General features: G+C 37.7%; 1 protein-coding gene across 1 annotated transcript; it reads left to right on the forward strand.

Moving 5' to 3' along the window:
* Positions 1–49,701: 49,701 nt before the first annotated feature.
* On the forward strand, positions 49,702–51,806 carry SDR2 (NAD(P)-binding Rossmann-fold superfamily protein). Its single transcript, XM_079022491.1, has 2 exons — positions 49,702–49,861; positions 50,860–51,806. The coding sequence occupies exons 1-2, from the start codon at positions 49,779–49,781 to the stop codon at positions 51,695–51,697; spliced, it is 921 nt and encodes a 306-aa protein (XP_078878617.1). The 5' UTR covers positions 49,702–49,778; the 3' UTR covers positions 51,698–51,806.
* Positions 51,807–72,089: the final 20,283 nt, after the last annotated feature.

The following is a 72,089-nucleotide window of genomic DNA, read 5'->3' on the forward strand; positions in this document are numbered from 1 at the left end:
ATATTCTATTGGATCGGCATGCGCTCTTTCAGCTACAAGAGATTCTGTCCACTCTCCACGGAATTCTCAAATTTAACACAAGTGACGGGTTGGAGACTGTAACGCTCGTAGATCCGGGGCTAGTTAATTTAGAGATAATAGGGGTCGAAAACGACTTTTCGGCAAAAGATTATTTATAATAAATAGTCTTAACCAAGTTTTAGAATATGTCTCAAGGTTTCCGTACATATAAAGACGCCGAAATCCGAGTTATAACGAAAAAGTTATGGCCCGTCGAAGTTTTACGACAAAACCGACACGACACCGGGAAGCTATATAGTAAATTTACAATGGAGCGACTTTTAGCCTTAGAAATCTAAACCAAAAGTTTTAGTATATGTTAAACCGAGAACATTCATAAAAAGAACGCCCAAATCTGACTTCGTATGAGGAAGTTATGATTTTTCTAAGATTTGGCTTAGCAGTGCACGACCCGAAACTCGAATTTTAGTTTGAGCGGTGTTTGGCTTACGCGACCTAAATGAGAGTTGAAGATCTCATTAATAGAAACTCAACGGTAAAAATATAGACAAAAACGGAGTCCGTATGAAGGAGTTACGAATTCTTCGCGGTCATTTAACAGCCTAAACGCCTCCTACTGTTAAATTTGAGATCGGTCGAGAATTAGCCGACGGAGTCTAAATAAAAGTTGTAGATCTTTATTTTACCTATAGGTTGAAGAAAAGAATGTCAAAAACGGAGCTCGTATGCGAGAGTTATGATTTTTCTAAGTTTGAAGGCTGATACACGATAGAGGGTGACGTGGCACCACCAAAATTTGACACATGGCACCACCAGAAGGTTGCCACATGCCCCAACTCGACGAGTAGGTCCTCCTACTTTGCGATTCCATCAGTCAGCACCCCTATAAAAAGAGGTGTCGGGTTCCCTCACTTCCTCACACCTTCAAACTCTTCTTTCTCTCTCTACACTCTCTATAAGCTCCCTTAAGCCCCTTAAAGTCTAGGTAAACCCCCTAGCACCCGAAGGAAGCCCCAAGGCTCCCGAAGCCTCGAGAAAAGAGCCTTTCGCCTCAGGAACGCTGCTCCATTAAAGCCCGGTTTTCGAGAAAACCCGCTGTAAGTGAACTACGCCTACCCTATCTTTAGTATAACTTATGTTTCAGCATAGTAATGTTATTAGGACCTTATAATAAGTATTTGGGCTATTATTATGGGTTATATAAGTATTGTTTAACGCTTATATAATAGTAATAATAGTTAGACTATTAATTAGTCGCGTTTAACGTTAGACTAAACTCTAGTGGTAATGATACTAGGTTTTGTCGAGGGAAAATTGTTTTGAGATAACGAAGTGCTGTCCGAGTACCGAGTCACCACTAATTAGGTGAGTGCATAGTCCCTTTCATCTTACACATAGATATGAAGTATTTTAATATAAATTACGTGCTATGTGTGCATATTGTCTGAATACTTGCTGTCTATGATGGATGAATGATTTTATACATGTTTTAAATGATGTAAACTGTATAAAGTATTTTATATCTACAAAATATGTTGGGTAAAACATGGGTAGATGAATGATGAGGGACAAAAGCTGAAATAGAGGAACATTAGTAGTATGGACCTAGTGCCCTATAGGTAAACATTGGCAGCAATGGACCTAGTACCCTATATATGAGCACTGGTTGCTGCGCCACAACCCGTAGATGTTTTAGATCTACGGTGAACGTCCTAGAAGCTGCGCTCTAAGGACAGTATCGGCAGCTGCGCCTAATAGGGAGCCTTATGACCATGATAGTAGCGTTTAAAGGTCAATACCGGCAGAAGCGCCTCATAGAAAAAGTCCCAATTCTGGCAGCTGCGCCTACACGATAATATTAGCAGTTGCGCTTGACCACTGTGTCATTAGCAACAATGGACTTCATGTTGTTTCCTTAGGATGATCCTTAGGAATGAATGAACAAGGATTAGCTGATCCTTAGGGTAAATCCTTAAGAAGATAATGGGAATGGGTAATTGGGTTGATTGTTTGATGGTTAAATATAATAATTATATTATTGTGGGTTGAAAACCATATGTATTCACTAGGTTTCCCAACCTGACCCACTCAGTTTATTTATATCACAGATGTCGATATGAAGTTACATTACACTGAGAGATTAAGGAGATATAAATCACTAGTGATAATGAATGTAAGTTTTGTTTATGCTTATGTTTCTGTATTGACGATGACATCCGAAATGTTTTAAAAGGATTAAAAATACTTTTTCATCGGAAATGCTTTGATAATGTAATTATCATGTTTTTCTGGGAACAAATTCTGCAACGTTTTCTTAAAAAGAGATACTATGATTTTTATAAAGCATAAACAAAATCGGTCTTTTTTGGCCGTGAAAATGGTGATGTCACAGTTGGTATGAGAGCATTAGTTTAAGCGAACTTGGAATATAGATTTATTTCTATACTTAAACTTAGAATGCTAAGTGATGATTGTGAGGAGTGTGTCTAATACATTTAGGTAATACACCTGAATAGACACAAGCACTAGCTTAATTAGGGAAGATGCCTAAAATGCTTTTATGTGCTAAATGATTTTTGATGCTTTATGCTATCGTTTGATCGGATCTATGGTCTGTTGACGACCGGATCTAGAAATTTTATGTGTTCAGATTTCTAAACATTTGATTACGGTATTAGAACTGGCATATAACTTTTTGGTGTGACAAGGAGATCTATATGTCTATCGTAAATAAAATCTTTCCTATCTTAAAATTCTTGCCTCGGTACACTGAACGTCTGCTTGGGTGTACAAAACGTCATGTTGAAGACAGACTAGGAAATATTTGAGGAAGATGACAACCTGAGCCTAAGAATGTGATGGGTCATGCATCGGTTGTTGTGCCTGCACCCGAACCTATCACAATGGTAGAAGTTCAGGAAGTGTTGTGAACCATGATAGACTGATAAAATAGAGGAAATAAGATGGCTTATGATAGTGAATGATACCTATCGAAAGATATCAAAAGAGGTATCTTGCCTTTAGAATACGTCTAATAAAATAGCAGTAAGTCTAGAGAAGTACGGTACATATGAATGTACACATTTGATTGGCGGGATGATAGAACGATTGGTGTAGTTCCTAAAGTTTTCCTATCATATGGAATTTCCACCACCAACCGAGTTGAAGCAGAATTGATGATTGAAGATACGCATGAAAGAAGTCCTAGTAGAGTCTAGGGAAATTTTTATGATTATTTGGATGCACTCGTATGTGTTAAATTGTTTTGTGATTTTAGGACTTGGGGACTGCGAGACAATACTTGGGACGAGTATGAGCAGGTGTGAAAGGTAGTAGATGCATATACTACCGGAAGCACATGACTCACGCTTGGATCAGGGAAAGTCACAAGGTTACTAAGAAGCTAGTAATTGATACCGTTTTATTCAAATATGTCGTTACCATTGTTTTGGTAAAGACTAAGAAGATGATTGTTATTCCGACCCTAGTGGTCTTATCAAATTGAGTCCAACTACGATGAGTATGTTACGTGGTTCAGAGAACCAAGTTCGATGTAGCACCCGACTTAAACCGGAAGAATTAATCAAAGCGATCATTAGAGGTATCGTGATAGTTGGTTGTAGCTAGAAATGCTACCTTTTAAGATATGATTATATCACATTAGAACATGAAGGAAGGTATACTCTGTTTTGGAATTTGACTCTAAGAGACCTGAGTCTGAGCGTTGCAACATACGATGAGAGGTCATTAGAATATCACACATCGGTCCATTGTAGTAATAAAAGAACTTATCTTAAGTTCGTATCCAGTGAGGATCGAGATTGTGACTTGAAGGTCATAATCTGGAGTCTAACGTGAGATAGGGAGCAAGTGCAAGATCGAGCACCGCCTACAGTCAAGGAGTCCAAGAGTTAGATACTCATTCGAAGAAACAAGGAAGTTACGATTATTACCTAGGATGAAGAGATAACGTTTGGAGTCATTATACTGCCCTGTTTCATTGATGATTCCGGGACATAATCATCCTAAGGGAGAGATAATTGTAACGCCCGTAGATCCGGGCTAGTCAATTTAGAGATAATAGGGGTCGAAAACGACTTTTCGGCAAAAGATTATTTATAATAAATAGTCTAAACCAAGTTGTAGAATATGTCTCAAGGTTTCCGTACATATAAAGAACGCCGAAATCCGAGTTATAACGAAGAAGTTATGGCCCGTCGAAGTTTTACGGCAAAACCGACACGACACCGGGAAGCGTAAATAGTAAATTTACGATGGAGCGAATTTTAGACTGATCAATCTAAACCAAAGTTGTAGTATACGTTAAACCTAGAACATCCATAAAAAGAACGCCCAAATATTACTTCGTATGAGGAAGTTATGATTTTTCTAAAATTCGGCTTAGCAGTGCACGACCCCAAACTCGAATTTTAGTTCGAGCGGTTTTTGGCTTACGTGACCTAAATGAGAGTTGAAGATCTCATTAATAGGAACTCAACGGTAAAAATATAGACAAAAACGGAGTCCGTATGAAGGAGTTACGAATTCTTCGCGGTCATTTAACAGTCTAAACGCCTCCTACTGTTTAATTTGAGATCCGTCGAGAATTAGCCGACGGAGTCTAAATGAAAGTTGTAGATCTTGATTTTACCTACGGGTTGAAAAGAAGAACGTCGAAAACGGAGCACATATGCGAGAGTTATGATTTTTATAAGTTTGAAGGCTGATACGCGATAGGGGGTGACGTGGCACCACCAAAATTGGACACATGGCACCACCAGAAGGCTGCCACATGCCCCAACTCGACGAGTAGGTCCTCCTACTTGGCAAGTCCATCAGTCATCACCCCTATAAAAAGAGGTGCCGGGTTCCCTCACTTCCTCACACCTTCAAACTCTTCTTTCTCTCTCTACACTCTCTATAGGCTCCCTTAAGCCCCCTAAAGTCTAGGTAAACCCCCTAGCACCCGAAGGAAGCCCCAAGGCTCCCGAAGCCTTGAGAAAAGAGCCTTTCGTCTCGGGAACGCAGCTCCAGTGAAGCCCGGTTTTCGAGAAAACCTGCTGTAAGTGAGGTACGCCTACCCTATCTTTAGTATAGCTTATGTTTCAACATAGTAATGTTATTAGGACCTTATAATAAGCATTTGGGCTATTATTATGGGTTATATAAGTATTGTTTAACGCTTATATAATAGTAATAATAGCTAGACTATTAATTAGTCGCGGTTAACGTTAGACTAAACTCTAGTGGTAATGATACTAGGTTTTGTCGAGGGAAAATTGTTTTGAGATAATGAAGTGTTGTCCGAGTACCGAGTCACCACTAATCATGTGAGTGCATAGTCCCTTTCATCTAACACATAGATATGAAGTATTTTAATATAAATTACGTGCTATGTGTGCATATTGTCTGAATACTTGCTGTCTATGATGGATGAATGATTTTATACATGTTTGAAATGATGTAAATTGTATAAAGTATTTTATATCTACAAATATGTTGGGTAAAACATGGGTAGATGAATGATGAGGGATAAAATCAGAAATAGAGGAACATTAGTAGTATGCACCTAGTGCCCTATAGGTAAACATTGGCAGCAATGGAACTAGTACCCTATAGATGAGCACTGGCAGCTGCGCCACAACCTGTAGATATTTTAGATCTACGGTAAACGTCCTAGCAGTTGCGCTCTAAGCACAGTATCCGCAGCTGCACCTAATAGGGAGCCTTATGACCATGACAGTAGCGTTTAAAGGTCAATAATGGTAGAAGCGCCTCATAGAAAAATGTCACACCCCAAAACCAAGAATGACGGAAACGTTCCGGGGTGGAGGACGTCATGTGAAGTATCATAACAGTGTAAAGTAGTAAGCAAGCAACAACATCGTCCATTGCATTAAAAGTAAAGTTTTAGTACATGTGTGTTCTTTCATTGTAATAAGACACCAAAATATGTAATCAAAATAAAAGACGAGTCTTGTCCGTGCTCCGTCTTCTCAAAACCTGGCCATCATACCTATCTACTGGTGACCTGAGAATACAAGTTATTTTGAAAGCGAGTATCAGCTTAAAGCTGGTGAATTCATAAGTATTTAAGTGTCATTGCCTTGTTTTGGGAAGCTGTTATGAATGCCATGTAAATCTTTGAATGAAACAATTGATATAAGTATGAAAACCCTAGAAGATCCCATATTTCCTACTACTATATGAGTAGTCTTCTACCAAGACCTGTATGTTTTGCTATACAAAGATAGTTTTTCCTTTTTTTTACTACTACTAACAGTAACTAGTCTACCTCATCGTTTATGTGAATATATCACAAAATAAAGTAATAGGAAAAAGATAGCCATGTAAGTGTTATCCTTTTGTATTAGGATCAACTCGACATCGCGACTACCGAAATGTATAACCTTGAACATCCATAGATTGTTCATTGTCCCCTGTAGCTGGCAGCAGGTTTAAGGAATGGTTAGTCCCGTAAAGGTACCCTTAATATAAGTATCAACCGTAGGCATCCGTAGATGTTCATTACCTCTGTTGCTAACAGGTGGGTTCCGGAATGGTTAGTCCCGTCTAGTTGTCCTTTTGAACTAGGATAGGCAGGACAATTTACACGTATAATATGTACTAGTAACTCATCATATAGAATTTAGATACAAGTATCCCTGTACGTGTATACAAGTAAATGTTTATATGTAAATGTATTCATGTAAGCGTATCGATGTAGACGTATTCATGTAACATGTAATGTGTAGTATAGACTCATGAATGAACTGACTCTGGTGTAATTCCTTGTAATAGGAATAATGTTTTGTATCTCCTAACTATCCATATAATAGTTAACTGGAAGGTAATTGATTGTCCAAGAAGGTTTATACACCCTTGCTACCCAAGAGTGTGGGAACTGAATGAAGGATGAAAGTTATCATATCAATACATATATAAGAACATAAGTGTAAAGATATAGTTTTGATCAAGAAGATGAAAATGGTTTTGTAATACATTTAAGAGTTTTGAACAATAGTTAACAATGACTTGATGTCATATTAATAAACATTTCAATAGTAATACATTTGATAACAAAGTATTTTTAAGATAGAAACCATTTCGTGCATCACATTTTGAAGTATGTGAAATCCGCTGGATGAAAACATAGTTATAAATCACATATGATTGATTCATTAACATGCTGTTTTCTACTTGTATTACCCCATTAAAGCATTTAAAATCATTTAAAACATTGATTAAGGGGTATGAACTCACCTGTAGATGGTAGTTTGAATGAACTGAACCGTGTAGGATTGCTAAGTGTCAAGTGAAAACTTGTACACACCCAAGGATCCTAGTTAACATATAATCACACATATATGTACCCAATTAGTCTTAAACTACTAATTGAAAATGTTAAGACATCCTAGAACATTATAAACACCTTATATAAGTGTTATAAGCCCTAAGGATTGCATCTAAGTTGTTGTAGGACAAGGCTAGTGGGTTTAGGGTTCCAAAGGACCCCATTCTTGAGTTTACTCTTCAAGACCAATACAACAATGAGTTTACGGTCGTAAACCCTTGAGCTTACGGCCGTAAGCTCCTAAGCCTTAGTTTATTTGGTGATTTGAAGTCTTACATGTCCCTTAGAAGTATTTCCACTTGATGTATGAGCCTAAGGAAGTAGTTAGGGCACCATTTCCCTCATTTGAGGGGTTTACGGCCCTAAGATCATCAACAAATGAGTTTACGGTCGTAAACTCATGGGTTTACGGCCGTAAGCTCATACTTACTTGACCATTTGATGTTTTGAGGCTTTAGAAGACCCTAAAAAGCATTTCTACTTCATGGCAAAGTCTTTGGAAGAGATTAGGGCACCTTTCAACTCTTTTGAGGAGTTCACGGCCCTAGAACCAAATCCCTTAGAGATTATGACCGTAATCTCTCATGGGCATGGTGTTTTTGGTGTTTTCAAGTCCCTAACTTAACTAGAAATGAATCTAGGCTAGTGTCATTGCAAAAGGAAGGGACTAGGGCACTCTTTTGTCCCTTAAAGAAGGGTTTACGGTCCAAGATGTTCTTGGGCCGTAAACTCTTTGATCTTGTTGTTTTGATACGATTTCTAGGTTATTAGACACATATCAAGCTCTATAACGCACTTAGATAGAAGTACTCACGATTTGGGACGAAAGGCTGAAGATCCGTGAGAGAGAATCTGGAGTAGAGTTGCCGCAGGCTTCGAGGGTGAAGCCTAATTTAAGTGGGGGAGAATTGTAACGCCCTGTTCCTAAGAGTACTTTATTGTGAGTCCCCGGAATTTAAGAGGAAGGGTGTTTTGGTCCTTTTGTGGGAAAAGTGGAAAAAGAGGGCCAAATATGAAATTTGGGAACTCGCCGAGTACGCCCAGCATATGCTGGGATTACGCCCAACGTAAGGCGTAAGTGGACGCGGGTGCAAGGTTGAGTACGCCCAGCGTACTAGAGGTACGCCCAGCATACTCTCAGAGTTCTAAAACCCTAAAATTAGGGCCAGCCACTATATAAGGAACATGTTGGTGCATACCCTAGCCTCCATAAGCTGTCCCGTAACCTCAGAAACCCTAAGATAGCCATCCCACCTCCTTGATTGGGTGTGTTTGGTCTTGAAAAGCTTGGATTAGCAAAGGAGAGCATAAAGGAAGAAAGGAGAAGTTGTCAAAGAAGGAGAGGAACGGCTGGAGCTTATAGATCTGGGAAGACATCTTCCTTTGTAGCTTATTTGAGGTATAAAGCTTCTTGCTTAACACTATTCTTGTCCCAAAAGTCCTCATCTTGTTGCATGATTCGAGTTGGTCAAGATTATCTGTCCTTTCAGACCTTATGAGAGGTCTTGAGTGAGAAAAATGAGGTCCCAAGGGCTGAGGTTGTTCTATGTGTGAGATAAGTGGGTCTTAATGGATTAAGACCTTGGATTAAGAGCTTTATGGACGTCCCAAGTGATAAAGTTTGAGACTTTATGAATCTTAGGCATATTTGGCCTAGGGATCTGAAGTTTGGGCTTAAGAGCTTAAGCCATTAAGAAGTTATAAGGACTTAATGAGTAGCGAAGTTACGCCCTGCGTAGCGAGTCAGTGCCCCGATCCCATGTTGTGAATCAGCGTGTACGCCCAACATACCAAGGAGGGTACGCCCAGCATACTCCCTCTATTGTGTTTTCATTTTGGGCCTTAGGGTTTGGGCTGTTATTTTGGGCCGGGACTGGACATTATGGTTAGAGTATTGTGGGCCCATTGGTTGTTATGGATCATGAGTTTAGGCCCATTTGGTGAGGTGGGCCCAATTTAGTAAATTGGGCCAATAATGGGCTTTGTTTTGGATTACTGGACTTTGGGTCATTGGTGAGCTTGGGAGCTTACCTAGTGTTGGGCCGGATTGAGTTAGGGGTAAAATGGTTAATTTACCCTTAGAAGAGTATTGTGCTTGGCGTAATGTTTATTTGTGCTATGTTGGCTAGTTCGGGATTTTCGGTGAGTCGGTGATTCGAGAATCTGCTTCTTCAGTTCAGAGTTTCGGCAGTGCGAGGTGAGTTATCCTCACTATATCAACAGGGTCTAAGGCACCAAGGCCGGCCCTTTTATCGGATTGAGATCCGGGTATTGTTGTTATGTTATTGCTTTGATATGTTTGCATCCTGGTAGTTAGGATGGTGTATGTTAGAGACCTGGTTGAGGTCGGTATCCTGGTTAGGATGATGATGTGCTATGTGATCTGTTTGATCGGCTTGTTGACTGTGAATTGATATATGATTGTATGTTTATGTGCACATGGTTGGTTGGACTGGAGTTGGGTTGAGGCGGGTCCTGCTTTGTGTTGTAGGCCAAGATACCCAGGGCGGACCGGTTGTCCCGAAGGCCCAACGAGCGGTCCGGATAGGCTGTAGGCCCCAAGAGGGCGGACCAGATGTACCGAGGCTCGGAGAGTGGACCAGGCCAACTGAAGGCCCGGTGCGGGCGGACCAGTCATACTGTAGACTCAAAGAGTGGACCAGGTGGATTGAAGGCCCGGTGCGGGCGGACCAATCACACTGTAGACTCGATGTATATGGCTAGACTCGGAGGGTGGACCAAGTGGACTGTTGGCCGGTGCGGCGGACCAGTCACATAGTAGACCCGAAGTGCATGGCTGTTCTGTGATCGGATATGATATGACATGTTATGCGTGTATGGTATATGTGGTTGGTATTTTGGTGACATCTCACTAAGCTTTCGGGCTTATAGTTGTGGTTTAATGTTTTTCAGGTTCTTCAGGAATACACTAAATAAATTGTATTGAAAACCTTTTTGTTATAATTTAAAGAGATCGGGTTGTTTTTGAAAAATTTAAATTGGTTGGAATTTTTCGGTCGTTACAAAAAGGGGATGAAGGATCCTAAAGGTTAAGAATGAATGCATGCAATGTAATGGCATGAAAATTTAAGATATGTACAAAATGCACTTGAGAAACAAAATGAAGCAAAAGAAAAGAAGACTAAGAACAAACACAAAATATGTACTTTTGTAACTAAATAAAGGTACGATCAGACTTTACATCGATAGGGCTTCGATCATTGATACCTTGCCAACCATCATGTTTCCTTCCACATATCACAGACTCTCAATGTGAGGAAGAACCGAAATGGTGTAACCCAATAATCCAACCAAAGTTTTATTTAATCTTTATACCTTACTAAGCTTTATGGGAGAAAATAACATAGTCCGGATTTCATGTCCTTAAGACTAGATGGCCAAGAATCAGAATCGACGCATCCTTAAGAACCCGTCACGGCGAATCAGCTTTCGCTGAAATAGTGAGCTCACCCGAAGGGGCCCAGCTCCTATGCTTTCACTTTTTCGAGAGCCACAAGTATCATATCACACAGTTCTTCATTAGCCAGATTTGACTTGAATTGGCTTTTGATTCGATTGAACTTTGATTTGTACTTCGTTTTGAATTTGGATTCTTCAATCTTCATTTTTGGAATTTCTTTAGATTTCTTCGTTTTCGCATTTGAAATTCTGATTTGAGTACTAGATATGACAGTTGTACCCGTCCTTCTTTCTTGACTGTGTGGATCTGATACTTAAGCTCTCTGTTACCGCGGGGGTAACGCGTGTCAACAAATAGGTCCGTGTTCTGTGGGTCCAGAGTTACCGATAAAGATTCTTTTTAAACATTCAAAAGCAAATCATCCTAAAGCTGTTATTACCGACCAAAAAAACGTTTCAATATAAATTCTTTTTATTATTTAAGGCTAGGGTCTCGAATTACGGTGTTTGGGTCCCTTAGTTATGACAACTGATTCTACACTTCCGGTAACTATCCGGCTGCTTCGGTATACTTTTTTTTTCATTTTGATTTTTTTCGTTTTCCCACTTCATGGAGCAATTGTATGTAAAGAGTGTCATCATCTCGTACACTTTAAATTTCTTTTTTCCAATTTTTTTTAAAAAAAAATACAAATGTAGAATGCAAAGAAAATGAAAATAAGAAAATAAAAAGAAAAATAAAAAATAATAAAATAAAAATTTTGAAAATAAGAAAAATGCATGCATGAATATGAATGAACCTAATATACAACTCTAACCCTCCCCAAGCTTAAAGATAAGCATCGTCCCCGATGCTTGGAGAGGGCGGAACAACCTATCTAATCACCGGAAGGTGGTGGGGGATGGTAGTCGGGTTGGGTAAGAGTCTAAAATAGTCACAAGTGCACACATATTGAATTTTAAAGCAAAATATGAACGATTAAAGATATGAAAAGAATTTACCGAATCGTTCTTGGATCCTTGCAATTGTGGTGAGAACCTCCTCTTCATCTTCCCCATGCTATCCGTGAAATATTTTTTTTGAAGCCCGAGATTCATTTTCCCCGGGTTGCCTCCCAGTTAGCCGCCCTTGTTTTAAGTCGTAGGCTCGACTTGGCCCCAGAATATGTTTCGATCTAATTATGTGGGACTCTCCAAATTAGTAAACTTTTCGCCATCGACATCAATGGAACACTTATCTTGTACTTGACTTTCTTTTTGCGTGGGAACCATGTTGGACTTAGACCCTTAATGACACCAATCGTCCAGCCGACCCCTTTCATGTACTTGTCCAGTATGGTAATCAACTATTCTTTCTTTGATAGGGTGGTTGAGTTGACGACCGATTGTGTCTCTTCCTTCTCGCTATATATATCCTTTGAAGGTTCCAACAAATTTATCATTTTCGGCTCTTGTGGTTGGTCTACCGGTGAAAGGAGTTTCTCATTGGTAGTAGGTGGCTCAACCTCTTTTTTGTCAACCTCCAACACATCCTCTACAACTTCCATGTCGGCCTTCTTAATTTCTACTTCTTCCTCGTCAGCCTTCTCCACTTCTACTTCTTCCTCCTCTTCCCCATCTTCAAATTGCAATCTTGGATCATCAAAAAATTTCCCATCGTTCAAGGTGATGGCAGAAACAGTATGCCTTGTGTCCTCTTCGGTCTGCGATGGTAATTTTCCTTGAATTTCCAATATACTCACATATTGAGTAAGTTGTGCAATTTGTTGCTCTAAGCTTTTGAGGCTAGCTTTGGTTGTTTCTTGGAAGATTTGGGTGGTAGTGGCAAAGCTTTTCACAATGTCTTCCAAGGACATGCTCGAAGTTTCAGTTTGTTGGGGAGGTGGAGGATATGGTTGTTGGAACTGTGGAGTTGGTTGGTATTGGTCATATCCCCAAGCTTGGTAATGGCTGTTTCCCTAAACTTGGTTGTTGTCCCACCATTGATCATGTTGAGGTTGATCATAACTCCATTGGTTTGGCCAGTCGTAGCTTCCCGTTTCTTTCACTTCTTCCCATTCTCCTTGTAAATATGGACACATATCGGTATGATGTCCATTTTGAGTGCAAAAATCACAAGGAATAGGTGTAGGTTGCGCACTTTGGTCATTTCCAATCATCATAACTAACTGAGCTACCTCAGAAAGTTGATCTTCAATGTAAAGAGTATTCATTTCTGAGCGACACTTTTTGTTTTTTTGTTTACTATTTTTTTTTGTTTTTTTATAGAGATGTACCTGCTCACAAAAATCTAGGCATAAACAATTAGTAACACCGTGTCCCCGGCAACGGCGCCAAATTGTTAGGCGTGTCAAACCCAACAAATAAAGGGGTACGATATACTCCAAAATAATCCCACTATATTGCACTAAAAGGTAGTACAAGGCAAGCAGGGTCGATCCACAGAGACACGGGATAATTAGTCTATACCTCTTTGCGCAAAGTACTATGGTCACCAACAGTAATAAGGGGGTTTAGAATGCAATGACTAAACAAACAAATTTAAAACACGAGTAGACAACTAAACGAATGAATTAAGTTCAAATTTTGTAAGAACTCCAACTCCATGTATGACAATTTAGTAATGTGACTCAAAGATGACACAATATTCGTTCAATTCTATCTAAGTTGGTACTTGAAAGTGCTAATAAGCTCTAAGACTTCCCATTCACCATATTAATTAACCAAAACAAGCTCTTTGATTAACCCTAAACTTATTAACCTAATCTAAACAAGCTCTTAGAATTAGATTATAAGAATGCATGAAGCTTTATGTGAATGTTCCCAACAACACCCAATACTCCTCATAAGCTCGGGAGTGTAAAAGTGTATGAATAATATTTACATTAAATTCATTCAATAGAGATCAATTTAATGCTTGTTACTTGTTCAATTTCACAAAACAATTACGGATTTTGTAAAAGAGATAACTTGAATGACCTAACCCTAATTCAAATGGCCAATAAGAATCATAATTAGAATCAAACATTCGATTGAAGCAAAATCAAATTCATTAGATAGAAATTAAGAACAAACATCAAGTCATATGATTAGATTCACAACTAGAAAGTCAAAACATGAGTTGGAGAAATTAGGGTTCTAGCCACAGATGGCTAGAACAAGATCACAAGTCTAAAAGATAAAATTAAGTGTAATTACAACTTACAAAAACAAGAATTAATGTTTCCAAATGATTAACGGACAAACCCTTGCAAAAACCTTCGAATTCTCCTCTCCAATGGTGCTCTGATATGTTGTGTGTGTGTGTAAAAATGACCCTCAACCCGTAATATGAAAGATAGGAAAAACTGCCAAAAGTTGGTTTTTGGGTCGAACACGGCCCGTGTTAAAATAGGCTAAACTGACACAGGTCGTGTTCAGCAACACGCCCCGTGTTGATTTGCACTAAACTGACACGGGTCGTGTTCAGCAACACGTCCCGTGTTGATTTGCACTAAATTGACATGCCCCGTGTTCAACATGGTCAACAGCTCCCATTTTGGTCAAACACACCCCATGCCCACTTTTCAGTGTAAATTCAACACGCCCCGTGTAGCTCTCTAACTCCAATTCCAAACTTGATTTTTCCAACTTTTTCGTTCTTCGCCCGATCATCCCGAAATCTTCACTAATGCTTCCCGGCACTTCCTAAAGCGCGTTCCAACCTTCGGTTTACCTGAAAAAGACATAAAAGTGTGCAAATAAGGTTGTTCTAAAGATTAACATGAATATGATGAAATGCAAGAAAAATAAAGAACAATTATGCTAAAAACATAAATAAAAAGGGCTAAAAGTTGTGCAAAAAGGGTGCACAAAATGCACCTAACAGTGTGCTAGGAATGCATGATATTCCTTTCGCAAGCACTTCTGAGCTTGGATGCATGAAATGATGCGAAGGCTCGTACTAGGTATGTCGCCATAGATAACTAAGGTTTTGTTGTTAGGAAGGTTAAGACGAACTGCTTTTTCAAAGCACATGATGTCGGCGCGAAGAAGACTCAACCAATCCATGCCGATGATAACGTCGAAACATTTAATTGGGACTGGCATGAGGTCAATCTTGAAAGTATGGCCATCTAAAGTTAAAGATCCCGTTTGCCATTTCTATCGTGAATGAATTATCTAACACACATGGTTTTTGTTTAAGTAGGTGTGCAAATTTATGACTTACGAAACTTTTCTTTGCTCCACTGTCGAAAAGTATGCAAGCATATGAGTTATCGAGGAGAAACGTACCAGTAACTATCGTAGGATTAGCTACCGCTTCCTCGTGGCCCAAGGCCATAACTCTTCCTACTCCTCCAGCCATCCCCGCCTTAGGGCAGTTCCTCTTGTAGTGGCCCACCTCGCCACAACCGTAGCAAGCTTGGCCCACACCGGCATTAGGAACTTGGGCGGTCGGTCCTGGTGGAGTCTTGCAGAAACGGGCTGTATGCCCCTTCCTATTGCAGTTAGAGCACTGCATCTCCTTGCAAGGGCCATGGTGATGGAAGTTGCATTTGTTGCACCTAGGAAGATTTCCAGCATAAGTTTTTGCTGGTAAGGGGTTTGCAGGGACAACGGGAGTTACCGTGGCAACATTGATTGCCATAAGTTGTTGTCTCTTGGAGGATTCTTGCGAAGCCCCTCTTTTCCTCTTGTTCCACCCCTTCTTGTTGTTGTTGTCCTTTTGTGGTCCGGGTGCAGGGATTGTTGGGTTTTGATGTTTCCCGTGATCTATGAGAGATTGTGTCAACTCCATGGCACTGTCGAAAGTGACAGGCTTGGAAGCTAACACACTTGACTGGATCTGGGGTGACAATCCCCATATATATATATATATATATATATATATATATATATATATATATATATATATATATATATCTTCTGGCTCTCTAGAGCAACCATATCAGGGCATAGAATTGCCAGATCACAGAACCTATTTGTGTAGGTTGATATGTCGGATCCAACCATTTGTAGACCCCAGAGTTCCTGTTCGAGTTTTTGTATTTCCCTTCGAGGACAGTACTCTCTCATCAGCATGGCCTTCAAGTGTTCCCTGCTGATGGAATTTGCCACCACTATAGTCAGAGACTTAACATGGCCATTCTACCATGTTAGTGCTCTGTCAAAGAAGGTACAAGTAGCAAACTTGACCTTCTTGCCCTCCGGGCAGGCGCAGATTTCAAAGACCACTTCTGTCTTTTCAATCCATTGCCTTAGAACCATAACCCCACCAGTTCCATTGAAGTTTCGGGGTTTGGCGTTCGTGAAATCCTTGTAGGTGCATTACCGAGGATGTCCATGGCTTTCGCCGTGGTTGGAGGGAAGTGCACCTGTTCCCGATCCACTAGGGACAGGAGCATTGATGGCTGACACAGTAGCTGCTACGACTGCTGTGAACGCTACCTGGAACATAGTGGCATCGAAAGGAGAAGGTGGTTGAGGAGGTTGTTGTATCGGCGTTTCGTTACTTGGGTTAACTTGGGTTACGCTTGGGATTCCTGCGTGGCGACATCTTTAACTATACGTTTAAAAGATGATGACATGGATAAGAATAAATGAATAATGAGAGTGACTCATGGACTAACTCTCCATAGTCCAACAACACAATGAATAGTATGATTTGAGTGAAGATGAAAGCATTTGGATAATAATATCCATATGATTAGATATCTGTCAATGATACTGGAATTACAGATGTAACAAGTTTGGGGAAATGGCCTAGAAGTAGGCCTTACATCAACCAAGATAGGAAAATTTTGACAGAACTATGACTAGATCAAGACCTAACATGTCTAAGATTTACAAGGATAGGAAATTAGACCAAAGTTTTTACATAAACTAGGTTATATCCAAAAGATGAGTCGTTGAGATTCTATCGGCGACGAGAACTGCTAGAATGAGTTCTTGATCCCGATAGTAGGCGTTTTATGTCCCTCATACGCCTATCAGCTCTCACTTGCTGAGCTCGAAGTTCCCTGACCTCAGCTTGGGTTTCAGCAAGTTTCCTCTGCAGAGCTGCATTGTGGACCAAAGTCCTTTCATGAGCAGACTCTATTTGGCGAATACGGACTGTATTAATACCAGTGTTGGTGTCAATCTCTAAGACTCGATCGATAGTTGATCGACCCAGTATCGTGTTTCGAGAAATCCTACGAACCATGATGGGTAGGACTATGTCAGTAGAACCTCCCTTAGTGAGGTTGTAGAAGCTTCTATCTCCATTGTAGGGAATGGGTTGACCCTGTTCCTGGCTCCATGTATTCAAGTTTGTTGCCCACAGAGGTGTGGGTCCTTGAAATGCGGGATGGGGGTTCAGGTTTGGGTTTTGAGCAGTTGGAGGTAGGTTGTTGACTTCCGGCTCCGAGTCAGAATTATCAGAAAAACCCTCAGCATGGTGATCATCCAAAGGGATTGGGTGATCATCTTCTGGTTCTTCCTCTAGCCATCTAGCGTTGCCTTGGTTTGGGAAGTACGGGTCACCGTGGTGAAATCCAGCCATTAAAATCTACACGAGAAAAGGGATATAAGAAATAATTAAGTAGACGAACTAACTAAGATAATTATAGTAAGACCAAATACCCCTATGGTATTTCTTTGTGGTTGTGTTGCTAAGTTTTTAGACTTGTTGCCACATCACATCCATTCTTGGGCATATGTTAATCACTCCTTGGACCAACATAGTCGATCAGGCTACGCCACTCCTAAGACTGACCATATATCCCCAGGCTTACTTGTGATATTCAACAATCGTAATACTTTTGTTCTTGTCGTTGTGACACCGATTTTAGTATGAATGCAGGCACATATACTTACTTAAATATTTTAGTATTTAAAAGTATAAACTCTTAGACAGAGTGTTTTAATCCCAATGTATTTATAGTTAGTATATCTTTTATAGGTTGATATACTATATTCACTATAAACAATGCTCTGATACCAATCTGTCACACCCCAAAACCAAGAACGGCGGAAAGGTTCCGGGGTCGAGGACGTCATGTGAAGTATCATAACAGTGTAAAGTAGTAAACAAGCAACAACATCATCCATTGCATTAAAAGTAAAGTTTTAATACATGTGTGTTCTTTCATTGTAATAAGACACCAAAATATGTAACCAAATGAAAGACGAGTCTTGTCCGTGCTCCGTCTTCTCAAAACCTGGCCATCGTACCTGTCTACTGGTGACCTGAGAATACAAGTTATTTTGAAAGCGAGTATCAGCTTAAATCTGGTGAATTCATAAGTATTTAAGTGTCATTGCCTTGGTTTGGGAAGTTGTTATGAATGTCATGTAAATCCTTGAATGAAACAATTGATATAAGTATGAAAACCCTAGAAAATCCCATATTTCCTACTACTATATGAGTAGTCTTCTACCAAGACCTGTATGTTTTGCTATACAAAGATAGTTTTTCCTTTTTTTTACTACTACTAACAGTAACTAGTCTACCTCATCGTTTATGTGAATATATCACAAAACAAAGTAATAGGAAAAAGATAGCCATGTAAGTGTTATCCTTTTGTATTAGGATCAACTCGACATCGCGATTGCCAAAATGTATAACCTTGAACATTCGTAGATTGTTCATTGTCCTCTGTAGCTGGCAGCAGGTTTAAGGAATGGTTAGTCCCGTAAAGGTACCCCTAATATAAGTATCAACCGTAGGCATCCGTAGATGTTCATTACCTCTGTTTCTAACAGGTGGGATTCGGAATGGTTAGTCCCGTCTAGTTATCCTTTTGAACTAGGATAGGCAGGACAATTTACACGTATAATATGTACTAGTAACTCATCAGATAGAATTTAGGTACAAGTATCCCTGTAAGTGTATACAAGTAAATGTATATATGTAAATGTATTCATGTAAGCGTATCGATGTAGACGTATTCATGTAACATGTGATGTATAGTATAGACTCATGAATGAATTGACTCTGGTGTAATTCCTTGTAATAGGAATAATGTTTTGTATCTCCTAACTATCCCTATAATAGTTAACTGGAAGGTAATTGATTGTCCAAGAAGGTTTATACACCCTTGCTACCCAAGAGTGTGGGAACTGAATGAAGGATGAAAGCTATCATATCAATACATATATAAGAACATAAGTGTAAAGATATATTTTTGATCAAGAAGATGAAAATGCTTTTGTAATACATTTAAGAGTTTTGAACAATAGTTAACAATGACTTGATGTCATATTAATAAACATTTCAATAGTAATACATTTGATAACAAAGTATTTTTAAGATAGAAAACCATTTCATGCATCACATTTTGAAGTATGTGAAATCCGCTGGATGAAAACACAGTTATAAATCACATATGATTGATTCATTAACATGTTGTTTTCTACTTGTATTCCCCCATTAAAGCATTTAAAATCATTTAAAATCATTTAAAACATTGATTAAGGGGTATGAACTCACCTGTAGATGGTGGTTTGAATGAACTGAACGGTGTAGGATTGCTAAGTGTCAAGTGAAAACTTGTACACACCCAAGGATCCTAGTTAACATATAATCACACATATATGTACCCAATTAGTCTTAAACTACTAAGTGAAAATGTTAAGACATCCTAGAACACGATAAACACCTTATATAAGTGTTATAAGCCCTAAGGATTGCATCTAAGTTGTTGTAGGACAAGGCTAGTGGGTTTAGGGTTCCAAAGGACCCCATCCTTGAGTTTACTCTCCAAGACCAATACAACAATGAGTTTACGGTCGTAAGCTCCTAAGCCTTAGTTTATTTGGTGATTTGAAGTCTTACATGTCCCTTAGAAGTATTTCCACTTGATGTATGAGCCTAAGGAAGAAGTTAGGGCACCATTTCCCTCATTTGAGGGGTTTACGACCCTAAGATCATCAACAAATGAGTTTACGGTCGTAAACTCATGGGTTTACGGCCGTAAGCTCATACTTACTTGACCATTTGATGTTTTGAGGCTTTACAAGACCCTAAAAAGCATTTCTATTTAATGGCAAAGTCTTTGGAAGAGATTAGGGCACCTTTCAACTCTTTTGAGGAGTTCACGGCCCTAGAACCAAATCCCTTAGAGATTACGGCCGTAATCTCTCATGGGCATGGTGTTTTTGGTGTTTTCAAGTCCCTAACTTAACTAGGAATGAATCTAGGCTAGTGTCATTGCAAAAGGAAGGGACTAGGGCACTCTTTTGTCCCTTAAAGAAGGGTTTACGGTCCAAGATGTTCTTGGGACGTAAACTCTTTGATCTTGTTGTTTTGATACGATTTCTAGGTTATTAGACACATATCAAGCTCTATGCACTTAGATAGAAGTACTCACGATTTGGGACAAAAGGCTGAAGATCCGTGAGAGAGAATTTGGCTTTTCTCTAGATGGAAATGTAACAAATGAATAAATATGGCTAAAAACCATATATATATATACCCTTGGGTTTTTGGTAGAAAATATTTTATTCAGGCAGTGAACTCTAAATTCATACAGTTTCGGAATAACAGAGTTGCACAAAACCCTAGTGCATCCTCTCTCCTGGTATCTCTTGAAGTGTAAATCCTGAAATACTCAAATTTATACTAAAAAGTCTGAAAATTTACTGCATTTGTTCTGACTTCTATTGACTTGATATTGTTTGTACATAATAGAAATTTCGGGTTGTCACAAAAAAAGTCCCAATTATGGAAGATGCACCTACGCGATAATATTAGTAGTTGCGCTTGACCATTGTGTCATTAGCAATAATGGACTTCATGCTGTTTCCTTAGGAATGAATGAACAAGGATTAGCTGATCCTTAGGGTAAATCCTTAAGAAGATAATGAGAATGGGTAATTGGGTTGATTGTTTGATGTTTAAATATAATAATTATATTATTGTGGGTTGAAAACCCTATGTACTCACCAGGTTTCCCAACCTGACCCACTCAGTTTATTTATATCACAGGTGTCGATATGAAGTTACATTACACTGAGAGATTAAGGAGATATAAATCACTAGTGATAATGAATGTAAGTTCTGTTTATGCTTATGTTTTTGTATTGACGATGACATCCGAAATGTTTTAAAAGGATTAAAAATACTTTTCATCGGAAATGCTTTGATAATGTAATTATCATGTTTTTCTGGGAACAAATTCTGCAACGTTTTCTTAAAAAGAGATACTATGATTTTTATAAAGCATAAACAAAATCGGTCTTTTCTGGCCATGAAAATGGGGATGTCACAGTTGGTATGAGAGCATTAGTTTAAGCGAACTTGGAATATAGATTTATTTCTATACTTAAACTTAGAATGCTAAGTGTTGATTGTGAGGAGTGTGTCTAATAGATTTAGGTAATACACCTGAATAGACACAAGCACTAGCTTAATTAGGGAAGATGCCTAAAATGCTTTTATATGCTAAATGATTTTTGATGCTTTATGCTATCGTTTGATCGGATCTATGGTCTGTTGCCGACCAGATCTGGAAATTTTATGTGTTCAGATTTCTAAACATTTGATTACGGTATTAGAACTGGCGTATAACTTTTCGATGTGACAAGGAGATCTATACGTCTATCGTAAATAAAATCTTTCGTATCTTAAAATTCTCGCCTCGGTATACGGAACGTCTGCTTGGGTGTACAAAACGTAATGCTGAAGACAGACTAGGAAATATCCGAGGAAGATGACAACCTGAGCCTAAGAATGTGATGGGTCATGTATCGGTCGTTGTGCCTACACCCGAACCTATCACAATGACAGAAGTTCAGGAAGTGATGCAAACCATGATAGACTGAGAAAATAGAGGAAATGAGATGGTTTATGATAGTGAATGATACCTATTGGAAGATATCATAAGAGGTATCTTGCCTTTAGAATACTTCTAATAAAATAGCAGTACGTCTAGAGAAGTACGGTACATCTGAATGTACACATTTGATTGGCGGGATGATAGAACGATTGGTGTAATTCCTAAAGTTTTGCTATCATCTAGAATTTCTACCACCAACTGAGTTGAAGCAAAATTGATGATTGAAGATACGCATGAAAAAAGTCCTAGTAGAATGTAGGAAAAATTTTATGATTATTTGGACGCACTCGTATGTGTTAAATTGTTTTGTGATTTTAGGACTTGGGGACTACGAGACACTACTTGGGACGAGTATGTGTAGGTGTGAAAGGTAGTAGATGCATATACTATCGGAAGCATAGGACTCACGCTTGGATCAGGGAAAGTTACAAGGTTACCAAGAAGCTAGTAATTGATACCATTTTATTCAAATATGTCGTTACCATTGGCAGAAGGTGGAGAATTCACAGCGGAGGTCAGGAACATCAGAAATTCTGGTCCACGAGTCTAGGAAACGGCAAAGAGACGTGTTCAGGTAGCCTGCAACATCTCTTCCACGGAAAGAAACAAGTACTGACCCAAAGATTGCCCAACTGGAGCACACATCGAAAATTGCAGAGCAAAGGAATGTTGACCCTCTGGCAGAGCAAAGGAATGATACCATTTTATTCAAATATGTCGTTACCATTGGCATAAGGAACACTTGGAGGAGATAAGTAAAAGATTCACAACCATGGCAAAGTAGTCATAGCAGAGACCTCGACCAAGAATAACGCGGAGGCTGAGGAAAAGGAGTATGGTCAAACTCCACACAGGATAACCATACTCTAGGTGTCGACGTGAAGACCGGGCATACACCCTAATACTTGGACATTCAGAGTCTATTGTTCCATGTCTTTCCTTTTCAATAGTTAATATAATTTTCATTTTTGAAAGAGCTTTCCAGAATTGTCTTTAACCAATTGCAAAAAACATAAAGTAAAGGGGTTGTGCATATTTTCCAAGTAGCAACAACGACTTATCACCTACGCTACTTGAGCAAAATCTATGCAAGGATGCAACCGTAGGTCTTAAAGAGTCATAATCTTTAACTAAAATTTTCCAATAACATCTCACAGCTGAGAATGTACAGATTTTAAGTTAAAGGCATAAAGAAAGGGGTACTAAAAAGATTCATAACCTTTCCCCTTAAGACTAGACAGTAAAAGGCCTCAAGGTGATGATCTCGGCCAACATACAGATAGATAAAACCTCAAAGTATGGTCAAGAACATTGACCAACATTTTGCGACTTAACATAAAAATCCCGATTAAATATACAAGTTAATGAAATATAAGTCAATAGTGGAAGGCGATACGATGTCTGAAATGCACACTATCCGATCAACGGGAACCCATGAACAAGGGAGTGTGTAGAAAAGAATTACAATAAAAATGTCAAATAACACTAGCCTAAAGATATCACAAGTCTATTAAAAATATAGCATTTCCATACCAAGCACAAAGCAAAATACACACTTCCTGGTGATTAACAACTACTATTTTCTTACTACGCATATAATACAGGGGAATGCGAATACATTACATAATGAATAGAAGGGTTAAACAAAAATCAGTCCTCAGAGTCTGAGGAAGAGCTTCCTGGACCCGGCCTACGACAAAACTGGCAGAAGCTGTCATAATCCAACTCCCCCAGACAGAAGTGGCCGGCAAAATCCGTCTCAGCTATGGTCGAAATAGCAATGTCCACCTCTTTGGTTCTTCTCGCAACATGGCCAAAGTCTGGGGCTTCAGGTTCACCAGAAATTATGGAACAACCAGCTAACTATTTCCCCTTTTCAAGCCCAATGGCCTCACACGACTTTTGAACACCTTGAATCCCGCTGGCAAATTCCGCGCTCTCGATAACCTTATTGATCACTCGAACCACCCCATTTTCCAGCATCCATTGCAGTCTGCGCCGGGAAACAACACCATCGACCTGGGCACTGGCCACTTGGCGTTGACACCTAGCCAACTCACTCTCCATAACACCCTTCTCCCGTGTGAGAGAACTCGCTTTATTTTCGAGTCGCTCCGTCTAGCCTTCCAAAGTGGCCACATGATCTTCCAAGGCGGCCTTCTCACAGGCCATGATGCAGTTTCGCTCGGAAAACACTCAACACTCTGCCTTTGAATCACAGAGTTCCTCCCTTAAGCCTAAAACGACATCTTGAAAAGTTTTTAACAATGCTTCATTTATGCAAAAGAACGACAAACCCGGTCAGCGGCAACAACCATAAGGGCGGAAGCTTGAGCAGTGGCATACCGTAGATCACCAGCCATACGAATGCTTGATTGGCCCGCAAACAAATTCATCATAGCCAGTGGATGAGCACAACTACTCCACTCCTGGGTATCTTCTGACAGTAAGGAATCCTTAGTAGCTGTCTAGCCTAGAGCATAAGCCTTGAAAGCCAAGGGGTGAGATGCAGTTCTCATTTCATCAACCACGGAAGGCTTGCCCAACGTGGAAGAATCTTTTGACGCGCCCAGTGCAACAACAAGCATGGAGCTGAACCAAGATCAATTGAGAATGAGCCGGTAAGTGGCGAAGGTGATACCTTTAAAGAACTAGGCACCACTGCTATCTTTTTCTGCCCAGTCACAACAAAATTTATCGCTAAGAACATCCCAAATACCACTATGAAGCTGAGGCACAGACACCGTCTTGCGCATCTTACAAGGAAGAAGGCCCGCATCATTGGATTTAGTCTCTTCGTCCGACGATAGTACAACACGCTAAATTCGTTTTTCCCGAACAGGAGTAGTACCTTTCCATGCTTGCACCCCTACAGGCAAATCGGGAGAAGAATAAGCCAGAAAGTGAACTAAGGAAACAACCCCAACAACCAGTTGGGAAGGTGAGGTAGGTACGTTAGAACCAGTATTTCCCCCTTCTGCTGAAAGCAGTCCAACGAGCTCCTGCATACGTTTTTCAGATACGGGAAGGGGAATAGCCTCTACAAGATCAACCTCTCGGTGGCAAAGCTTACCCCGATAGTGACCACGCAGGGTCATCTCCAAGGAAATCTCAGATTCAGCACCTACAAACACAAACACCAAATATGAGAACTCATAAACCAGTAGGATACCCTGTCATTATTTTTTCAAAAAGGGGGGGGGGGGGGAAGGAGATGAGTGAATACTGCATGTCACGACAAACAACTGCACCAGCTTCCTATGAGCACTCCAGGTGGCACTCATACCGGCCGCAACAAGAATAAAATATTCCCAGATCTCCCCAATGACAGTAATGTTTCCCAGCCGCTTGCTAAGAGTTAAGTTATCCCCGAACAGCTTGGGAAGACAATCGGGAAAGTCTCGTGTGTTACGAAACCCATACCCCACAAGGTTTTGGTTAACCCATAGGCATTGCCTCTACCAATTTTTCTTCGGAGTATCCTGTTTAGAGATCAACTGACGAATGCTCCATCTTTTCGCTAATGTGCGGATGCCGAAGTTCGTAGACGAACATAAAAAGTAACTAAAAACCCAAAAAGTTGGTATACAACCCAGAGATCGACATATCAATTCAAAGCCTACAACCATATTGACTGTGCTTGGAGTTAATTCGTCAACATAAAAGCCGTAGTGATGCATGAGAATATGAACCCCCACTTTCCCGCGAGGACAGTCATAGATTGATGACCCCTTTGCCAGAATCATTACACCATGCCCTGGTAAGAAACTTAATCAATCGCGCAGAAGTTGGAATTCCTTTGCGGTAGAGACTCTGCCATAATGGTCCATCATCAAGAACGGATGAATGGTAGAAAAGAAAATTTTGTAAAATTCCTGAGTCGATACAACAAAAGCAAGGAAATAAGGTAAAGATGAAAGGTCTTGGGAAAAGGGAGGATTTTAAAGGAAAAACTGGCGTCACGAACCGTCTCTCGATGGATCTGACACACGTTGACGGCGATGCCTAAAGTCAGTCAAATGCTGGAGATAATGTCAGACATACACGTGTTGAAATATAGGCACGAATGATGACGCTACCAAGCCAACACATACGCCTACATGCCTAAGGGACTTGTTAACGTATCCTTCAGGGAGAACGTCACAAAGGAGGAGTCAAACTAACGTCGAGCTTGGCTTGGGTAGAACCTAGTCTTATCCAGTCTGAGGCCAAGGCTGGTACTTCGCCAATGTGGAGTCACTGGTATAGCGGTTAAGGGGAAGAACTGCGCCTTGCCCTACTCTCCTAGAAACAACACCCCGACAAACGTGGGACCAATCAGAGAGTTCCACTTGTCCGCCTGACGACAGCCACGATGATCATAATATCAAAGATTCCCCTCTAGTGAATGGGGGGACGAGGCAAAAAGGAGTGACAGGAGATCCTTCAATAAGGATCCTGTAAGTCCCCAAATATGCTTGTGTATCAATCAGATCCAATTGATGGTGCGGAATCCCAATCAATTGAATGATGTCACATCAAAATAGAAGAGAAGGAGAAGAAGAAGATGATGAATCTACGATGTATTCAATGAAATGAGTGAAGCTCCATACACATAGTTCACACACACTCTTCTCTCTTGTTTCTCTCACACCTTAGAATGCACACACTTAAGCTCCTTGGCTATCATGTCCCTCACATGTACTCCTCACCCTATATATATATGGACCTAAGGCCAAGCCCAAAATACAAATAATCCAATATTATTTTCGGCCCAAATAATAAATACAATAAATGCTTAGAAAAGAAAAGTATAAACCATATTTTTGACCCAACAATCTCCCCCTTGGTTTATAGCTTTCTTTTCTAATTGACCCAACAAGCTCCCCCTAAAAAGTAGCTGACACTTCTTGTCAATCTTTATTGGGAGCTTGGCTTCAGCTATTATCTTCAAATTCTTCACAATGTCAAGATGATCTTAATGAATCTTCAATGAATGACCTCATCTGGAGCAGTTGGGCTTTTCTTCAAGATTTGACATTGAACGCACATTAGGTGAGGAGGCTTGATGTACTGATTCTTGAAGGATAGCGCTTTCAGCTTGAGAATCTTCAAAGAGAACTAACAGAGAGAAATAGTCTTCTGGATCACTTCAGCAGGTATAAAGATAGCAACACACTGATTGAGGAGGTTTCAATGCAATCCGTCACATAATCTTCAATTTCTGCTTCACCTTGCTTCTGGGGTTGAAAAATTGAATGTTGAAAGAATATTCTTCATTTCTTGCTCCTTCGAATGATAATTCTTCAATGATCACGGATAAAGCCTAGGCTCAGAAAATCTTCGATACAGTCTCCATGAGTCTCATCTACATCTGAATTCATTTTTTAAGATGAAACAAAACTAAAAGAAAACTTAGCACACAATATTTTTGGATTTTTTATATTTTCTGGAAAAATAAAAACAGAAACAAAAATATTTTTGGATTTTTGATTTCTCTGAACAAGAAATAAAATGGAATATAACACTATTTTTGGATTTTTAATTTTCTGATTTTTGTTTGATTTTTGAATTTTTTTAATACTCCCCCTAAATTTGTGCATAGAGGAAAACTATGAACAAATTTAACAAAAACAAAAATATTTGGGATCAAAGTTGTTAGATAGTCTTAATCCGTTTGTCAGTACCTTCCCCTTCATGAATAGATCTGGTCGATCGCCGGTATTGTGGTCCACTTAAGCACGAAAAATTGTGACAAATTTTGGACATGCTATAAGTGACAAGACAAGTTGATCCTATATTCCTAGATAAAACTTCCTAAGGAGCATTCATCTGACGACGACCAAGGATATTGTTGTCCACCTAAGTTGAGCAGCGAGATCTACATATAACATATAAATCATTCAATTTTAGTTGTACTAAAACGTGTTTCCTGCTTCCTGATATACCCCAATAATCAAGGACTTTCGAGATACTCCTTACTTTAGGTGAGCAGACAATTATTAGGAGAGAGAATTGATTTAGAGTGCATATGCTGTACACCCAGGTCGGATCTATTCCAATCACGTAGAGGGTGAAACATATGACTAACTAGAGTTTTAGAGGGATTGAGAAGTAGAAGGTTGCATATGTTGTGTACCAGGTCAAATTATTAATCACGCAAAGGAGACAGTATATGGCTAACATACAGAAAGAATAGCATAGATAGAAGATGCAGAGAGACTGAGTTGCATATGTTGCAGTCCAGGTCGGATCTTTCGATAACATAGAGGAGGCAACATATGACTAACAGTAGGAAAGAAAGAAAATAATTTTCTACATACCTACTTTATCGGAATTTCCCATTCGCCCCGTCAAAATCAGAATTAAGGACAAAATCCGTACATTAAGGAAAAGTTAAACCACAGCTCTAGATACGGGTTCTCTTAATGTGATCGGTAGATTCTCATGTATATCTCCCTGCTCAAACTAACCAAGTGTCATATTGTCAAGCTAAACGGAACTATCTAGGTCAAGATCTATCAAGTCTCTAGATTCCTTAAGTTCATCTGTACCTAGCCGAGTCCATTAAACTTTTCGTGCCTACCAGCGCATCGAACACAAAGCCTAGACAATTCAGCTTTGGTACCTTACACAGATTCAGATTGCCTGTTATCACTTGTTGATATCACTTCCCAATAATACCTACTAACGAATAACTATAAGAAAATAAAAGATTAAGTTCATAATGAATCAGTGTAAAATAAACTCAGGAGTATCGAGAAGAAAACTCAAACCGTAATTCACCGATTGAATTTGCATCCAGAAGGTCTGAGAATCGCATGCATAATCTCAGAACAGATCCGAAAATTCTTCATGTCATTAAGCACTAACCCCATGTGTGATCCCTTCCTTTCTTCCTTTCCCACAAAGGACGCATACTCTCAAACAAAGTTTTGAATGTTGTATAGTTGAGAGATGCCTCCTATCAAGTGCCTGAAATAGCCACTATCAACAAACAGAAGTCTGATGATATGCCTCCATAGCTATTCCGACACCGAGCGGGATCAATTAGTCTTTGGAACCCAGTCCATTTTGAAACTAGGTTGAGCTTTGTCATCTTTGCAAGGAACTCTCTCCCACGACATATCCTACATATCACAAATAGAAGATGATGAAATATTAGAATCGTTAGAAGATTTGGGAGATTGAACCTTTGGTACCCATCTGTAGTTGGGTTTGACCCATTTCTTGTTCGAGCGGATGGGTGTCTTGGCACTTGATTTTGAACTTGAAGTCGTCCTTTGAGATGACTTTGACCTAGCCGGTCTTAGCTTCACTGGAACATTTCTTGGATTATGCTTCTTGCTCGACATTTCCTTCTTGACCTTGGGATTTTGATTCTTGGCCTTGGGAGTTGAATTCTTGCTCGTCTGCGCACTCCATCCGCCATTGTCTAAATGTGACCTTGAGGGGTTTCTTTTGGAAGGTCTCCCTCTTGGCACATTCTGCCATCCATGTTTGTAGTAGGAAACATATGCGTGATTTGGACAGTTTCGAGCAATGTGACCAGGTGTTCCACAGTGAAAACATGTCTTTTTCTTTACTGGGAAGTTGTTTCTTCCTGCCCCTGGTGGCATGTCCATGCCTTGTCTCAGGTTGTTCCTACATGCACACTTGCAACAAGCCGTCGATTTCGCTTGTTTTGGTGGCCTGTATTTCTCAACAGCAGGTTGATCAGAAGCAACTGAGTTCGAAGCAATAGATTCAGAGTTCAAGGAGTCATTGGATTGTTCAATTGTTTTCTCCTTGTTCTCATCTCCTGCTACTTTACGTGCACATGAGGTAGAAACATTAGTATTTTCAACCTGAATACCTCCTTACACAAATCCAGCTGGTTAGACATATTGAAGATGTGCCTCCCCGTCAATTTCTTCCTGTGTCGTAGGGATGGATATATAGTTATGATTGAAAGGGGGAGGAACACTATCATGCTCCTAGACCCTTGTTTTGATTATCTTTGAATTTTAATTGGTTTTCAGATAAGGACTCAACTGTCTTACTTGATGCAATATAATTTTTGAAACTAACATCTGTTTTTCCACACTTAATTTTCAAAGCGTCAAGTTCTTCAGTTACAGCAACAAGTTTTTTCTTAATGTGATCGTAATTTTCACACTTGTTGTTGTAGTCTTTTTGGAGCTTACAAAAATCCTTGATTTTGGCTTCTAATTGAGCTTTCAAAGGTTTCTGACCTTTCCTAAGGGTATATCCTTCGTATTTCAGGTCCTCATTTTCCCTTTTTAGCAAATCAATTTGTTCGCGAAGATATTTAATCGTAGCTTCACAAGATGGATTACATGAAACTTCATTTACCGGAATGGATGAGGAACTCATTTTTAAAAAAAATATATGCCCTTTGACTAAAAACTTAAAAGTCAAATTTAAAAAGTCAAACTTAAAAGTCAAACCGAAAATCTAAATTTGAAAATTTAAAAGTCAAACGAGAAAATCAAAGTTTAAAGTCAAAGGTTAAATGTTAAAAGTCAAAGTCAAAATTTTAAGTAAAAAGTCAAAAAATAAAAATAAATTTTTTGGGTTGAAAAATGATTTTAAAAATAAAATTTTGAATTTGTGGGTTAAAAATGTCGATTTGAGAAATTTTGAACCGAGAACGGACAGTTTATCTTTTAAATTTCGAATGGATGACAAAAAGGATCTGATTTTCAAATTGGTGAGGCGCGCTGACCTGATCAACTCGAGGTCTCGGGTTCAAATCTTGCAAACTCGAAATTCGTTTTTAATATTTTCTGCTTGTTCCGAGGCTTTATGTTTAAAAAGAGCGAGTGGATTAACATCTTCCAGCGTAGTTCAGTTGGTCAAGCCGCTTAGGGAAGAAACTGAGTACCCGGGTTCGATCACCGGCACCCACAACTTTAAATCATTTTTATATGAAGCTGATCTTGCGGGGACGACTGCTGCTGATCGAGATGCGATGCGAGGATGCTCTGCTGCGAAGCGAGATGCGAAGCTGCTGACCGAGAATTCGGACCGACCACGTGCGAACCTCGGACCGAGAACCTCGTAAATCGCTGGTTACGACGAAAAACAACGTTTTTTTTCTCCTTTTTGCACATTTTTGCTCCAAAACTCGATCAAAAACTCATTTTTATGAAAAACGCAAAGAACAAACCCCCCTTATTTTGCAAAGATCTATCCAAAAACATAAAAATCTTTTGAAAATAAGATCAAATAAGCTCCAGATATGAAAAAATTGATTGATACAATCCAAGCCCTCATACCACTTGTAAGTCTCCAAATCTGCTTGTGTATCAATCAGATCTGTTTGATGGTGCGGAATCCCAATCAAACGGATGATTTCAAATCTAATATAAGAGAAGGAGAAGAAGAAGACGATGAATCTATGATGTATTCAATGAAATGAGTGAAGCTCCATACACATATTTCACATACACACTCTTCTCTCTTGTTTCTTTCACACCTTAGAATGCACACACTTAAGATCCTTGGCTATCATGTCCCTCACATGCACTCCTCACCTTATATATATATATATATATATATATATATATATATATATATATATATATATATATATAGGGATCTAAGGCCATGCCCAAAATAAAAATAATCTAATACTATTTTCGGCCCAAATAATAAATACAATAAATGCTTAGAAAAACAAAGTATAAACCATATTTTTGACCCAATAGATCCGCCACGTCGCACCTCATGAGGGAGTGGTCAACAGAATCAGTTATGAGGCACACACCTCACAACCAGGTATAAAAGGACCCTTCTTCTTCTTCTTCATGAGGAAGGGGACGAACTCTTTTTCTTCAGATTTACCCTTACTTCTCTCGGAATCCATTCTAACTTGATCGTCAGAGCTTCGTCGACTAACAATCATCTTTCTCTTTTGTACTGTGATATCAGGCGAAGGAACCAACATAATTCTCACCCTCAATGTCACACCCCAAAACCACGAACGGCGGAAACGTTCTGGGGCAGAGGATGTCATGTAATGTACCCCAACAATGTAAAGTAGTAAACTAGCAACAAAATCATCCATTGCATTAATAGTATAATTTTAATTACAAGTGTGCTCTTTCATAATATACAACAATAACATGAATAATCAGAAAATAAGACACGTCTGGACTGCTCCGTCTTCACAAAACCTGGTCGTCGTACCTGTCTATTTGTGACCTGAGAATACAAGTTATTTTGAAAACGAGTATCAGCCAAAAAGCTGGTGAATTCATAAGTATTAATGTGTCTTTGATTTGTAAAACTTGTAATGAAAGACTTGACATTGTTCTGAAAGAAAGTTCGTATAAGTGTGGAAATGTTTGTAAGTAATTGAAAGCGTTTGATAAACCCTAGAAATCCCTATGATTCCTATTAGTATAGATGAAATCTTCTACCAAGACCTAACTGTTTTGAAAGTAGCCTTCTACCAAGACCCGACTGTTTTGAAAGTAGTCTTCTACCAAGACCCGACTGTTTTGAAAGTAGTCTTCTACCAAGACCCGACTGTTCGACTATTATTATTATTATAAGAAATTGTATCCTTTGGCACTACGATACTCAAATATAATTCACCTCATCGGTTATGTGAATGAGTCACAAGATAAAGGTAATAATATAACTAACTTAATTATTATCCTTTTATACTAGGATAACTAACATTGTTAACTGAAGACATCCGTGGATGTACATTTACCTCTGTAGCTAACAGCTGGGTGCAGGAATAGTTAGTCCCTTAAAGTATATCTATAACGGTATCAACCGTAGACATCCGTAGATGTGCATTTACCTCTATAGCTAACAGTGGTGATAGGAATGGTTAGTCCCAATAAGTATCCTTTGGTACTAGGATATTAAGTCCAATCTATCTCGTCGATTATGTGATTGAATCAAAAAAATAAGGATAAGAAGGAGAATTATATAACAGTATCTATACATATAATATGTAATAGTAACTCATCATATATTATCTATGTAAATGTACTCATGTATGCGTATCTATGTAAACGTACTCATGTAACATGTAATGTACTAGTATAGACTCATGAATGAACTGACTCTTGTGTGATTCCCTGTACTTGGAATGGTAAGTGGTATCTCCTAACTATACCTATAATAGTTACTAACCATGTACGTGTATAACCTGAAGTATGCCTTTGCTACCCAAGGTACTGAACCGACTGAGGAAAACTTTTATGTCTCTATGTGTATACATGATATATAACTGATAGTTAAACGACCTTCGGACGGATACCCGATACCCTACCAGACCACATCCCAACGAGGAAAAGGAAATAAAGCAGGTTAGCCTTCCTAAGTCCTTTAAACATTATTTATATAACTATACATATACAGGCATGCAATTGACAATATAAAAGCATATAAGGAGTTTTATAAAACCTTTGAAAAAGATTAGTACCTAAGAAAATATCGACTTGATGTCAGTTTATAAAACGGTTTGAAAGTATTTGTTTGACAAAAACAGTTTAAGTATAAAGGAACCTTTGTTTGAAACACAAATGTAACAGGGTTTGAAATGAACATACAATGTTTAATAAACAGTTTAATAAAGTGTTTTAAACACCTACAAACATTTCAGATAAAAGTTTGAAGAAATCTGATTGGTAAAACAGTTAACGTATAGTAAAGCCATTTGCATGTTAATTATTAATCACATGTGATTGATATAATAACTAAACATGATTCAACTTGTATCCCCCCCCCCAAAAGCATTTATAAAAATTTAAAAGGTTAATTCAAGGGGGTATGAACTCACTTGTAGTTCGTGGGTTGGATGAACTGAAGATGTAAGATTGCTAGGTGTCAAGTGAAGACTTGAACACACTCTATGATCCTAGTTAACATATAATATCACATATATGTATCCAATTAGTCTTTAAACAACTAATAAACAAAGTTAAGACACCCTAGAACACGCTAAACACCTTATACAAGTGTTATAAGTCCCAAGGATTGCATCTAAGTGTTGTGGGGAAAGGTTAGTGTGCTAAGGGTTCAAGGAAAACTCCATTAGGGAGTTTACGGTTTTGTGGTCACTAACAAAAGAGTTTACGGTCATAAACCCTTGAGTTTATGGCCGTAAGCTCATAAACTTTTCACCATTTGTTGGTTTGAAGCCTTAAAAGTCCCTAGAAGCTTTTCTACTTGAAGTATAAGCCTATGGAAGAAGTTAGGGCACCAATTCACTCCTAATTGGAGTTTATGGTCCAAAGACCATTTCCTATTGGGTTTACGATCGTAAACCCCCATGGATGATGGTATTTTGATGTTTTCAAGTCCTTAACACATTAAGGTAAAGGTCTAGGCTTGATTCAAGGCTTAAGGAAAGAATATGGGTCATTTATACACACTTTGGGGTGTTTACGGTTTTGGGAGATCCCCAAACCGTAAACACATATAAATGAGAGATTTTGGTGCTTTTCATGTGCTTAAAAACATCAAGGAAGGATTTAGACATGTTTCCAAGGCTTGTGAAGGACTAAGGCACCCTAAGGCACCCTTTGGCACCTTTATTTGGTGTTTACGGTTCAAGAACTTCTTGAACCGTGAACACCTTGTTCTTGGTGTTCTTGGGACTTTTCTTTGATGTAAAGGTGTATAACAAGCTTTAAAAGACTCTAGGATAGAAGTACTTACTATATGGAAGCTTGAAATGAGCTAAAAGTCCAAGAACACTAGTGTGTTTTCTTGGTGTAAATGGAAGAATCAACCTTTTGGAATGATTTCACGGTTATAAATGTGTTAAAACACTAGATTAAGTCATATAACAACTTAAGAAGGCTAGAAAAACTTACTAGATTGAAGATCTTGAAAAACTTTTGGATTATACTTGAGAGAGAAATGGGGTTGGATCTTGAGATTTGGAAAAAGTGTAAATAATGACTAACTCTCATATATATATATACTCCCAAATTTAGGGTTTTTGGCTGAAAATATTTTATTCTGGCAGTAAACTCTAATTTCTTAGGGTTTTGAAATAACAGTGTTGCACAATAACCCTAGTGCATCCTCTCTCATGATATCTCTTAAAGTGTAAATCTTGAAATACTCAAACTTATTCTAAAAAGTCTGAAAATTAACAGCAACTGTTCTGACTTCTATTGACTTGCTATGTTTGTACAAAGTAGAAATTTTGGGTTGTCACACTCAACTTCAATTCAACCCTCTCTGACTTATCACAACACCTTCAAACCCACAAATATCCAAAGGTTTTAGCCAAAGTTAACCAAAATAAAGAAACTAGCCACTCATGGCAACATGATAACAAACACAAAGGTGTTTTTGCATCAAGAAACTAACATTTACTTAAAAAGATGAGAAGAATGTGTATCAAGCTCTTAAAAATCTCCTCCAAGGTGATCCAATGGTGTCAAACGAAGTATGAGCTTCTAGAACTAACCCCCAAAGTAAATCATAAGCAAAATGACCAAAATGCCTTAAATTATGCAGTTACACGGGTACCCTCGCAAGTGTTGCGCGACTGAGACTCCACCCTTGCAAGTGTTGCTGGAATGCTATTGGCTCTTTTTTCTCCACTACACCACCCCTACTAATCAAGATTCCCTTGGTCCCCTCCACACCTCACATGATTGAAATTTGGCCAATCATCTTTAAGCTTCAAATGTGGATAGTCCAATCCCAAAATAAGAATCCAAGACCCATCTTCGTAAGCCCACTTCATCCAAGTCTTCAACATTTTAAGCCCAAATCTTCTTTAATGGATCCATAGAGCCCAATGACGCCTCTACAGCCCACAAAACCCATTTCCAAGATAATCCACAACCGCAACGAGCTCCAAAACCCTACAAAATACCTCATGCAAAATAGAAAGTACACAACACAATCCATGATAACGAAAATAAAGAAAATACAATGCCATACTAATAAAAAGAGATAAAAATTCTAAAATAAACTATAAAAAAGAAGGAAATAAAATAAATTATCAAAGCACCCTAAGTTTAAACCTAACTTGTCCTCAAGTTCAAACAAGACTAACATGAGCTCGGGATGAGCTAAACCAAAAAGGAAAAAGAGAGATACCATAGAACTCGATCAACATCATTAAACATGGTTATAAATTAGTCTTGCATGGACCATACGCTTATTTTAAATGCTCCCCACTTTATAGCTATAAACCACATTCTCGAACCACTTGAAGGCCGAGTAGATCACGTCTGGATGTAGCCGCAGTGTGCAAGAACCTCAATCTTTAATCTTGAACCTCTGTTATTTGGTCTTCAGTCTCCTTATTGCTCGATCTTCTGTCTTCTTATTTCTCTCCTCTTTTATTATTATTATTATTATTATTATTATTATTATTATTATTATTATTATTATTATTATTATTATTATTATTATTTGACTTTTTTTGATGGAGAGAAGTCTTGAACTTAATTGGATTCTTGCTCTTTTTTTGTATTTCTCTTTTTCTTCATTTTTCTTCTTTGTTGTTGTTGCTTTTATTTAATCTTCTTCATTGTCTCTTTTTTTGTCTTTGCTTTTCCAATTTCTTCATTTTTTTGTCTTTTCTTCTTGTCTTTCTGTAACGCCCAATTCCAGGTATGTATTAAATTAAAAAACATATTCATTTTTTATAGAAACTCGACGAGTTGGAGGCCCCAAACTCGTCGAGTAGGAACAGATTTGGACGCGGGTTGGAAAGTCTACTCGACGAGTTAAGAGCCTTAACTCAACGAGTAGGACTGCCAGAGTGAAACCCTATTTTTCAGGGTTTAGCAACCTATTTAAACACCTTAACCTCCAAAGGTTAGCCTGATTTACAACCTCCATCATCCCAAACCCTAGCCACGAAACCCTAATACACTTTTGAGAGTTTTGAGCCATTTTTAGTGCATTCTTGTGGTTTTGAATAGGAAGATACTTGAAGAAGGAGCAAGGAAGTGTTGGAGAAGAATAGATGCAGAAGGCTAGCTTCATTTCTGATTCATCAGAGGTATAGAGCTCCTATCTGGTCTATAGTATGCTTAGATCTCTTCATCTTCACTTTTATTGGGTTTTTGGTCAAAATATCTTGATCCTTGGGAAATAAACGTCCCAAGTGAGTATACTTCCAGATCTAGGACCTTGAAGGGCTTTCATGGCATAAAGGTGCAAAATTTATGGCCATTGAAGCCCCATACAAGCTTTAGGATGTCATTTTGTCCTTTTAAGCTCTAAAAGGCCATGCATGGAGAGAAAGTCAGAGACTTTACGTGTTCATGTAGTTTCTAGGGTCTAGATCTCAGTTTATATGCCTTATCTTGAGGTATTAATGGCTTTTGGATCAAGATCTAGGCCTTAAAGAGTTAGGGTTTGAGCTAGACCCATTAAGGAAGGCTATTAATGGGTAAAGTTGGAAACTTTACCCTTAAAAGGACATTTTCAGTATGTCGATGAAGTATGGAGTTTAGATCTAAAGGATAGGAGTTTAATCTATTAAGATGGCTCAACAGACTGAAGAACTCGTCAAGTCCATAGAGGAACTCAACGATTTGGGTCGAAGTGTCCCGATTTTGTAAAGGGAAAAACTCGAAGAGTTCAAGGATGACTCGGCGAGTTGATTGGAGAAGCCCCGATTATGTGGATAGGAAGAACTCGACGAGTTGGATCGCGATTTCAGGGTTTATGATTCATGGAACTCGACGAGTTGACGGACCAACTCGGCAAGTTAAGTCAACCCAAGATGTTGATTTTGACCAAAAGGTTGACTTTGACCAGGGTCTTGATTGTGACTTTGACTTTGACCAAAGTTGACCCGTAAGGGGTTATGAGTATGAACGGGTAATTAAAGGAAATTTTTTATGTGTAGGAGTTTGAGTGGAGTTGATTTTAGAGCTGAGGACAGTTCAACTACTTCACGACATTTGAGGCAAGTTGCCTTCTAGTAGAAGTGGGTCGAAGGCACCAATGTCGGCCTACTAGTAGTTGATTATAGTTGATATGATTGTCTTTGTGATAATTTTTTGGTATGCCACTATCTATTATGCTTTATGTGCTAGTATGCTATGATATTATGTGATAGCTGTAGGAGGGGTAGGTTAGACCCCGTAGCCGGTTGAGATAAACCGGAGGGTAGGTCGGGCACCCAGATATGCCTGACAGTATGTTTATGCTATGTATTATGTGGTAGTAGTAGTAGGGGTGAAATAGTCCCTGTTGCTGGTTGAGATAAACTGGAGGGTTGGTCGGACATCCAAATATGCTTGGCAAGGTAGGTCGAGCACCTAGATATGCTTGACAGGGTTAGTCGAGCACCCATATATGCTTGACAGGGTAGGTCGGGCACCTAGATATGCCTGACAGGGTAGGCCGGACACCCAGATATGCCCGACAATATGCTATTGTATGGTATGCGGTGTGATGGGGGAACTCACTAAGCTTTATGCTTACAATTTTCAGTTTTGGTTTCAGGTACTTCCTCTTTGAAGGGATAGGAGTTGGCATGATTGCAACGCATCACACCAGGATTTCTACACATGAGATCTTTGGGATTCTTTCTCTGATGATGTTTTATTATGACATGTTTTGACTATCAATACATTGGCTTTTGATATGAGTGATACTATGTTTGTTTTTAGACAAATGGTTTTATAATTGTTTAATTCAAAATGAAATTTTTGGGCTTAAGTTTGGGGATGTTACACTTTCTTCTTGGTAGGTCTATGGAATTTCACCATATAACATAGGACTCCAATAGTGTGAAAATGGAGTAATCGATAGAGGATAAGCTGAACACTTAATGATCATTGACAATGTGTGAAGATCTACTAAAAAGGGAGGGATATGACTCAAAAAATGGTGTTAGCGAAAAAACTTGGTCTAAAAAATGTGAATTGGGGGACCCGCCTCAAAGTTCATCAAGCACCTCAATGTAAGGTGTGATAAATATAACCAATCTAACTATCTACTCTATACCCCTAGAAAAATGGCGTCCTATCTTAAAAAGGTGGTGAGAATCTAAATAAGTAAGGCTTGGACGAGACTCAGGAGTACTAGGGGGTATTCCCCACAAAACCAATATGTGATTCTTTAATGTCTTCAAAATAACTTATCGGGTTAATATTTTCTTGCACATGTCGTCCTGACTAACCACATCCCTATGCACCTAGACCCACTCAAGCTACCTACATCTAACCCCAATATAAGCAGTCTCAAATTGGTATGTGAGGCTCATAGCGTGTCTCATTTGTCCAATACAATGAATTCCATATCAAGACTCGGGACCAATCTATGATTTAATACTTATGGCTCGGCGCTATGGTAACTGTAGGGATGAGAAGACAATAGAGAACAAAAATGCATGAAACTTAAGCTAGAATGCAACTAAAAAGTATGAAAATTAGAAAAGAAAGAAAGAAAATATGCAATTTTTTTTGAAATCTTTTATGCAATTTTTATGAATGACCTAAATGACTTACTCTAAATGCAACTACATACAACCTACATGCAAACAGAATAAAATATAAGAATACCTCACCCCAAGCTTAAAATGAAGCATTGTCCTTAATGCTTAGGATGAGAGTAAAGAAGGATCATACCAGGATCAAGGTGGTGGAGGCCTGCGAAGATGGTATGGATGCAACACATGGGTCGCATAATGATGTATGGGTGGAGTTCTTGGCCACCTATCTACACACGGGTGAAAGCTTGGTCACACAAAGGTAACAAATGTTTTATTTTGACCGACTTTTGCAATTTTTCGCTCCACAAGATTTGATTTTCTTCCAAACTTCACCAAAATCAATGCTAAACCTCAAGATGCTTTATTTTGACCAACTTCAAGCCTAGAATCATCCAAACTTCAAGTGGAGATTATTTATCCACAATGTATTTATTTAACGCCTTTGCCAAGACATAGTGTCGCGTCCTTAAGCTTTCATAAATAAGAGGTTCCAATGTTACGTTGTCGAGTTCTCCCATGTAAAAGCTTTCATAAAATGGTTTCAACCGGTGCCTATTCAATGTGAAGATTAGATTCGTTTCCAAACTCTTGATTTCAACCGCACCATTATCAAACACTTTTAAAACAATGAAAGGCTTGTGCCATCGAGATCGCAATTTTCCTGGGAATAGCTTTAAACGCAAATGATAAAGAAGAACTTTTTGACCCAGAATGAAATGATTTCGAGTGATGTGCTTGTTATGAAATGCTTTTGTCTTGTCTTTGTACTTTTTAAACCTTTTGGTTATCTCCTTCTTGACCATTTTCATCATTGGAAGATTCAGTCTTCTTTGACCCTCTCTCCTAGGTTTGCAGTCATCTTCCATGAGAATCTTCTATGTGCACACAGTAGGGCTTATCCCTTCAATATCCAATATTGTCCACCCCATGGCTTCTTTGTTATCTTTCAAAACCGTAACCAATTGGTCTTCTTCAAAATATTTCAATGGAGAGAAGATGATCATCGAAAGAATCTCATCTTACCTAGATAAGCATACTTTAAGTGGCTAGTTAATACTTTCAATTCAAGTGTGGGTGGGTGGATTATGGAAGGGGTGTCTTGTTTGGAGAATGAGATAAGGCAAATTGAGAGACATCCTTCTTTGTTCACTTGTTAACTTCCAAAGTCTTCACAATCTATTCAATTTTAGAGTCTAATGTATATATTTCCAATGTTTTCTTCAAACTCTCAGAATCATGGGTTGTGTTGAGTATTATATTCAAAATATCCCCATGTGATAAATAAAATATTTATTGGGTTATTGGCTTAGTCACATCAACCTGATACAATGGAGAAATGTTGCTAGGGTACCTCATTGCTTCAAATATGCTGAAGTGAATGGTCTCTCCATCAAACTCCATGGTGATCTTCCCATTATGGACATCAATGATTGTGTGAGCGGTATTCATGAAAGTTCTTCCAAGAAGGATCATAGATGAATTGGAAGGAGTTTTCTCTTCAAGATTAATGGCATAGAAGTCTGCATGTAATACTAGTTGATTAACTTGCACCAGTACATCTTCCAACACTCCTCTTGGAAAAACACTTGAATTGTCTGCTAATTAAATGATTACTCCGATTTGTTCCAAAGGAACAATATTTAGAGATTGAAAAACCGAATATGGCATGACATTGATGGAGGCCCCAAGATCTAACATGGAAATTTCAATATGCAAATCACTAATACTACAAGGGATAGAAAACATTCTTGGATCCTTGCATTCGGGAGGTAACTTCTTTTGGATAACCACATATACATTTGCATTGACTTGAATCTTTTCATTCACCTTGAACTTCCTCTTGTTGGCGCATAAATCTTTGAGAAATTTGGCATAGCTTAGAATTTGCTTTATGACATCCAATAGTGGAATGTTGATTTGGACCTTGCGGAAAGTCTCAAGAAACTCCTTCCCTTGCTCCTTTTTCTTTGAGGGGCTAACTGGGAAGTGAAGGGTGGTGGTATGACCAATGGCTTGGTGGTCTTGTTGGAAGATTTGCGTTGCTCAATGTTTGGAACAACTGGTTCCTTTGGAGGAACTACCACCTTCGAAGGTTCAACAACAATAACCTTATCTTCTTCTTTTCTTGAGACTCTTTCGGGGTTGCTTTCTCCAAGGGTTTTCCCACTTTTCAAGGTTATTGCACTCACATTGGGATTATTCTTAGTTTGATATGGAATCTTACCCCTTTGTTCCATCTTGTTGAGAGCGGTGGTCAAGTCTCTAATTTGTGCTTGAATGTTGGAGAAGGTGTTCTTTGTCTCTTTTTGACATTGGGTTTGGCTTTGAGCAAGAGAAGTAACAAGTTCTTGAAGACTAATTTGATGGTAACCAATTGATTGGACTTATTGTTGAGGTTGTTGGTAATTTGGAGGGGTATAAGATGTTGGTAGATATGGAGGTTTTTGGGAAGGATATTATGGATATTGGGGTCTCATCATAACATTTGGTGGGTTTTGTTTTGGTTGGTATGGGTTTTTTGGGTTATTCCTACAATGTGGGTTGTATGTGTTTTGAAATCCCATGGGTCTTGGTTGACCTTGATATCGTCCCATTACATTAACATCCTTCAGTTCACTTCCAAGTGTGATACATTTATCCGTATAATATCTCGTGATTGCATAAATACCACAAACCATAAATTGTTGACCACTGCCACCACCATTTTACTTAACACATTAGTCAAATCCAAGAGATTTGATTCCAAGTGTTGGGTGTTGCTAACTTCACCAAATACTTGTGGATAACTTCTCTTCATTTCATTTTCAGGCCCAAAGTTTCATTGATTTTGAGAAATGGTACCAAAAAGTAATCTTATCTCTTGAGGTGTCTTGTGGAAGATGTCACCACCACATGAAGAATCAATCATCCTCCAATCCTTTTCATTTAGACCTTCATAAAATTATTGAAGAAGTAGTTGTTTGGGTATGTTGTGTTGAGGACAACTTGTACACAAGTTGTTGAATCGCTCCTAAAAATCAAGAAAAGTCTCATTCTCCCCTTAACAACTCCCCAAAATGTCACTCCTTTGACTTGATATTCAGGAAGTGGGATAGAACATGCTATTGAAAGCTTTGAGTAACTTTTCCTATGTGTGAATAGATCTCGGTGGTAAGTTGAATAACCACTCTGTAGCTTTATCTTCCAAGGTGAGAGGGAAGGTGATTAGCTTGAAATCATCTAATGCCACATGTTCGGGGAACATGCTAATGCATATCATATGAATGGACTTCAAATGCCTTTGAGGATCTTCTCTATCCAAACCATGGAACTTGGTGAGTTGATGTATGAAACTTGACTTTAATTCAATCCCTCGATGATTTATGGATAAACAATACCAAGAGGTGTGTGGGTAACATCTGTCTCCATCATTTGTCTAAGTGTCAAATGTGGAGGGGGATTTGGTAGATTGGGGTTTTTGGTACATGTAATTGGGAGGTTGTTGGTATGGGTATTGTTGGTGATTGAACATTTGTGGTGGATAAGGTTGGTAGTTAATACATTGGTTGTAGAGGGTTTTCTTGTGGGTACATTGTGTGACCTCCCCATTTTCACGGCCAGAAAATACCGATTTGTTTATGCTTTGTTTGAAAATCAGAGTAACATTTTTAAAGAAAAGTGTTGTGGAATTTGTTCCCAAAAAACATGATAAATGTGTTATCAAAGCATTTCCAAAGAAATGTATTTCATTTCTTTTAAAACTTTGGGATGTCATCGTCAATACAGAAACATAAGCATAAACAGAACTTACATTCATTTACACTGGTGATCTACATCTCTTTAATATCTCAGTGTAAAGTAGCTTCATATCAACACCTGTGATACAAATAAACTTGAGTGCGTCAGGTTGGGAAACCTGGTGAGTACATAAAGTTTTCAACCCACAATAATATAATTATGTTTAATCATTAAACAATCAACCCAATTATCCATCCCCATTATCTTCTTTATTTCTTAAGGATCTTTCCTAAGAATCATTTATCATTCACTCATTCATTCTTAAGGATTGTCCAAAGAAATAGACACGAAGTCCATCGTTTTCCTAATGACACAATCGTCAATGTTATCTATTAAACACAACTTCCAATATTATCATTTAGGTGCAGCTGCCAGAATTATCACATTCTCTATTAGGCGCAACTACCGATATTGTCCTTTGGGCGCAACCATGGTTGCAGAAATCGAGATTAATCGGCGATTAATCATAGATTAATCGTTTGGCGTTCTCCAACCATCGAGTATTAGGGTATTAATCGGAAATTTAGGATTAATCGGGTTTGGCGGGATTAATCGGCCATGGCGGGATTAATCGGTCAACAAAAGTAAAAAAAAAAGTCAAAAAAATCGAAAAAAGTAAAAAATTAAATTTTTTTTTTAAATTCAAAAAACCAACTTTCTTTTTTTACTCCAAAATTTTCAAATTTTCAAAATTTCAAATATTATACCAAAATGTTCATATTTTTGTATTTCCAAATTACAACTTTTCTTATTTTCTAATTTTGAAGTACTTATTTTTCTTAAGACATATTAATATTTAATTAATTTTAATATTTTATTAATAATTTATGGTCCCCGATTAATCCTCGATTAATCCCCGCCAAGACCGATTAATCCCTTAACACCAATTGACCGGCGAGCTACCATCAAACGATTTTTACAACCTTGGGTGCAGCTGCCAGGGTTATGATGTTCTCTATAAGGCGTAGCTACCGATACTACCCTTTAAATGCAACTGCTAGGATGTTTAGAATACATCGTGGATCAAAACATCTACAGGTTGTGGCACAGCTGTCAATGCTCATCTATAGGGTACTAAGTCCATTGCTTCCAATGTTCACCTATAGGGCACTATGTCTATAACTGCCAATGTTCCTCTATATTAGCTTTCATCCCTTATCATTCATCCACCCATGTTTTACCCAACATATTTTTTAGATATAAAATACATATACAGTTTAAACCATTTAAAACATGTATAAGATTATTCATCTAGCATAGATATCAAGTAAACAGATAATATGCACACATAACACGTAATTTATATAAAAATACTTCATATCTATGTGTAAGATGAAAGTAACTATGCACTCACTTGTTAAAGTGATGATTCCAAATTCGGGCAGCGCTTTGCTTCTAACGATTCTATTTTCCTTCGACGAAACCTAGCATTATTATGGCTAAGTTTTAGTCTAATATTTATTGCAACTAATTATTAGTCAAGATTCATCATTAACTCAAAGTCTACTTTCATGATCTATCAAGTAAGGAACAACCAGGTAGGATCATATTGGAGGTAGGGTCCGTTTGGTATACGAAGTATACTGTTTGGAAATCCCACTTTAAACACCTCACTAAATCACAACCTAGACATCATCCCCGTAAGTAGATCAATCAGTATAATGACTTGGAATCATTGATAAATCTTGTTTATAGGTCCATAATAACGATAATGAACTTAAACATAAGTTATACTTAAAATACGGTAAGCATAACTGATCTTACAGGGTGTTTAGCAAAGAACCGGGCTCTACGCGGAAAGAACTTCTAAGACGAAAAGCTCTTTTTCTCGGAGCCTTCGGGTGCTCCAGGGCTTTCCTCTAGCACCTTGAAGTTATTAGGGCTTTAGAGGGGTTTTGGGAGGTTTAAAGAGAAGTTAGAATAAGAGAGAAATGGGTTTTGGTGTGAGAATTATGGAGACCTTCGCATGCTATTTATAGGCTGAAATACTGCTTAAGTCGTCGAGTTGGGGCCTCTAACTCATCGAGTTGGTGCCACATGTCACCCTCTGGTGGCAAAGCTTGGGGAGAAAACAATGGCCCAGATTCAGCCACGTCACCCTCTTCGCAGCAGCACCCTACCGACTTCTAAATCCAGTAACTTTTGCATACGAGCTCCATTTTTGACATTATTTATATTCATTTGTAGGTATTGACAAGATCTACAACTCTTATTTTGACTCTGTCGGCTAATTCTCGGCCGATTTTAAATTTAACAGTATGAGAAGATTACACTGTTAAATGATCGTGTAAAATTCATAACTTCTACATACGGACTCCATTTTCGTCTGTCTTTTTATCATTGGGCTCCTATTAATGAGATCTTCATTTCTCATTTAGGTTGTATTGGCCAAAAATCGATCGATCTAAAATTTGAATCCTGGGCTGTGCACTGCTATGCCAAATCTTAGAAAAATCATAACTTCCTCATACGAAGTCAGATTTGTGCATTCTTTTTATGCACACTCTCAGTTTAATGTATACTACAACTTTCGTTTAGATCGCTAAGGCTAAAAAGTAATTTGTCAAAAATTCACTTTTTACGTTACACGGTGTCGTGCTGATTTAGCCGTAAAACTTCGACAGGTCATAACTTCTTCGTTATAACTTGGATTTCGGCATTCTTTATATGTACGGAACCCTTATGACATATACTATATCTTGGTTAATATTATTTATTACAAATAATATTATATCAAAAAGTCATTTTTGACGCTTATTGTCTCTAAATTGACTTTCCCGAATCTACGGGAGTTACACATTGGGTATTGGTACATTGGAGGTTGTTGGTAATTGGGTTGTAGTGGTCGATGTGCTCGTTGTTGCTTAACTTGAAAAACATTGTTTTGAGGTTGATTGTTTTGGTGGAAGTTTTGGTTGTGTGGTTGTGGTTGTTGATAATTTGGTTGATTTGGGTGAGAAGGTGGTTGATTCCAAGGTGGCATATCTACAATAGGTTCTTGGTGTTGTTTTTGTTGTCTTGGTTGTTAGGGTAGGGTATTGGAATCTTGATTGTTTGGGTGTAGGTTGGATTGTGAGGTGGAGTATGATTCATGGCTATGTAGTTTTCAAACGAAATGTCTTCAAAGGAATGACCAACAATTGGAGAACTCGAGGCAGTGTCGGTGTCACTTGAAGTATAAACTTGGTCTTCTATGTTGATTAGTGGAGAAGAGGAAGAAGCTTGAACGAGTTGTTGTTGCTTTGCTTGTTTCACTAACTTTTTCAACCTTTTCGCTTCTTTTTCAATCTCCGGATTGTAGAGTAGTTCACCGATTCTTGTAGACCTAGGCATAAAAATAAAATAACAATAACCAATCTCCTCATCAACGACGCCAAAACTTGGTGGGATGTCATGTCCACCAAGAAAATTACACCATTTGTTTTCAAATAAAATATAATATAATGGTAAAAAGGGGTATCGATCCTCGAGGAAATGTTTGTATTCAATCACCAATGCAATCTAATAGAACTAGTATAATAAACTAACTAACTACAAGTAAAATAAGGGGGGGGGGGGGATTGCTTGAAAACTAAAAGACTTGAATAACTAAAAAGAATGTAATAAGCAAGATGGTGAGATGCTAAAATATTGGAGCAAATTGGTCAACCAAGGCAATTCAACACAATGAACATTTATGTGTTTATCATTAGAATTCAATATGAAGCTTATCATTCATCCCAAATTGGTTATAGCAATCATGAAGCATGATATGCCAAGATTCCTCATAGGTAGTATGGAGGTTGGGGAAGCCCACAACACCCCTTCTTAATCAAAATCAATGATTCAATTGAAGTAATTGAACCGAAGAAAGTTGATTAGCCTTAAGAATGAAGGAATCCCTAATTCCTAGAGGATGTAAATGCTTACACATCCATAAATGATTTATGATCCATAAGCTAGAGATGATTTCTACCATCATAAAACCCCTGTTCTAAGTAATTTCAATGATTCAATGCTAAACCAAAGAAATAAACCAACAATTGCTCATTCAAGTACCAAGCTCATGATCAAAGTATTAAACAAGCATAAGAAATATGAAATAGAATCATAAACATAAGATAAATGACAATCAAGCATGAATCCTTCAAACTCACAAATGTCCAAAGGTTTCAGCCAAAGGTAACCAAATTAAAGAAACTAGCCACACATGGAAACAAGATAACAAACACAAAGGGTTTTTGCATTAAGAAACTAACAATTACTTAGAAAGATGAAAACAATATGTATCAAGCTCTCATAAATCGCCTCCAAGGTGCTCCAATGGTGTCAAATGAAGCATGAGCTGCTAGACCTAACCGCCAAAGTAAATCATAAGCAAAAATGACCAAAATGCCCCAAATTATGCAGTTGTGCGGGTACCCTGGCAAGTGTTGCGCGACTAAGACTCCACCCTCGCAAATGTTGTTGGAATGTTATTGGCTATTTTTTCTCCACTACATCACCCCACTACTCAAGTTTCCCTTGGTCCCCCACTACACCTCACATGATTCAAATTTGGCCAATCATCTTCAAGCTTCAAATGTGGATAGTCCAAGCCCAAAATAAGAATCCATGGCCCATCTTCATAAGCCGACTTCATCCAAGTCTTCAACATTTTAAGCCCAAATCTTCTTTGATAGATCCCTAGAGGCCAATGATGCCTCTAAAGCCCATGAAGCCCGTCTCCAAAATAATCCACAACCGCAATGAGCTCCAAAACCCTACAAAATACCTCATGCAAAATAGAAAGTACACGACATGATCCATGATAAATAAAATAAAGAATATACAATGCAATAATAATAAAAAGAGCTAAAAATTCTAAAATAAACTATAAAAAATAAAATAAAATAAACTATCAGCATGCTATGTGGTATTTTGAGGATCTCATTAAGCTTTGTGCTTATGGTTTGATGTTCAAATGTTTTAGGTACTTTCAGTTCCAAAGAAAAGAGACCGAATTGATCGCACTGCATCCCCCAAAGATTTATTCTACACTATATATATTTGATATACTCTGATGTTTTGAGAACTCTGTATACATTTTTTGTCTTTGAACCACTGATTGTATGGTTTTGGTGGTCTAAAATCAAATTTTTTTACTTCGTATATCTTGGGATGTTACACTCACATTGCTAGTAACCTTACTTTTTGCATCTAGTACAACGTCATTAATGGACCATAATCATGAAATGAGCATATCAGATGATGGGGTTGTGATATGAATACTTCTCGACAAATCCCTAAGCAACGGATTAACCCATCAAGCCATAAAACTATTTCATACAAAAACTCTTTCAATTTTGCTTAACCTCAAACCATCATCAAACCATGTATGTAAATTCACTCCCACCCATATTAAATTCAAAAAGACTAGCATCCCGGATGAAACTGTGAACGCCATCATGCTAGATTTATAGGAAAAACCTGAGAACCTCTCATCTTTGCATCTGATCTCATTAAAGTCCTCCATCATTATCCATAACCCTACTTAATAAGGTAATATACTTTTTTCAATTTGTATACATTTGGTCATTAATGTTTATGTACACATTTAGTCTTTATGACTGCTTTCTTCAAATTTTGCTCATGAAATCCTACATAGGATAATCATTAATGAGGTGTTCTCATATGTGGCTCGTCCTTCACTTATAGCAATAACTTAATTCACAAACCGGTCAAATAATGATTGTGTCCTAGTTTCTCCTAGCATAAAATGTCTTCAACTTTGGTTTCATCTATCTCCATAGCAGATAACTAGATTTTTTTGTGATTGTTTCCTCGTAACTCGAATTTGCACTTCAAAGAAAAAAGAATTAAGGAAGACTTTAAAAGAATTTGCATTTCCAAAACAAAAGAACACCCTGACAAAGAGTTTCATCTATCTCTATAGTAGACAACGAGATTTTTTGTGATTGCTTCCTCTCAACTCGAATTTGCATTTCTAAAACAAAGAATCTCGTTGTTTACTATGGAGATAAATGAATTGAAGATGAAGACATCTTCTGCTGAGAGAAAACTATGGCACCAACTTTATTTGACCGATTTGTGAATTAGGTTACTGATATAAGCGAAAGACGAGCCACATATGAGAACACATCATTAATGATTGTCCCCCGTAGGATATCGTGAACAAAATCTAAAGAAATTGGTCATAAGGATTAAATGTGAACAAAAAAACATTAAGAACTAAATGTGTCCAAATTGAAAAAATATAGTATTGTCCTATTAAATTATTTTTCCAGCTTAACCTGGAGCAACTCATTATAATGACTGAATTTGAAAAAAAAAAACAAATTAAATGGTTAAATAAAAAAAACTCAATGACTAAATATATAAAAATCAAAAAATATATTAACTTTTTAAGTTATTATTCAAAATAAAAACTCTACTTGTATCTAGCATTTCCATAAAGGGAAATTCTATTGGTACCCCCATTGTTTTTTGTATCCCATAAATGTAATAATGTTTGTATAATCTAATAACAAGACGAGTTATGTGAATGAAAGAATAATGTTTGTGTACTCCAATAACAATAACAAGTCGACTCATGTGAACAAAGAATACATACAGTAACACATTTCTATAAAATATGTGTTAGATTTATGCATTTTTGGTCGGTTAAAAATTACTTTTAACTTGTAAGGTAGGAATCGTACTTATACAATTTTTTATACGACGATTGAGTCTTGATATGTGTGACGAGGGTTTTATTGACAATAGGAAAGCACACTTTGTCAACATGCCTATATATATATATATATATATATATATATATATATATATATATATATATATATATATATATATATATATATATATATATATATTAAAAAGAGAAAAAAGTACGCCCATATCCCCTTTAAATTGCTTCCATTCCCTTCTCTTTGGCTACTGTTTCTCTATTTCTCTTTCCAAAAGGTGTTGCTTTTGTGATTATCCTTATTTGACAATGCCTGCAGAAGTGATTCCTGAGAAAACCTTCCATGGGATGTATGCCCATGTAAAAGAAACCACTTCCATCTTCTCCAGAAGGTAAGCTTTCAGTTGTTCAGACATATATTTCTTTGTCTCAAATTACATGCAAATAGTGAACCCAAATTCTTTTATCCCCAAAGCGATAGCACTGTAAATTTGATACATTTTGTAGATTTTACAAAAATGGGATCTTTCTTTTTGATATAAAGTACATTTACGAGCACATCCATTCCCAAATCCATGGCGAGAAACCGAAATATATTTTTTTTGGAATAAATTCTCCATCGTTTCAGTTCCCATTAATGATTTCAGTAATATTTATTTGATACATCGTGTAGAATAGGTTTGCGACATTACACATGTGGCAATATTTCTTTCTAATAACATCCATTTGGACGACGTTAGAACTGTCGGAAAGAGTGGTAATTTTTTCTTAAAGACGTATTTGACAAACTAACTAAAAGCTGATAGCTAGTAAAAGTTGTTGTTTTTATTTGATTTGTATACGAGTATTCGGCTGTATACACCCTTAAGTTACATACATTCCTTTGTCATATCCGTCACAAGAAACTAAAATATTTACTCTATTTTCTTGTTTTTTCACTACCAGTATTAAATATCTTTTTCATTTTTTTTTGTATACAAGCTGTTGTTTTTGTTATGAAGCATACTGATTTTTCGGTTTTGTTTCTAATAGAAAAGACAAAACAATTTTTTTTTAATCACATGCTTCTCTGTATGATCCCTGGACTTGGGAATAATAATTATTATCTTTGTACTTGAACGCAATAGTTGAACTAGAAGGCTTTTTCCCCGACGACTTTTTAAAGTTCTTTATTCTACTTTACTCTTTTGGTAATTTCTATATTGCGAATTTCTTCGCCACATGTGACGTACCATTAAATTAGATCGTGTTCACAACTAAGAATTTGTCAGCAATCATATTGTATAAGCAGAAAATCCTACTCGTTTATGGTGCCTTATTTTTATATTATTAAAAGAATAAAATATACTGATATACTGTACTCTAACGCTATATATATGATTGTTTATAGGTTGGAAGGAAAGATTGCAATAGTGACAGGTGGTGCCGGAGGGATTGGTGCAGCCACCGTGAGGCTATTTGTCAAACATGGTGCAAAAGTAGTCATAGCCGATATCAATGATGAATGTGGACTAGCACTCTCTACATCATTGTCACCTTTAGCGACATATGTTCATTGTGACGTTAGCCTAGAAGTTGATGTTAAAAACCTAATAGACTCCACGGTTGCATGCTATGGCCGAATCGATATCATGTTTAACAATGCTGGTGTGCTCGGTAATCAATCCAAGCACAAGAGCATTGTTAACTTTGATGTAGATGAATTTGACCGAGTAATGAACGTGAACGTTAGAGGCGTTGCTCTAGGGATGAAACATGCTGCCAGGGTTATGATCCCGAGAGGGAGTGGCTGCATCATTTCAACCGCTAGTGTGGCAGGTGTCATGGGCGGCATGGGTCCACACGCATACACGGCCTCAAAGCACGCGATTGTAGGGCTAACAAAGAATACTGCTTGTGAACTTGGGCGACATGGGATTAGGGTTAATTGTATTTCGCCTTTTGGGGTCGCAACATCGATGCTCGTGAATGCTTGGAGACATGAGGACGATGATGATAATGAAGAAGAAGATGAAAATGTACATTTTAGGACACCGAATGAGAAAGAAATTAAAGAAACCGAGAAGTTTGTCAGTTCATTAGGGAACTTGAAGGGTACAACCCTAAAAGCTAAGGACATAGCTGAAGCAGCCGTTTACCTTGCAAGCGATGAGTCTAGGTACGTAAGTGGTCATAATCTTGTTGTAGATGGTGCGGTTACCACGTCGAAAAATTGTGTTGATTTGTAGTAAATTGCAGTAACTGATGTTTTGAATAATCGTGTAATTGGTTCTTCAATCGTAAAAAAATTGTTGTTTCTAATCCAATACAAAAGAATATTAGCCATTGTGACAAAAATCCATTTTGTAAAAGTTGTCAAGTATTATAAGATAAAATGTCTAATGTTATTCAAAAAAACACAATACAAACAAAGCAGTAGTGAAAAGTAATACTTACATTTTAATCCAATGATACAAAAGAATGATCGATAGAAAATATTCGAAGTTCAAACCGAAACCAATATATGGAGTTCATCAATCATGTTTACCTCTTTATTCAAGATGAAAGTTAAGAGAAGATTTCATTCAAAACAATGAGAAATGTATCAAAACTGATTACAAATACAACAAAAGCTAGGCGGTTTGATAATAGAATATATGGAAATAAGACGAAGACTATCAAAAGTTTGACCAATCATTACACTAAATATGACAAGTTTTAATAAGGTTTGTGGTGTTTGCGTGCGATGAAAATCTTGAATAAAAAAAGTATGTGGTGTTCATGACACTGTATTATAAATCTTAATTAGAGCATCGTATTGGCTGAATGGATGGATGGCATAAGTAGTAATCCTACGCCATTCGGTTTTTTTTTTTTTTGAGGAATCATTATATTCTTGATGTTTGTTGTTGACCGATCATGTAATTAAAAGAATATAGGCCCCGATTAATTTTGTTGGGTGTTTGTATAAAACTTTACAAAAATTCTTGCCAACCGATTAAAAAGTGTGTTGGATAAAATTATTAGTCCGGAGCAAACAGCATAGGTTGGTGGGATAAGTATTTTGGGCGCCCCTTTTGCTTAATGAGATTATTCCATGGACCAAGAAATTGATGTAAAAGTTAAATTTTAAAGTAGAATTTAACAAAACATTTGACTCTTTGAATTGGTAGTTTTTAAACTTGGAGTAAATGGAGTTCAGGTGGAAGTGGAGACTACGGATTAGTGGTTGTCTTTCCTCTAGTAGCTAGGATGTCCGTTTTGGGTGACTGCTCGCCTACTAAAGAGTTTGAGTTTTGTAGAGGGGTTAGGCAAAATGACCCCTTGTCCCTATTCTTTTTTATAATTGCAATAGAAGGGCTTCATGTTTCTATGGGTGCTCTCTCTCTCTCTCTCTCTCTCTCTCTCTCTCTCTCTCTCTCTCTCTCTCTCTCTCTCTCTCTCTCTCTCTCTCTCTCTCTCTGTGTGTGTGTGTGTGTGTGTGTGTAATAATGTGCCTTCTCTTTCACATCTCATGTATGTCGATGATGTTACATTTGTCGGGAAATGGTAGGAAATTAATTTTGTTAACCTTAATAGATTACTTCGATCCTTTTTTCTTTCTTAGGGTTTGAAAGTAAACTTACACAAAAGTAAAGTGCATGAAATTGGTGTTGACAATTGGGAGGTGAATACGCTTGCTAACATTCTCAAGTGGGAACCCGTTCATGTTTTGTTTACTTGTCTTGGGGTCCGATGGGTGCGAATATATGAAATTAGCCTGGACTCAAGAGATCGTCTCACTCTCGTGACCTCGGTCCTACTTAGTTTGCCTCTTTATTATTATTTTGTATTTTAGAGCCCCGAGGAAGATTACCAATTTTTTAATGACATTAGGAGAAGATTTTTTTGGTGAGGTGATGAAGATTAAAAAAATGGGTATCTTGGGAGGTGGTCACTAAAACAAAGAAGGATGGAGGGCTAAATTGCCCTCCTTGCCAAACGATGATGACAGTTGAAAAATGGCCCTAACTCCTTTTTGTTGTCATGCATAAAGTCTATCATAAGGTTATGTTCATTGATGGTAGACATTTAGCCAAGAAATCAATAAAATGCATGTGGTCAGATATATCCCAAATCGACACTGAATTGGAAGTTCAGGGCATCTCTTTTTTAATTATTCAATAGACTTGTGGGTAGTGGTGACAAAACTTTTTTTTATAAAGATTTATGGAGTGCTGATGTTAGTTTGAAAGAATTGTTTTCAAATTATACTTGCCAGGGTCTAACAAAGACTTTCGGGTTTTGGACACACCTATTGAGAATGTTGTTGTTTTAAGATGGAATTGGTGTTGTTCCAGATAGCTTCGCAGAGGGAGAGAGATCGATGAATTCTCAAAATTGAATATCTTGCTTGATAAGTTTTATTTGTAGGTGGTCCTGATAAATGACAATGAAATGGTATCGGTGTCGTTTGTAGCGTCGTTTGTAATCAGATAGGTTTTTCATGTGAAAACTCTTCTCATTCATTCAAAAACAATATATACAAGATACAAGAAAGGCCTTACACCAATGGGCCAATATAACAAATAGGGCTATACAAAGTATAGGAAAACTATACAAAATAAATATATCGAGACCACTAACAGCCCCCCGCAGTGAGAACGGGAGGGCAACGAACGTTCAACCTGGAATGAAAATCTAGAAACAACGGGGGCGGCAGACTCTTGGTGAAGATGTCTGCATATTGAGCCGATGAGGGGACATGAAGAACACGAACTTGACCCAAGGCAACCTTCTCACGAATAAAGTGAATATCAATTTCAATGTGCTTCGTGTGTTGATGTTGAACCGGATTTGAAATGAGATAAACATCACTTACATTGTCACAATAAATAATAGTCGCCTTCGTTGGTGAGTTATGAAGTTTATGCAATAAATTTTGAAGCCAGCAAGTTTCAGCGACCGCGTTAGCAACACCGCGATATTCAACTTCGGCACTAGAACGGGATGTGGTACCTTGTCGTTTAGAAGACCATGACAATAGATTATCAACAAGAAATACACAATAGCCGGATGTGGAACGCCTGGTAGACGGACAACCTGCCCAATTCGCATCAGAGTAAGCGATAAGATCCGGGCCAGACTTGGAATATAACTAAAGCCCATATTCTGTGGTACCTTGAACATATCTTAAGACTTGCTTTAGAGCTGCAAGATGCAGTTCCCGAGGATCATGCATAAATAAGCAAAGTTGTTGAACAACATACGTGAGATATGGGCGAGTGAAAGTGAGATATTGAAGAGCACCGGCAAGGCTACAGTAGGTCGTGGGGTCTTAAATTTTAGTACCGGTCCCATCAAGTTTGGAGCAAAGATCAGTTGGGGTAGAGGCCGGTTTGCAATGTGACATGCATGTGCAGTCCAGAATTTCAGAGGCATACTTCTGCTGCGATAAGAAAATTCCTTGAGAGTCACGAGACGCAGAGATACCGAGGAAGTAATGAAGATCACCCAAGTTAGACATAGAAAACTAGGTACTCAGGATGGTGATAATTTGAGAAAGAAGTGCCTCTGAAGATCCTGTCAAAACAATGTCATCTACATAGAGAAGTAGGTAGGTTGTGTAAGAACCATGACTATAAATAAATTGAGACGAGTCACAACGGATGTGAACAAAACCCATGTTTGTAACACCCCGAATTCAGGAGGTATAGAAAGGAAAGAAAACCCCAAATTAAGGAAGGGACTCGTCGAGTAGATGGAGTGACTCGATGAGTTGGAGCGCGGATAGGGTCACGAGTTAAGTGACCTACTCAATGAATCAGAGGACTGACTCGACGAGTTGGTCAGGTTTGGGGAAAACCCTAAATGCGGATCTTGTACCCTATTTAAAGAATATTATAACCCTTCATCAGCCTCCTTGATGCTCTCTCAACTCTAGAACGAAGCCCTAGTGCCTCCCATGAGTTTGTGAGCCTTTGTGAGCATTCTTGAGTGTTGTGAAGCTTGAAGAAGAAGGTGAAGCCTTGGGGGTTCAAGAAGAGGCTAGTAGATACAGAAACCTCTTGCATTCTCCTCCATTTTCTAGTAAGAAAGTTTCCACCTTGATCATTATGCATGTAGATCTCTCTTCTTTTTCATTTTGGGGGTTTTTAGTCCAAGAACCCTAGCATGAAAGGAATGGATGTCCCAAGAGCTTGTGTTTTCAGATCTAGCACTATTAGGGGCTATTATAGCATAAAGGTGCAAGCTTTATGCCATAGGAATCCCCATGCAAGCATATGAAGTGTTCTTTTGTCCTTTTTAGCTCAAAAGGCCATGAATGGAGGAAAAAGGTGGTAGCTTTGCATGGTTAGGAGATGGTTGGGTCCAGATCTATGTTTTGGATGCCTTGATCTCGTCTGAAATCATCTGAATAGTGTTGGACATAGAGAGACTCGACGAGTCAGTTATAGGACTCGGCGAGTCAGGCCAGTTCTTGCCCCAAAACCCTTTTGTTAAGGGTATGAGTTGAGTTTGGAAAGGGACTCAGTCGACCCGAGTCCATGATGGTCATGAAGTTCTGTTGGGTTTTGAGCATTCTAACACCCCTAAGTGTACATGCAACCCTAAATACCTTGGATCTATGTTATCTCTATTATACATGCAAATATGAATATTCCAAGGTATTACCCTATCTAGCATACAATCCTTGATACTTGGGTAATATAACAAGTTAGAATACATAACTTTTAACGAAGCTTAAAGTCTTGAACTTTAAGAGCTTAGACCCAATAGTGTGGAAGCCTCAAGTGGAATCACAAATCACCAAAACACCTTCGAAAACCTTAAGATAATATGGATACTTGGCTCACACTTATGAAATCGGTTATTTCCCTCTTTAGTGTATCCACACTATCCATTAGCCCAATTTCATTAACCATAAGACCCTTTATATAGTATGGAGGATTAGGGTTAAACCCTAATACCCATGACCTTTCATTTCCTTGGATCCATGGGTTAAAGCTCCATGGACTATCCATGAAGACTTAGCCCAACCTAAATGAACTTGGCCCACTATATATATATATATATATATATATATATATATATATATATATATAAATATATATATATATATATAAGAGTCCATATTTAGTTAGTTCCTTTTGATCACTTAATTAATTATAAATTAATTCTTGATCAATACTAATTAAATAATATGATTATATATTAATATATTAGATCTTATAATATATTAATATAAATAATAAGCATGCTATTCTCAAAGGATTATCCATATAAATTGTTTCGGTGAAGTACAACCCAAATGGACCATGCCAAGTTGGGTCAAGTACATACCAACTATAGTTATGGACTTAGACATTAATCCAACAGTCTCCCACTTGGATAAGTCTAAAACTATTATTGAGTATCACTTCAAAAACTAACTGGCAATCGTAGCTCTTAAAGTCGTTGTCGAACTTTGAACTTGTCAATGAACTCTGACCTTTGTCAATGACTTGTCCATTAGATAAGGGATCATATATTCCTCCATTCTAGATATCATATGGACTGAGACATGGATTATAAATCATTCTCTCTGTCCATTTGTTGTTTCCCGATTTCCGATTTATGATGACTGACTGATTGGACAAATCAAATCAGTCTTGGCTTGGCCAAGCACTCACATGTGTCATCATTAAATCATCGAAGGGCCCACAGATATCGCTTTTATCCCGAAGGTAAAAGGAATGGATAAACTTTGACTCATATGGCTTATTCTACTACTTGTTGAATCATACACAAAGGCACGTTTTATAACATCGAGTTACGGAATGCGTTTTCGTGCAATCAATGTACAACCAACTCATAGTAACAGCTCATATCTCTAGGTTTGAATAATATAAGATATTATCGTCTCATGATCACTCGTGATAAAATCCATGAAGTGATTCAAATGAGCGCGGGTTGAATCCAATACTCAGAACTTATGAGCACTCATGAGTGTTGTAGCACAACTTTGTCCACCAACTTGGACCTCTACAAGCCAACCCATGATAGTCTTGATTCATATCTACTTCCAACATATGACTAACTGTGGATGGTTTGAATAACTTAGTCATTCCGGAAGAATAACCTAGTTATTATGGAAGTCAAAACATGCAAAGTGAAACACAAGAATAAACGAATCAAATATGGTATCAAACCCTATGAATATAAATAGACCACTTTTATTTATCAGCATACTGATTACTCATTATTCATTGTTTCGGTTTTATCAACTTTATACCTAAATTAAAAACACTAGTTGTCCCATGCTCCAAGCATGTACACTACGTTTTTCTAAACAATAGCTTTGCCATACACCAAGTATGCACTCTATGTTTATCTATGATCCTTACTTTGTGAACTAGATCAATTGAACTTAATTTCAATGATTTTCTTTTCACACTTCCAAATCCTTGTCGTAAATGTAAGAATTCCTAACATTTATCGAAACCTGTTTAGATTTTAAACTTATATGCACTGTTCCTCTTGTAATGATTATGCACAAAGCCACAAAGACTTGGCAATAATCATTACAGAGTATTCCAGTGGAGAGTAATTCCATGGAAATGATGTCTCAGATTCAAATTGCATTGCTTTGAACATGCTTCTTGCATTAAGTTTATTTAACCTTACACGAATTTCTTCCTCTTATGAAGACAACTCTATATTCCAATTTTGACTACCAGTTCTAAACAAGAGTTGCCTCTTTTCAGACTATGTCAATATGGTCCTTCCAATATTAACAGTATACTTCCCACTGTCATTGAGCAACCAATCTTTGATAAACCTTAGATTGTCCTCGACAATTTCTTAATCACTTTAATCATATCCAATTCTAGACATTGTTCCCCTTAATGCCCCAAGGCATTTGGAAAATTCAGAAAGGATAAATATTATAGCACATGTAATCGATCTTATACCCAAAGTAAATGGGACACGATTAATGATGTTTCACATAAAGACATGGTTTTAGACCAGTCTTTTGCCATAATAATTTTTGTTTGCCATATTCTAAAAAATTTGACTATGAAAAGGGATGTTGTAATCATAATCGAATTTTGAGAACGCAATATATAGAATTTTCTTAAGTTAAACCAATCCAACATGAAATTCATATATATATTCTTGACTAAAGGTGATTAAAATCTCAATATAAGATCTTCAGAATGATTATGAACTCAATCTAAGCTTTTTAGAATTGAAATGAAGTATAATTTCATCTCCCTTAATTATAGCAAAACAACTTTTTTCAACCCCTGCAACCTCATGAATTGAAACTTTTGTTTTCTATAATTAACATTGCTAACATGCAATACTTATCATAATTATCATGCTCCCACTAACATGATGATTATTAGCATAACACTTATGCACCCACTAGCTTTGACATGTATCCAGAAAATAGTTGGACCTCAAGAAGTCAATACTTTATTGACATTCTTACCAAAGTTTAGATTTTTGATACTAGATTGCTTTGATAAGACTTTATCAAAATCATACACCTTATCTTAGATAGATGTGACATCCCCATTTTCATGGCCAGAAAAGACCGATTTGTTTATGCTTTGTTTTATAAAACCAGAGTAATCTTTTAAAGAAAACAGTTGCGGAATTTGTTCCCAAAACAAAATATGATAAAAATTATCAAAGCATTTCCTTAAAGAAATGTATTTTCATTATATAACAAAATCTCGGGATGTCATGTTCAATACAGACCAAAAGCATAAACAGAACAAAATAGACCTTACAACAGTTATTCATAACTACTGGCCTATAATCCAAAATCTCTCGTCAAGTCCACCAACTTATACTCTTGTGCCATTACCTGTAATGCAAAGAAAACAGAGTGGGTCGGGCTTGGGAGCCTGGTGAGCATATAGGGTTTTCAACCCACAATAATATAATTATTATATTTAATTATCAAACAATTAATCCAATTACCCACCCCCATTATCTCCATTTATTTAGTAAAGATTTACCCTAAGAACCGAATACCCTTCTCCCATTCATTCCTAAGAATTGCCCTAAGGAATTGGCACAAAGTCTAGTGCTGCCATGGTTCTTAGATTACCTTTGGTGAACATGCAGTTTAAAATAATTAATAAACACCTAGTTCAAGAAAACCCATTGAACACACTCCGTTCAGTAATACCTAATGAACACCTAGTTCAAATATCCCTGGTGAACTCAATCACCTAAGGAACACGGAGTACGAAAGCTCTTAGTTCAAACCACGTGATTATAATGTATATCTCGATCCTACAAAACCACTAATATTATTAACACATATAAATCATATTTCTAAAACAATCTATCCCATCCCGTCGATCCCCACATACTGACCCTATACAATGATCTTACTAGATCTAGCCTAAGGAAATCGATATGAACAACAACTGACGAAGCTGCTTCGGAAATTCCCTAGCAGCAAACGAGGATCAATAAAGACATCAAATGAGGGGAATAGAATGAGTTTCACCACGAACCTTCGTTCGTAAAAGAAAGAACCACAAGACATTTTAAGTCAGGGGTAGTTATCTAGATAACAATGCCTAGGCGTGGTCTGACTATCATGAGGTATTATACCCCCAGACTTTACCTATCCCAACATCGAACTTTGCCTAGCAGTGGCCTGAATACATGAGGTATTTCACCCCCAGACGCACCCTATCCAGCAATATAACACCAGACATACCTATCAGTGGTCTATAACCGACACGCTTTATTAGGCAGTCTACGAAGTTCCCTTAATTACTTCGTGAAAGAAAACGCTGACATATGAAGCTCGGTCGATCACTTCATAAAAGAAACGCTGACTCCAAAGCTCTCTCAAAATAAAAGTATGGGGAAATACTACTAGAGTACTCCCGTACGCTCCCATAACCGACACACAAAATTGCCAAAAAGACTTTGTACATGATAGTACTTCTGGCACATTATAGTACTTTGGTATGCGAAAGAATCGTACCCGAGAACATAATAGTACCCTGGCACAAGCAGCACCCAAGACACAGAGCTTTGAAAAAGACTTCGTACATAAAATGTACTTCTGTACGTAGGACGTACTCCACCGATCATCAATCTCGCAACGCATGTACTCTTAATAAGAGACTACCCAATGTCCAAACTTAATTGAACTAAACATCCCATTTAAGTCTTAACCCATCACTAGGCAAACCTACAATACTTATAATCAATTTTCGATATTAACTCCGTTTAGGCAATGCTAACTAGTGTATACTTAACACAAAGTTTTAAGTAATAATATCATATATTCACATCTTAACACATATTGATCCATAACTGATTCGCACGTTGTATATTATCAAATATATCTAACCCGTATTTCGGACGATAACAAATACTTTACATACATATGTATATTTCATACTTTAATCAATACACGTATAAAAATCACATTCCTAAAAGGGAATATATGCATGATACCTTATCGTATGAACACGTAATTCAAAAATACATAATCCGTGCTCCCGGATCTTAAATTTGCCTCATTACCTAATCCATATTCCCAGATCTAAAATTAACCTCTTGATCTGATCCATACCCTTGGATCTAAAACTAACCTCCTGCTCTGATCCATACTCTCGGATCTAAAACAAGTTTATCTCTTTATCATTTTATCTCATGGTCCAACCCACCTTTTATCACCTACCAACAACCTCATCTACTCATATTCTACCCAACATATCTTTAGATGCAAAATACGTATATAGTTTAACTCATTAAAACTTATATAATTCACCCGTTCCACAATCATCTCAAATAAACAACAAAATATTATACACGTAGCACGTATTTCATAGCAAATACTTAATATTTATATGTTAGAAGAAAGTGACCACACACTCACTTGATTAGAAGATGATCGGACAGCACTACGGCTTGTAGAAGTAGTATTCTTCGACAGATCTGGAAGATCTTCACAAAAACCGCACTCCTCGCGGGCAGATCTTCGGCTCGGGAATTTCACTTCCCGGGATCTTCCGGGCCTCGGGACTTGCTTCGGGGCTCAGGAATGATACCGGGGCTTCGGGATAATTCTTGCACGAAAAACGATGCAAAAACGCGAGAAAAACGGAAGAAATGAGCAAACTACTCGGCTGCCCTCGACACCCTTTTATAGGGGCTGGAAGCTCGATTTACGCTGGGCGTAACCTGGATAGGATCGCTGACTCCCCCCCTTCTAATAATATCGGAATATATATATAAATTAAATATCGAAAATATTTAATAAACTTCAAAAATTCATATCTTCCTCATACGAACTCCATTTTCGACGTTCTTTATATCCCCGCGTAGGTGAGACTACGATCTACAACTTTAGTTTAGACTCCGTCGGCTAATTTTGACTTTATTTTTATTATTTATTTTTAGTAGGCCGGGACAGGAAAACTCCGTTATAAAATCATAGCTTCTTCATCCGACGTCCGTTTTCGCCTATCTTTTTATCGTTTTACTACAATTAATGAGATCTTCAATTCCCATTTAGATTGTTTTGGCTAAAAACCGCTCGGTCTCAAATCGAGCATTCGGGATGCATACCGCTAAGTTGAAACTTCGAAAAATCATAACTTCCTCATACGAAGTCAGATTTGGGCGTTCTTTTTATGCACGCTCATGGTTTAATGTATTCTACGAATTTCATTTAGATTGATAAGGCTAAATATCACTCTAACGTAAATTCACTTTTTACGTCGCGCTGTGCCGTGCCGGTTCTGTCGTGAAACTTCGACAGGTCATAACTTCTTCGTTATAACTCGGATTTCGGCGTTCTTTATATGCACGAAAACCTTGTAACATATACTATAACTTAGTTAAGATTATTCATTCTAAATAATCTTTAATCAAAAATTCATTTTTGACGCCTATCGTCTCTAAATTGACTAGCCCTGATCTACGGGCGTTACAATAGATCACAGGTGTGTCTAAACAATTTCAGAACTATGAAGAGGGATTCCATAATCATAGTCTCAATTGTTTAGAGCTTTTGCCATTTCTCATAAGTCAATGTTAGTGTGCCGGTTAACCACGCACACTCCACTAACGACTTTGAGAACTACAAATATCACAATTGCTATCTACTTAAAATCTACTTAGTGAAAGAATTTCCTCACCATCATTTTCATAAATCGGAGAGAAACCTTATGACACTTAGATTTTATGGTGTATGTGTTCTTATCCATGTGAATTTGTTAAACCATAATCACAAGACTAGGTTAGTGACAAATCCTAACTCATATGGATTGAACTTGTGCAATCTTAACTTCTTGCCACCTGGCAGCTCAAGGGTCTGCCATTGCTTCCAAGTAGCTATGCAAACAATTGAGAACACGTAGAACTCAAATGTATAGCCAACTTAACTGGAATGGGCACAGAAATGTCAACACGATAGGTTATGAACCTCTAGTTGTGTGCTAGTGATGAAATACATGTTTTATTCTTGATTACTTCTTGAAACCCTTTCAGGATCTTTTAGACTCCCACTGTCTCCTTGACCTATAAGACTTTCTTGCTAAATATTCAAGAGATAGTGTGGATTCTAATCAAGACAAACACTTAACAAAATTGGCCTAAGTTGTTCTCTGTTTTATCCAAAACATCACAACTTACCAAATTCAAATGTACAAGAGTAGATAACCTATTACTCTTACATTTCACTAGTGTTAATAAACCTTCTTTAAGATGTGTCACTCAAGTTACATTTGTGGTGGGATTGATCAGTGCACAAGAATGTGTACTTGATCCCTTAGTCCTTTACTTGAGTCACACATCCATGTGAACAAGTAATTAGTCTTAATTTTCCAATGCTTGAAAGTTCTCATTCATCATACTATACAACTTGCATGATTCCAAGTTTCTGTCCAACTGAAACTTGGGTGATAAGAATCTTTCCTTATTTGGAAAATTTAGACACTACCACAAATGAAAGAATCAAATTCATATTTCCACTCTTGCTATTAATGGAATCATATAAGCAACAGTTTTTTTCCTTTTCATAAATGCCATTGTAAGGATATTTTAAAATAAATGAAATCAAATTTTTTTCCTTTTATTTTAAAAACTTTGTGGAAAAACTATCCTTAAAGTGCAAAAGCACATGAAAAACTTTGTTGTTATCTATTCCTATGCAATATATCATAACTCCTAAGCAACAACTCAAAATTCTGATCACGGAACCATGCGATCGAGATCCATCTTCGCGATCAGAATCAGCATATACTTCCTTTAAGTTTCTTCACTTTTCTTTGATTCTTAAAACATCAACATGTGACCCAGTCACATCATGTAACAAGAATCTCAGAATAGAAACTTAATAGAGTTAGATAGTGGACTTTACCTGAAGTAGAGTCAATCTTCTTGACTTGATCAACCTTATGATGTTTCAGCTAAATAGGTTGCTTCACAATCAATGCCCCATCCTTTGGCAAGAGAAACATAGGGACTCTTTGGGAACGGTACATGGGACTATCATAGACTTAGCCTTTCTCTTTATCATTTGGTCAACCTAGTTGACTATGGTCAATCCCTTTCCTTGGGAAGAGAAGGCTTTTCTAGATATACAATGATACCATTGTCAATGTCCATGGTAGTTTGGGAAGTTAATCTACTAATCAAATTTGCTCTCCCAGTGCTCCAAATTATTGATGATTCAGCAGCACCAAGCAAATAGATAAAATCATTAAGGGTCATGTCATAGTCTATTTCATAGCAGTCCCAAAGGAATTCACTATGTGACTTAGAAAGTGATTGAACCACCAACTTTCTCAAGAGTTTAACACCCAACTCTCCCGGCTTGTCAATATGTGACTTCATCTCCAAGATGAGATCACACATAGACCTTGATTGCCAATAGGGCTTGAGTGACCTTGAACTTGTGGGTTAGGGAGAATAATTGGAGGAGGTGGAGGAAGTGAAGTTCCAAGAGATTTGGGAGGATCATAGATGTCTGAACCAACACCTTTTTGGGAGATATTCAAGATAGTTGATCTAAAGTCCTTAATATAACACCCAATATAAAATATTAAGGCTAGGACCCAACAAACTATTTTATAACTTGGAAGAGGGATGTCGTAATCCAAGCTATAAAATATTTGAAGGTACGTGAATGACGATTCACCAATTTCCACCAAAATAAACGAAATATATTATTAGGTTTTAATTGATTTTGAAACTCCTAGATTCTTTTGAGATTCATTGGACTTTTTAAAGGCATGTTTCAATCTCGAGTGTGTCCTTCAGGTTTTGTGACTGGGATGCCGAGGATCATAAAACAAGGTGTGAATAACCATGCAAATATACTTGGTACCCTTAATATTTACCCCTCAATCGATGTGCCGGTTAACCACACACGCTCCACCGATACTATGATAAACATTAAGTTACCCTTTGCCTACCTTTTTAAATCAAGCTAGTGTGTCGCTTAACCACACACGCTCCACTAACTGACTTAAGCAAAGTGCAAAGTGTAATTTCATGGGTTAGCACCAAATTCACATTTTCGTAAGTAACTAAGATTGGGTATTAATAAGAGTTTAGTTACTTAGTATTTATCATTAATACTTTTAATGAAGGGAGAATTATAGTCCTTGTCCTACCCTTTCGTCTAACGACCCTCCACCGGTCAAGGAAGCGGTGGGTGAGAGTGGACACCCATTAAACTGCCATTTTATAGGCAGTAACCTTATACCCCCCTTATAGACCGACTTCGTGAATGAGGCCTACTAATGGTAAGACGACTTTACTCTTATACATATATATAAATATTATTAACTTATAATATTATAAAGTATAAGGGTTGAATTTTAACTTTTAAAATTCTAAGGGCTTAACTTGGAATTAAAGTATTCATAAGCGAAAACTTTACAAATTCTAAAACTTGAGGGCAAGTTTTTGAAACTATTCAAAACTTTTCATTTCATAACTTATGAGTTTAATGGTTCATTAAAATGAAGACTCTTCATTTTTTATGTAACCTCTTATTCTTTAATAACACTTTTAAAGAAGTGACTCTTAAACATCCATAACTTGAGAACAAGTTATGGAGTCATAATACTATTTAATGAAAAAGACTCTTCATTTTTTTATGTAACCTATGGCACTTTTATGAGTTTTAAGATTCATAAATGTGACCTTTTATGTAACTTGAGGACAAGTTACAAAAACACATTTTATGAACTACCTCTAGATTAATTAGGATTGAAAACAACTAAAACACAATTTTTTTTCATTAATCTAAACTAACTCATAAATCAAGGAAACATAAAACTTCTTGTAATCCATAACTTATGGATTTAAATGCTTGTTTTATGATGAATATTTTCATGTTCCATAACTTAAGAATAATTTATGGAATTCTTTAAAACATTAACACCAAATTTTGTAACTCCATAAAAATTTTGAATCATTTTTTTAAACCTTTTCATATCCATAACTTATGGAGGTTTCAAGACACTTAAGATCACAACTTTAAAAAAAAACTTTTGAGCTCCAAAATTTTATGACAAAATTTGTAACGCCTTAAAACATTTAGATCAAACTTTTAAAACTAATAAAATAATCATAACATTTTATCTTTTACTAAATTTGACCTAATTCAACTCATATAACAAATGATTCAAATTTTACAACTAATTAGTTTTTCACAAAACAAGTAATTATCTTAAAATTTGACAAACTTCATGTTTTTTTTTTTGCTTTTTTTTTTCAACTTTGAAAATCAAACATTTGCATGAATATAACAGAAAACAACCAACGTCTCTGATACCACTGTTGGGTTTTGAGCATTCTAACACTCCTAAGTGTACATGCAACCCTAAATACCTTGGATCTATGTTTTCTCTATTATACATGCAAATATGAATATTACAAGGTATTACCCTATCTAGCATACAATCCTTGATACTTGGGTAATATAACAAGTTAGAATACATACCTTTTAATGAAGCTTGAAGTCTTGAACTTTAAAAGATTAGCCCCAATAGTGTGGAAGCCTCAAGTGGAATCACAAATCACCAAAACATGTTGGAAAGCCTTTAGAGAATATGGATACTTGGCTCACACTTATGAAATCAGTTATTGCCCTCTTTAGTGTATCCACACTAGCCACTAGCCCAATTTCATGAACCATAAGACCCTTTATATAGTATGGATGATTAGGGTAAAACCCTAATACCCATGACCTTTCATTTCCTAGGATCCATGGGTTAAAGTTCCACGGACTATCCATGAAGACTTAGCCCAACCTAAATGAACTTGGCCCACTACACATATATATCTAAGAGTCCATATTTAATTAGTTCCTTTTGATCACTTAATTAATTATAAATTAATTCTTGATCAATACTAATTAAATAATATGATTATATATTAATATTTTAGATCTTATAACATATTAATATAAATCATAAGCATGCTATTCTCAAAGGATTATCCATATAAATTGTTTCGGTGAAGTGCAACCCAAATGGACCATGCCAAGTTGGGTCAAGTACATACTAATTATAGTTATGGACTTAGACATTAATCCAACAAGTTCATCGTACTCGATGAGTTCAAGGAAGAACTCGACGAGTCTAAGGCAATCTCCTTAGTTTATGGAGATGTACTCGACGAGTTGTTTATACAACTCGGCGAGTCACAGACTAGACACATTCATATGTGGATGATGGACTCGACGAGTTCAAGGATGAACTCAGCGAGTCGGTTGAAGATGGTCCTGATTGTATGGTTGAAGGAGGACCCATCGAGTTCTTGCTAGACTCGACGAGTTGAGCCGAGGGATGTATTGGGTTGTAGGGGTATGGACTCGACGAGTTGGTAGAACAACTCGACGAGTCAAGTCAAATGGAGGTTGACTTTGACCGTTGACTTTTACCAAGTTTGATCAGGGTTGACTTTTGGATTATTATGGTCTAAAAGTTGTTTGGGTATTGATAGTTCGGGAAGCCGAAGGGTCAACAGTTTAGAAGTGTCGGTTAGCAGTCATAACTGTTCAACGAATCTTCAGTAGTGCGAGGTGAGTCTCCTCACTGTGTGCATGGGTCTACGGCCACAATGTCGGCCCATTATGTTTATGCTTATATATAGAAGGAAGACCCGGGGGTTAGCCCTAGGCACTTATTGATATATGATCCGGGTTACGACCTGATGTTGGGCGAGGCCCGAGGGATGTTAGGATGCTAGAGGTCTTTGTGATTCTTGCATATGTCGGTATGATAAGATCCGGACCGAGGGTCCGATGTCGAGGTAAGCCCGAAGTACGTTAGATAACAGTATGTTTCCGGGCCGGGGGTCCGATGTTGGGGTATTCTCGAGGAAGATTCTTATGTAGTGCGTTAGATTATACTTCTTGTCTTCGTGATACTTGTATATGCCTGGTAGGGAGGTGAGTGTGGGCGAGGTCCCGTATCTCATCACTAGCTGAGTATGGATGGGGTTCCATATCTCGATATTAGTAGAACAGGGGTGAGGCCCGTGGTAGGAAGGATGTGAGTGTGGGCGGGGGCCCCTATCTCACTACTAGTAGGAGTGTGGACGGGGTTCCACTACTTCAGTAGCAGACCAGGGGCGGGGCCCAAGTTAGGCAAGGCCTTAAATCAGGGTATGGTTAGGGAATGTTTATGTATGTTTCAGTATGTTATTTGACCGTATGTAAGTGTTTGGCGGGCGAGGCCCAGAGATAGGCAGGGCCTAAGGCAAACAGATCTGTATAGCGATCAGGGTTTGATGCCAAGTGGGACCTGATGCAAGGCGGGGCTTGATCACGGACGAGGTCCGATGGCGGGCGAGGCCCAATGCAGCGGGCGGGGGCCTAATATGTGATTATATGCTCACAGTTGTATATGGCATGTTTGTATCAGTAGATATGTATGGTATGTGGTAGGTTGGGGAACTCACTAAGCTTCGTGCTTACGGTTTTCAGTTTTGGTTTTAGGTACTTCCGATAGCGGAAAGAAGAGCTCGGGATGATCGCATAGCACACACCAAGAAGTTTAGCCTGGGATGTTTACTCTGATAAAATAAATAAGTGTTTTGGGAAAAATACTCTGATTTTTCATATAACCCTTTTTAGTATGTTTGAAATGATTTAATGCTATGGTTAGTAATGTTTTTAGAAGAAATTTTTGGTCATGATTTTTGGGATGTTACAATGTTCAAGAGAAACAAGGAAAAGCAATGAAAGCATGCTCGAGGAGCTTGCTTGAGACCATACAAATATCGTTGTAGGAGGCACACATGATTACGTTTTTCCGGATCTTGAAAACCAGGAGGTTGATGTATGTACACTGTTTCTTGAAGATGTCCGTGTAGGAAAGCATTTTTGACATCAAGTTGTTTAATGGGCCATTTATTTGTAGTATCAAGGCTAAGAACAATGCGGAATGTGGTTGGTTTAACCACAGGGATGAAAGTTTCATCACAATGTATGCCAGGTTTTTAAATATGACCATTAGCAACGAGTTTATAACGTGAGAGGGTTCCATCAACATTGTATTTCTTCTTGAATAACCAAATACAGTTTATAATATTTGCTCCCATAGGCTGAGGAACAAGAACCCATGTATTATTAGCAACAAGAGCATTATATTCATCCTGCATAGCCTGTGATGGTCCTTAAAGGCTTGAGAGTAAGAGCGAGGGAGAGGAGATTCAGACTCAACATGGAGATTTAGTTTTTGATGGGCTTAGTGATGCCAAGTTTGGATCTAGTGATAATTTTGTGAGTTATGGGAGGAGGAGGAGGGGCAGGGGTTGGGATTGAGGAGTATCAGGCGAAGAAGGTGAAGAGGGAGGAGACGGAACCGATGGCTCTGTCAGGGAAGAAGAGCCAGCGTCAAAATGAGTGGTAGGGGAGGAGGGAGTGGGGTCAATAGGTGGAGGAGTTTGAAGAGAAGGGGATGTGAGAAATTTGGTAGAGAATATATTTGGAGAGTCATAGGAATCAAGAAACGAATAGGAAGGGGGTTGGTTAGGTGTCATGGAACCGAAAGGGAAGATAGATTCATCAAAAACAACATGACGAGAGATTATGATTTGCATGGTGGATAAGTTTAAGCAGTGAAAACCACGATGGTTGGATGGATATCCAAGGAAAACACATAGAGTGGTTTTTGGGGCAAGCTTGTGAGGAGTAGGTATATGAGGATTGTTGGATTAGTGTCTAAGGCTGTAACTATATTTGGTAAGTACTTGACCCGGTTATGCATGGTCCTTTTGGGTTGCCTTCACCATAGCAACTTGACAGGATGATTTGTTAAGAGAGAAGAGATATTATTGTTAATATATTATGAGAATGATATATTAAAAGAATAATATTGTTATTTAATTAATATAATTCATATATTAATAAAGAATTAATTTGGTGACTTAAAGAGGTTAATTGAATAAAGGGGCATAAACTGTCAAATGTGTGATAGTTGTGTTTTGGGCTATGTATCCTTATAGATGATGGGGTGGACGAAATTTAAGGTTTGGGAACCTTAAAATCGTCCAAGCCTAGAATCTAGAAGGATCTTGGATTGCTTAGGGCCTAAGTTATTCAATTAGGGTTAAAGGTGGAACCCTAGTATCCCATAATATAAATAGATCCCTAGGGTGAGGGAAATCGGCACTCATGCAAGGCAAGGAACCCTAGGGCCGATTTCTCACCCTCTCCCCTCTCTCTCAAGATCATTCTCTTACTAGTTGGTGTTTGTAAGCCATTAGAGGAGTGACAATTGTGACTCTAAGCTCCAAGAAGAAGAAGTACCAAGCAAGTAATCTAAGGTATTGTTCTAGATCCAATTTTATATGATTTGATTCAATTGTTTACATTAGATCTAGTATTGTAAGTCTTGGATTCAATGCATGTTCAGTTAGAGAAACCTAGATCCAAGCATTATGGTTTGCATGTGCCCATAGGAAAGTTCTTATGGCTCAAACCCATCAGTGGTATCAGAGCTTTGATTGATTTCTATTGAATTGATGCATTGGTTAATTACTTGTTTCTTGAAAAATTCGATTTTTAGTCTTCTGCCTGTTGAACTCGGTGAGTTCCACTATGGACTCGGCGAGTAGCTCCAACTCGGCGAGTCCATAGTGGGAACTCGGCGAGTTCGAGCGTCAGAAAGAGGGAGTTTCGGGATTTCTTGTTGTTTTTCTTGAGGAAACTTGCCTTAACTGTTTTGGGTCATTAAAATCTGATTTTAACCATATATATGAGTATATTCTTGACCAAACAAAAGATAATTACCAATTAGTTGAATAATAATTTCCTTTTGTGATAATAATTGATTATTTGAATTGAATTGGTTAATTATTTTGCAAGTAATATTGAATAAGATCAAATTGAGATAATTTAATTGTTGATTTACATTATTTGCCTTTTGATCCTTATGTTTTGAAAAGTTCAAAACTTGTCCTCAAGCTTTATATATATATATATATATATATATATATATATATATATATATATATATATATATATATATATATATATATATATATATATATATGTATGAGTTAAAATATGCTAGTCTCACCGTTAGTAGGCCTCATTCACAAAGCCGGTCTATAAGGTGGGTATAAGGTTGCTACCTATAAAATGGAGCTTAATGGGTGTACACTCACACCCACCGCTTGGTTGACCGGTGGAGGGTCGTTAGCCGAACGGGTAGGATAGGGCAACTCTCTCTCCTCATTAATAAGTATAATGAATTTATAAGGTAACTAAACTATTTTATAAAATTCCCAATCTTGGTTACTTTAGGAAAAGTGAATTGATGCAATCCCATGAAATTACACTTTGCACCCTTGTTTAGATGTTAGTGGAGCGTGTGTGGTTAATCGGCACACTGATTGGTTCTAAGCAAAGGTGGCAAAGGGTGATTCAATGTTTGTCATAGTTTGATGGAGCGTGTGTGGTTCACCGGCACATCGAATAGGTGATTGTAACAATGAAGGCACCATGTAGATTTGCATGGTTATTCACACCCGCTTTGTGATCCTCGGTATCCCAGTCACAAACTAGAGGGGCATATCGAGATTTAAACATGCCAGTGAAAAGTTCAATGAATCTCAAAAAAAACCTAGGAATTCTCAATACATTTAAAACTTAAAGCTTATGTTTTTCATGGTGAAGAATTAGTGAATCGTCATTCACTTACCTCCAAATTATTTGCATGTTGGATTACGGTATCCCTTTTCTAATGTGTAAATAAAGTTGTTGGGTCCTAGCCCTAAATTTCCATTTTGGGTGTTAATTAGGGACTTAACTCTAATCAACTTTGTTTCTTTCTATTTGTAGATGTCTAACTCAAACAACGCTCCTGCTAGCTCATTCACACTAATGAGCCTTTGTCAAAAGGTGACTTTCGATGGATCGAACTTTAGCGAATGGATAAGATACATTCGCACGATCACGCATTACGAGGACAAGGAGTATGTTCTCAATGAGAAGCTCAAGAAGATCAATCCAAAAACTACCACTCCCGAAGAAATGGCTGTGTTTGAGGCACATGAGTGTGATGCAACGAAAGTCCATTACATCATGATAGCCACTATGAACTCCGAATTCCAAAAGTCCTATGAGGACATGTATCCTTATGAGATGCATCTAGACTTGATGGA

Source organism: Lactuca serriola, chromosome 9, assembly GCF_051521515.1.
Source record: "Lactuca serriola cultivar US96UC23 chromosome 9, Lser_US96UC23_V15, whole genome shotgun sequence".
Taxonomy (NCBI): domain Eukaryota; kingdom Viridiplantae; phylum Streptophyta; class Magnoliopsida; order Asterales; family Asteraceae; genus Lactuca; species Lactuca serriola.

Excerpts from the sequence above, each read along its gene's own strand:
- SDR2 (XM_079022491.1), top strand. The coding sequence starts at position 49,779 with ATGCCTGCAGAAGTGATTCCTGAGAAAACCTTCCATGGGATGTATGCC. Across the intron at positions 49,862-50,859 it reads ACTTCCATCTTCTCCAGAAG|GTTGGAAGGAAAGATTGCAA; the intron begins GTAAGCTTTCAG and ends GATTGTTTATAG.